Raw genomic sequence first — 72,089 nt, forward strand, 5'->3', positions numbered from 1 at the left:
AAGAAACAGACAACGTAAAGCTGAGTAGTTCCAGATTCTGAAAAGCAGAAGAAAGCTGTAAGTGCAAAAATGAACAAATGTATAAAGTGAGCTTACAGTAACTGCTGAAAAACCATTCTTGGGATTATTAAACAAACATGCATTCTATCACCAAAGAAAATCTCCAGACCAAATAAATTCCACTGCTTTGCAGAAGACCCTTTGAACTCCGAATTTAATGTTGTGGAAAGGGTTATAATTCAAAGATAATCCTGCATCTTTGCTTCTTATCCATAAGCTAAAACTTTTATTAAGGATATTTTACTACGGACATAAGATAGTTAAAGAAAAAGGCAGAAAAATGAATGAGTCACTTGGCTGAAGAAGCACAGCAGCATTGAGGTCTGAGTGCTATTTGTTAGCTCATGTCTAGCAGTATAAAGTAAGTTAGAAAACAAAAGTCTGTTTGTAATTTGTTTTACAATCTGAAGTGTTTTCCCTCTAAATTAAAATAAAAAAAAATTAGTTGTGTAAGGCTATGGCTAGTGGTCTAAACTTTCTCAGGTTTGTGAAACACTGATCATCCTCTCATCCCACAGGAATAACAGATGGGTTGTCCTTGTACAAAATATGGTATCCACCTGCACTTCATTAGAGAGCTGCATTTTTGTACATGCCACACCACAAGATCACCATGATGACATAGCAGCTTCAGAGAACAGCGTGACTAGGGCTTTTTTTTTTTTTTTTTTTCTCTTGTAACAGAGAGGATCTGGCAGACTTTTACCTCCTGACACTGTTTACAGCATATATTGGTCGATACAGTCCCTTATTGCATCTGCTCTGGGAATTAAGGAAAGCAGCTTCAAGGCAGTAAGGTAAGTGCTGCTGCATGTTTTAAGTGTAATGTTCAGCTATTTAAATATAGCTGTAATGGGAACGTGAAAACATGTCAGGATAAGTTTGCCAATTTGTAAATTGAACACAAATCAACAGTTGCTTAGTGGATTTGCTTTCTCAATTTCCTTAAAACAACCTCACATATTTTGCGCATCAGTATTGCACTTTTTTGCAGTCTGTTTTGTTCTACTTCAAAAAAAGAGTTGATGTACAGTACAAAGAAACTTTTAAGAGTACTCACTGCTTACTTATTCATTCATAAGAGCTCCACAGATTCCATTTGTTAAATCATTTTGCTTCATTTTACAAAACGATAAGGTATCCTGATCTATAAATGATTAATCAAGTAAACAATGAGAGGAAAATTGCAGGGATTTTGTTAATTTTAAAGCACATTTTGAACACAATATTGAAACTTTTAAAAATTAAATCTTTTGCACACTGTGTAAGAGGTTATGCTGCAGAATTAAGGTATATTTAGTTTAAGGCTGACTGAATTATAAACGTATACTTATTTTGTTTCACAACAGCTTTAGGATTAAGGTAGTATAGACTAGCTTGAAAACAGTTTGAATAGTTTGTCTGCACTTCTGTAGTAAGCATTTTTCCAAAATCATGGATTTGCCATTTAGTATGTTTTGGCAAGTTGCCTGAGCAACTTCACAAATATTTTCACAGGTATTTTACAAGATAACTGATTAGAACAAACACAGGCAATTCGTTCTAACATGCTTATGTTATAAGATAAACGTCTAAGAATGTACTCTGATTTTATCTTTTGGATTCATACAGATCAGTGCAACAAACAAGCATGTGTACGTGATCTATTTACCTTTTACACTTCTGACAGGGGAACGTTTAGATACGTGAATGAGAAATCCATGAATAAAACAAGTTAATTGCACAACGTATGTACTTTAGTGTTCTATTTTATGTCACACACATGCTCATATTCCCTTGCACTGCAGAATAACCATCTACATTTTAAAATGTTGTTAATAAAATAATTCAAAGCACTTGTGGTCTAACTTTTTAAATTACTTCCAGGGTTCTGCAAAGCAGTTAAAAAATGTGTACTATTTAAAAGAACTGCCAGCCTGTGATATCAATAATAAAATTTACCATTACAAATATAATTTGAAACTAGAAGAACAGTAGAATTTGAGCTTAAAATAGGATGTTTATGCTACTTTATCAGTAAGACTATAAAACGATGCATATGTGTAAAAATGTCACCGTGAGGCCAGAGAGTGTAATCCAATAAGACGCTCTGTCTTATACTATGAATATAGAAGCAGTTAGTCTCCCATCCTTAATGTTTAGTACCTAAATAACACCAGATTTTGAGCTGAATTGTGTCACGGTAGTGTCTTTGCTTTCAGAAGAGCTGTACTTATTTATACCAGCAGGGGACTGAATGTTGAGTTTGCATATTCTGATGCAGTAATGAAGAACAGACAAAGAAAATTACATTGATAACTCATATTTCAGTGATTGCTCTATCCTGTGGTTCATAGTTATGTAAATGTGATGGGACTAACACTAATCTGGCAGAAGGACTTTGTGGGTAACTGGAGATAACATGAGAACATTTTTTAAAAAATCTTCATGCTGTACTGCATGAGATCAATAGGCCCCACCAAGAGGTACTTTAGTTGAGATTATTAGCCTACTAGAATGTGATGTGTCTTTTATCAAGTCAATAAAAGCAAGGAAATTTAGAATTAGGAAAGACTTTCTGGCTATGGCTCTGCATTTTAACGCTATGTACTAATCAATGTCAATAGCAAAACTAACTTTGCTGGAAGATTGCCCAGACCCGAGATCAATGTCTGATGGTCTGTTTACAGTCTTCACGTGCTTTCTGAAATTACCTGAGAACAAGAAGATTCTAAGGATTTTCTTAATTGTCTCACTTTCTGAATAGTAGTTGAATACACTTAGCCTTTTCTTTTACTGGTGAAAATCAAAGTAAGCTCACTAACTTCAGTGATGCTAGACCCACTTTTCCAACACAACATCTATCTCAGTAGAAAGAAATAAAAGCAAGATACTAAAGTTCACAAATTAGACTCTTGCGGAGTACCTGATGAGGGAAGTATGCCCTTAAAAATTAAGGTGAGACAACTCATTGGATCACAATAGAACACCCCCAAGGACACTGAATGTCCTTTTACCATTTGTGAACTGGAAGACCAAATATGTAAAGACGGTGCTTTATTGTTCTATTGATTTAGAATGGTCATACAATGTAACTAACACATTTACTGTTATATATAGAATTTGCAAGAACATTTGCACTATCTGAAATTCAGTCATTTCAGATCCACTGTAGATCCATGTTAGATAGAGTATACTCGTGCACGCATATGCAGTGCTGGTTGTTTGACATGTCCAGGGGAAAATGCTACCTATTTCTATTAGTTTGTTCTTTATGTGGATATGAAACTTAGTGGATCATGCTTTACTGGATATGATCCATGAGAAGAAGATATTTCAAGCTACAGGCATCTTAACAACACCCTATACAGCAGATCATTACCATCAGTTTGTCACTTCCCTGGCTCTTTCAAACTTAAGTCAAGTTGCCACATGAGGCAATTCAGTATATTAGGAATGCCTGATAGAATTTAAACAGCAGAACTGCCTCTGAACATGGTCTTCAGCAAAACTGAAAACCCTTCTGTGCCAAGTTTAAAAAACTTGGACTTTATCGTTGTTCTTGTGACTTAATGAATGAATGCAGGAAGGTGTAAAGAATGTTTTGCTTACAGCAGCAGAATGGCCTGCAATTTTGCGTTACAAAGACAGATTATGACAAGACAAGGACTGTAAGTTTATAGCAGTAACAACGCAATGCTAACAAACTAATGTATTTTTTCTTAATTAATTGCTTTAAACAGGAAGACTGAATTAATTAGTTTTTAATTACAATCTTTATGTGGTAAAATTTCAAATATTGCTGAAAGGGAGAAAAAAATAAAGTTATAACTTTTTTTATTCCCTTTCACTATACAGGGACAAGACACATTGGAAACATGACTTTAAACTCCCTAGCCGTCTTTCTGTTATTGATTAGTGGCATTTTTTGCCAATATGACTATGGTCCTGCAGATGATTACGGTTATGATCCTTTTGGGCCATCCTCAGCAGTCTGTGCCCCAGAATGTAATTGTCCTTTGAGCTACCCTACTGCCATGTATTGTGACAATCTTAAACTGAAAACCATTCCGATTGTACCAAGTGGAATAAAATACCTTTATCTTCGAAACAATATGATTGAGGGCATTGAAGAGAACACGTTTGATAATGTAACAGACCTCCAGTGGCTGATCCTAGATCACAACCATTTGGAAAATTCAAAAATTAAGGGAAGAGTCTTCTCTAAACTAAAGCATCTGAAGAAACTTCACATTAACTACAACAATTTGACTGAAGCTGTTGGACCACTCCCCAAAACTCTGGATGACCTGCAATTAAGTCACAACAAGATCACAAAAGTCAATCCCAGTGCACTTGAGGGGCTGGTGAATCTGACTGTCATTCACCTCCAGAACAACCAGCTGAAAGCAGATTCTATTTCTGGGGCTTTTAAAGGCCTGAATTCACTTTTGTATCTTGACTTAAGCTTCAATCGACTTACAAAGCTCCCGTCAGGACTGCCTCACTCTTTACTCATGCTGTATTTTGATAATAACCAAATCTCCAATGTTCCCGATGAGTACTTCCAAGGTTTTAAAGCCCTGCAATATTTACGTTTATCCCACAATAAATTAACAGATTCTGGAATACCAGGCAATGTCTTCAATATCACATCTCTGGTTGAGTTGGATCTCTCCTTCAATCAACTGAAGAGCATTCCAACCGTCAGTGAGAATCTCGAAAACTTCTACCTCCAAGTCAACAAAATTAACAGTGAGTTAAATTTGCATATTTTCAATATTTTTTACCACAGTCTGGACACTGACGGTCAACAAAAATATCTGAAAAGGTAGATCAACCAGTCTGAAGAAGTGGTACTGGTTAGACTGTTAGCACACTGACATTTCTCTGACTGTTGTCCACATTGATGTTAAAAGACAGGCATTTATCTGATAGCTACTCAAATTAACCTTAAAGACAGAAGTTTCTGTTTTCATACTAATGTGGGTACTATTGGCCAAATTCTCATCTCATGTAAATTGGAGTAACTCCATTGAAGCCACTGGAGTTGACTTATAAAATGAGGAAAAAACAGTGGGAAAAGTTTAGTCAGTGTGGAACGTAAGCCAGCAAAAAGAGACAGACATCACCTGGTATGTGTAACCTTTCAGAAAGCTGGTAGTGAGAGTGCTGGAGGGAGGGGTGTCATGGTTTGAGAGACGGAGAAGACAGCAGATTCATAAGGTATCAGGCACAAAGCACAGCAAAAAGGATACAACAAAATAGCTTTTTTTTTCTCTTTCCTCCCTTGTCTCATGCAGTATCCCTCCAAACCCATCTTGAAATCTGACGAGCTGCCCCTGTTGTTTCTTCTTTTTGTTCCCGTTTCCCATATCATATGATTAGGTGGCAAGCTTGTCTCCATTCAACCATGATTTGAAAAAATGTTCTTTCTGAAGTCAATAAATGTCACACCTTGCATGAGATCATGGAGGTTTCTATGGAGACAGGGCTTTTACGAGGCTGTTCTAATCCTGGGGTGGGAAGTAAGTGTTGGAGTGCCGTAGAGGCCTCACAATCACATCAGAAGCTCTCCAGCTGCACCTCTGTCAGCAGTGGTCCCTGATGGAGAGGCAGATGTGTCAGACATAACAGTGTTTCTGCAGGAGGACTTCCATCATCTTGTTAGCTGTCATAAAGTAAACCATAAAACCCTCTCTTCTATTTGCCTGCTTGTAACCATCAGGGCTTTAGGTTATCAGTGTTAGCTATTCTATACATAGTTAACTCCATACATACGTAGCCTTTAAAGCCAAATACTTTAGTCCTGATTTTACCAGGCAGAGGGCAAGTCTTTTTGAAATGTTTTATATTTACTATGCTTCACATTTTCCTCAATGTTATGATTTTTTTTCCTGTCACATCTCAGTTCCTTGTTTTGAAGAGGGAAAATAATGAGTTAGTGTTTCCTACCTGAGGCACCACGTGCAGCAACCTGTAGAACTCTGTCAGATACTCTCTCACTCCTAAAAGAGCTAACGATGATGTTTAATTTCTCATGAGATATATGAGGCAAATTTCCTTGCTTAGAATGATTGTTCTGAGACTTCTGCAAGATGCCCAGGTAGGGAGTTTTTTTTCCAGGGACTTCTGAGAAATTATGTCAATAATTTAATTTTGCAATGGAAGATGTATTTCCAGGGTACTGGTTAGCAGATGAGGGGGATGGTGTGAGAAGTGGGTGTGCACCAGCTACTGCTGCACTGTCATTACTACCCTATGGACAGATGCAAGAGAACTCTGATTTAGTGGTTTTTGCTTAACCATAAAATCTAGAAGACTTCAATAATAAATTTTCTTGACTATCTAATTTCACAGGCATAATATTGTGTTCCCTAAGATGTGACTTGACAACGTGGGACAAAATTTAGTTAGCAGTAAGAATTTCAGTTTAATGAAGTACCAGACACAGGGTAACCAAAGCCATTGCAGTTCACTATTCATTACATCTGACTTACAGCTGTGAATGCTTAGTCTTTCTAAAAATTCAGTTGATTGACCTTTGAGTGCTTGAGCTGCAAACAGGTGACCAGTTTAGTTTTTTAATAGAATATTTCAATTTGACAGAGATTTGTGTAAGAATGACTGTAAACAAGGCCAGCTTCCCTTCCATACCATGGCCCGTGGTATGCTTATACTGTGAGAGGGAGACTTCTGTATTAAGGGTAATAATTTGTCCTAAAATGTCAAAAAAAGTATAATCTTTCAGATTATAGAATCATAGAATGGTTTGCGTTGGAAGGCTCCTTAAAGATCATCTTGTTCCAACCCCCCTGCCATGGGCAGGGACACCTCCACTAGACCAGGTTGCTCAAAGCCCCATCTGGCCTGGACTGGAACTCCACAGGGCACGGGGCATCCACAACTTCTCTGGGAAACCTGTTCCACTGCCTCACCACCTCAGAGTTAAGGAATTCTTCCCGATGTCTAATCTAAATCTACTCTTCTTCAGATTAAAACCGTTACCCCTCATCCTATCACTATATTCCCTCATAAAGAGTCCCTCCCCATCTTTCCTGTAGGCCCCCTTTAGGTACTGGAAGGCTGCTATAAGGTCTTCCTGGAGCCTTCTCTTCTCCAGGCTGAACAACCCCAACTCTCTCAGCCTGTCCTCATAGGAGAGGTGTTCCAGCCCTCTGATCATTTTCGTGGCCCTCCTCTGTGGACCCTTTCCAACAGGTCCATGTCCTTGTGCTAAGCTATGCTTACATAGCTTAAAGTTTTCACTTCTACTGAAACCTAACATAAACTTCTCCAGAGTTTTTCATTCGCTACTCTCTCCCTTTTTCTCAGGTGCCTCTATGCTATCAATTAATTATTTGTCAATTCAATTTATCAATTAATTATTATATTTTTCTAAGGAAAAGTAATCTGCTTCTAACACTTTCGATATTACCAGAAAGAAAGGAAATATTTTTCTATATTATTGTCCATGTGTTTCCTCCTGGGCTTGCTACAGTCATTATGCAATGCCATACATGCAAAAATTACCTGGTTGAGAAATGTCTTCATTTGAACGAGCTCTTTGAGCAAGAGTTGATGAATATACACATAAAAAACCATTGTTTCAGAATTGGCCTCACTTCAGTATGTTCTGTTTTCATCTGTGATGTGAGGAGCAGTGGGCAAAGCAGATAGAAAACTGGAACGAAGACAAATTCAGAGTAACTCCCCTGACCTCTAACTAATAAATTGAAGGACATCCATTATATTGAATGTAAGTTAAGTATCAATCGTATAGTCCATCTACTGTACTTGGTGCTAGCTGGATCTCCAAGCTAGCATAGGACCATGGAAGGTTAATAAAAGCCTTTGTTTTCTCCATACCTCACACCTAAACTGTAACTTCTAAATTGAAATTTTTTTTTTTATATTTCTTATTATTTGCAATTTAAGGGTAGAATTTTCTGCTTAATAACAACAGTGGTTCGCTACCATGCTTTAAGATGCCATTAGGATTATATATTTATACATATATATTACATATATACATATATATGTATGTGTGTATGTATATATATACTCTTGTTTTATAGTCTCCTCGAAGGAAATAGAAACTCTGCAGGATGGAAAAAAAGTACAGGAATCAAAGAGGTTCAGTGATACAAGAAGAGGGTCCAAAGGTGGACTTCTCCATATTTCATTTGTACTTGTAAAGGATTAAGGAGAGAGTTGTTTCCACATGAAACCCCAGAAAGAAGATACCATGTAATGAAGTATAATACGGGGGAATGTGAATATGTTCCAGAGGACAGTTAAGGGGCCACATATTCTGCTTCAGTCCATCGTCTAGGTCAGTACCTGTGCCATAATTGCACTTACTTAGTTGGGGAGGTGCTTTATGGTCTTTTATCTGTCTCCCTCCACAAATCCCAAAAGGATTTTTCACAATGGCCTGTGCAGAAATGACTCAGATATGGTTACTGTGGGACCACAAACCGAAAAGCAAGGATGTCTATGGGACTTCAGATCCCATTAGGATGGCCCACTGTATTGCAGGCCTGAACAAAGAGTCTTTGCACAGTTAATCTTCCTCTCAGCTAAAGGCTGCTTACACTCCGGATGTACAAGGGTTATACTCTCACCTAGAATATAGTAAAAAAAAAATTCTATCTAAAAAAAAATGTTTCTATGCTCCCATCTCTCCTCCTCTCCTCCTCTCTCCTCTCCTATGGAGAGAGGAAAAGACATGCCTGATCCTGGTTTTATTATTTTTTTCCCCCAGATATTTCAAATATTCAGGTAGTTTTTTTTGAGTATCAGAATTTCTTATGGTGACAGCTACTTTTAGTGAGAAATTAATTGTTCAGATGAAAATCCAGTTTTCATCCAATCCTTCTTATTCTCTCAGTGTCTGGCTCATGAAGGAATTACGTGTTGGGAAAATATGAATGCCACACTAACAGTGAAATTCCAGGTACACTGCCTCTGAACTTGAATAGTATAAATTCAGGAAGCTATTTTAACACTTGCTACGCTAATAAGTGTAATAAAGGAGGAAGTAAGCTACTGACATGTTTTTTATGCAACAGTGCTCTAGTATCACTGATTGCAGTTCCCACATGGATCATATAGGTAACAAAACATCAGGTACATTCACCAAACCTACTTATTTTCTACTGGTGGAGACTACCATTAGAAACCAAACTTTTTAAATATACTTCTAACAACTGATTATTATATGATCTGTATGAAAAATTAATACCCAAAAGCTAAGAGTGTGCACCAAATACTGTAGCCAAATCCCACTGAAGTCCATGACGGAGTTCCTTTGATTTCTGTGAGGACTAGATCTGCATCTACTTCCAAATCAGTTACAGTCTCACAAATAGTCAGTACAACTGAGTATGTTGGTAACAAAGATAAACTTTGTGGTTTACATGCATGAAGTTTACATCCTTTGAGCAGTTAAGCATCTACCCAACTTGTATAAGCCTACCTTGTTTTGCAGCCAAATGTTAGTATTGATGATCAAAATTAACGATATGGAAAAAGCAAATAAGTAAATTTAGAAGGCTTTTCAATGTCTGCCTTCAATAAAAATATACTTACCATGCTGTTCCTGAATGACAAGAAAATGGAAAAAAAAAAAATTAGTATTCATGTTTATTTTAATCTTTACAAATTATACCCAAACTATCCGCGGAAAACTGGACCTAAATAGTTAATGGTATAGACTATGGGCCAAGGAATTTAATGCAAAGTCCCAGGAACTTACGTTTTCATTCAGCAAAATTTCACACAGACCTAATCCTATAAACATCTCCCAGGTTATATGATCCTAACTCACAAGAATCATTCGTTCGCTTCAGCTCGTACATTCTGGATTGTAAGAGTATCAGAATTGATCCTGCAGGCTTGAAATTATACTATGTTGCAGTATAGACTACCCAATACATGTGCCATTAAGGATGCATTTTATCTCTCACCCTTCCAAAAGAAGGCTGTACAATATAAAAAACCTAGGAAATTGTTTTGATTTGCTTTAATCAAAATGATGATCAAGATCTAACATTTGAAACACAATTCCTTAATCCCTATTTATTCTGTGAAAGATACACAAATCTTCACCCATTCTCCAACACCGTATCTCTGTGTCCAAAAAATTTCCTAAACTCTCATGCTTTAAAGTGCTGCCCGTATGATGAGTGTGCATTTATATTTAGTTTACAGAAGCCACGTTTCATCAATGATAGCAGACTACTGTAATGACAGTTCTGAAAGAATCTAATTGAAGTTAAAGTGGAGATATAAAAGATACTTCCTCCACTTCTTTTAGTACCACAACACGACCTAGATCTTCATATTTTCTTAGATGAGTTGGTCATGCAGAAAAGATATATTAGGTAGTGTTTTCAAAAATCCATGACTGACCTATGATTGCTTCTTAAAATGGCAACTGATTTTGAGAACACTACCTTGATTTCTCAGAAATTATGAGAGCTAGTCCTTTGCTACATAAAAGCAACTGAAGATATGAAATTTGTCTGCATACTGGTGAACGGGTTTGTTGAAGGAGTCCTTATAAATTATTTTCTGTGTGAATTCAATTGATGTCAATGTCCTGTAGAAGAAAAATAATGGGTTTGTCCTATTTGTCTTAATTATTCATGATTCCTCTCATTCATGTTCCCTTTGTTTCAGAGTTCCCATTGAGCAGCTTCTGTAAAGTTGTTGGGCCAATGACCTATTCCAAGATCACACATTTGCGCCTGGATGGAAACAACCTTACTCGGGCTGACCTGCCACAGGAGATGTACAACTGCCTTCGAGTGGCTGCTGAAATTTCACTGGAGTGAGATACTTGGGAACATCCAGTTCCCTTCTAGGGGCAGTAACTACAGGAATTACATCATCATAGCTCTTTAAAATTAGGATATGCCTTAAAAAAAGTGTCAATCCGCATATTATCCATTCTGTTTGTTAATATTTAGCATGGACTTGCAACCTTAAGGAAACGTGTGCACATTTTTATAAATGGTTGTATTTAGAAAGCACAAGAATGACCAAATATGGTGCAAAATATGCCTTCATCTGGCTAGGTAAGTTGATGAAAAGCATTCAACTTCATAGAAATCTATGTCCATGCATGCAATACATGCCAGCTGGTACCAGACTTACATGAAAGTCAGGTGGATTTCATCAGGGTGCTGAGCAGTATGGGCTAGCCTGTGTAAATACAAGATTCCTCTCCAACCAATCCAACTTCCTTAATTATTCACATCTTTTTCATAGTTCTCGATGACAAAGGAAAAAAATGATTTAACAATCTAAGAACAATTTAAAATGTATTAAAATATGTTTTTAAAGCCCATGATGTTACTAAATTAATGGAATATGTGAAAGATAACAGGGAAACAAACAAAGTTGTTTACTCTTCTTTTTGTCATACTTCATTTAAACTTTCATGGTAAGATTTTTATCCATTGCTGGTATAATTTTTATTTCAAAATAAGTCATATATACAAGTATTTTTATTCAATTACTTGCATGCTACTTTTAACCAGATTGTAGAAAATAAAACATAGCAAATAGTATTTTTGCGTCCATATCATTGTCAACTATGTTTCAGTCTTTTATAAATGGAAAAAAAAACCTTCAGGTTAAGACAAGATAATCTAAGCTATTCTATTATTATTAAAATTTATTGTAAGGTTAAATAAACTGTTTTCTCTACTGTCAAGTTTCAATATGTTTGTAAACATATAATTTAACATACCCCACTGCATTTGTGTTGGCCATTAAGTCGATGCCTTATGGAGTTTGCAGTATGGGAGTCACAGCACTATGAAATAGTGCAAATTAATTTCTCAGCATTGTTAAAAGAACAGTGAAATGTCTCAGAAGCCACAAGCAATGTGTAAAATGCAGCCCTAGCTAGTCAAGATGGAGAGTTGGTAGTATATTCTATCTGGGAATGCATAGTCCAAATATTGTCAGCATCCTGGAACACACACTAAAATAAATGTGTTAGTAACTGAGAGCCATAAATGGCTTGCTTGCAAACACAGATCATCCCACGGGTACTATTTTCTTTTCAACTACTTGACTATTAAACACTCAGACAGAAACTCTTCTAGTTTCTACAGCAAAAGCAGAAACTATCACCTCTGAAAAAAAAAACCAACCAAAACCCACACCAAACCATTTAGTCGGCGCATTGCCAATTCCAGATGTTCAGAATCAATACACAATTCACAAAGAAACCTGGGACTAAAACAAAAAGAGAGATGCAGGAGACAATAGAAATATTTCCTTCCTCATTTTTTGTCCTTTTGGAATTCATTAGTGTCATTGCTTTTTTTATCCACATACAGGAGAGATTGAAAGTAACCTTTGTTACAAGTAAGCTAGAATTTTCATAGAAGAATAAAGTCTAAAGCTGGGGCTTTCTGAACACATCAGAGTGAGAATCGCTATTGAATAGCACCTAGGCATTAAACATAGGAGAAGAAGAAAGAAGTGCCTGCAAAAAAACCCCAAAGAATGGAAAAAGATATGGGAAACATCAGCCATTTCCAGAGAGATTTTAACCCAGCTGTCCCCTTCATAGGAAAAACACTAAACACTAAGACCTCTAGAGCAAAAACTGATACTGAGATTTGTTACCACACAGCTGTGATCTAGCAAACAGGACAGAAATGTTTTCTTCTTTTCAGTTTGTTTCAGCAAACCAGTTATCTTTATGAAAAATGAAACAGCATGAACAATGAGAATGAGAACAGTCTGCCTCAGGACAGATTAAAACCTGTTGACGAGGGTACTTTCTGCATACCCATATATTGTAAATAAAGCATCCACAGATGTTCACGAAGGATTTTGAGGTTCTCTTCAAGGGACAGAGTAGAAGGAAGCTCTCCGTCAAAGTAGCAAACAGTACCAATGACCTGCCTCAGAAACTGAGGAACCTTCTCCTTGCAATAAGCACTTGGACAACTCACAGAAAATGGCATTTGGCAGTACATTTTTATCTTGAACACCTCTTTCATGTCATTCATAATTTCCCAGTTAGCTGGGGAGAGATAGCATTGCACAGCTTGCTCTTGACACTATCTGAAAAGACTAGAACATGCTACAGGAGAAATGGGACACCGTAGCTCTGTTTTCATATTGTGAGACACAGAAGCACAGGTTTCTGCTGCTTCATTAACGAACTGGTTTAAATCACCACAAAGACTGTTTAAGCTCCCAATATACACATATTGTGCAGAAACAGATAGGCAAGAATATACATGTACGTTAGTTCTCAGTTTATGAATGCTACATGAATTGTTTTCTAGGCACTAGGCAGAAATGCAGATGTTTGGGAATACTTCACAGAGCTAGAGCCTTGGAAACTGAGTCACTATAACTTGCAATTTCTGCCCTTCCTGGAAAGGAATGTGAAGGATCTTGGTTTAGAAAGCCCCTCGCATTGTGGATACTGAAAAACATGATCTCTGTTCCCATCTAAGCTGGTCATATTATAAAATCCTTATGTGTACAGGTATAAACATATTACTTAAAAGTAGGCAGGCATGAACAGGTAATAACACAGCTGCAGTAGCATGGAGACAGTGGAGTGGGTAAATGAGCCTGAACTAAACTCTGTTTAGGGCTACATAATATGCAGCCTACAGTATAGCTATACAATTTACTTAAAATATGTGTCCCTCCTTCCTTCAGGTCAAAATGGGTGAATTTGTCATGACACTTTCATGTGAAGTTTCATATAGAAAAATTTACAAAAATCAAGATCTTTTGGAAAGACATGAATTTGAAAGCAGACATAATAAGTAAATTTTGCTACTAATGTCATGAGAAGCAGTATTACAATGACAACATACAAACTCAACAAAAACTTTACCCATGAAATTTCAGGAACTGGTCTGCAAGTGTGTTGCACAGCCGTTCACAAAGATAGAGTCGTCTTTCAAATAACCAAGTATTGTCTGATTTTAAAGCAATTTTTGATATTAAATTAAATTACAGAAGTTATGGTTGACCCTGCTCTGGCAGGGGGGTTGGACTAGATGATCTCCAGAGGTCTCTTCCAACCCCTACCATCCTGTAATTCCTGTGAAGTTCCCTAGAAGGAACAGGCAGTGACTCACATGAATATCTGGACATACACTGGAAGCATGAATCCTACATGCTCTCTAATGCTTTATAGAGTCCAGCACAGTCAAATGGGTCAAGATAGGAGTGTGCAGGGGCTGATCCCAGCTGTCCTTCCAGTGCAAAAAACCTAGCAGGTTCCCATCCCTACTCGCAAACCTTCAGTTTTACTGCAAGGGAATAAATGAGGAGTTGCTTAGCATAAACCAAATTATTTTGAAAACTAGGAGCAAGACAAAACATCATTAAGAAAAGCAGTCTGAATGGTTATACGTACAGCTGCAACAACCATAGACTGAAGACGGTAAAGACTGTGAGGTTATAAAGCAAAATGAAGTTCAGTGCAGAGCCACTGTCGTGGTTTAGCCTCAGATGGCAACAAAGAACCACGTGCCGCTCGCACGTGCCTTCCTAATAGAGGAAGGATCGTAAGAAAAGGCAAGACTCTTGGGTTGGGACAAAGGCAGTTTAACAGAACAGCAAAGGGAACAGGCAAACAACAACAACAACACGGGTAGGGGAATACACAAACGCGATTACGGAACCGCCGCTCCCCGTCGCTCCGCTCGCCGACCGGCCGGCCCCGGGACGCCCCAGCCCGCTTTTAAGCAGCAACTTCCTGTCCCCTCCCCCGGCAGCTCAGGGTGGGCGTGGCTCACATGGCATGGAATACCAGGGAAAATTAACCCTATCCCCACCGGAACCAGGACATTATCCACCCCTTATTCCATACCATCTATGCCATGCCCAGCAGGTTCCAATGAATTGCCACCACTTTCCCCTGTTATATATATATATATACACACACATATAATGCCCTTAGTTTATGGGTCATCCCTCCAAGGTGTCCGTTGAGTTCTTTTAATCCACGGCTTTGGGCTCCATCTGTTAGAACAGTCTCTCAGGGCAGGTGAGATGCTGGGTGGTGCTGGTCTGTTGCATGCTGTATTTTTCGGAGCTTGTGACTGGTGCACCTGGTGTGGCTCATGCACGCGGTCCGTGGGCTGAAGATGTAGATCTTGAGGAAACTGCTGGGCGCCAGCTGTTGAGATCAGTTCTTATCCCATCATCCCTGTGCCTTACTTGTAGTACAACTGATAGTAATTATAGCAATGAGGACATACAATGACAATGTTACTTAGCAATTAACAGCACACAATCTGATTCATTGGCTATTCTCGCCCAAAATCAGATCCCCATGAGGTACACATCGGACTTCCCCATCCTGCCGCATCACCCACCAAGTGCACCCAGGTCCCTGGGCAAAAGCAATCCCACGGATGGGTTTGCCTTTGCCTGAGGCAGGACTAACCCAGACTGTCTTCCCTAGCATATTCTTCATGTGCACTACGGGGACTTTATCCCCTTCTACAGTACGTGGAAGTTTCGATTGGGCAGGGCCAGCCCGATTGTTAGATCCCCTGGTGTTAACTAGCCAGGTAGCTTTTGCTAAATGTGTATCCCAGTGTTTGAAAGTCCCACCACCCATTGCTCTCAGTGTAGTTTTTAACAGTCCATTGTATCGTTCTATCTTCCCAGAGGCTGGTGCGTGATAGGGGATGTGATACACCCACTCGATACCATGCTCTTTGGCCCAGGTGTCTATGAGGCTGTTTCGGAAATGAGTCCCGTTGTCCGACTCAATTCTCTCTGGGGTACCATGTCGCCACAGGACTTGCTTTTCAAGGCCCAGGATAGTGTTCCGGGCAGTGGCATGGGGCACAGGGTATGTTTCCAGCCATCCGGTGGTTGCTTCCACCATTGTGAGCACATAGCGCTTGCCTTGACGGGTTTGTGGCAGTGTGATATAATCAATCTGCCAGGCCTCCCCATATTTGTATTTCAGCCATCGCCCTCCATACCAAAGAGGCTTCAAACGCTTGGCTTGTTTGATCGCAGCGCATGTCTCACATTCATGGATGACCTGTGCAATAGCGTCCATGGTCAAGTCCACCCCTCGGTCACGAGCCCATCTATATGTCGCATCTCTCCCTTGATGGCCTGAGGAGTCATGGGCCCACCGAGCTATGAATAGTTCACCCTTACGTTGCCAGTCCAGATCCACCTGAGCCACTTCAATCCTGGCGGCCCGATCCACCTGCTGGTTGTTCTGATGTTCCTCCGTGGCCCGATTCTTCGGTACGTGGGCGTCTACATGGCGTACTTTCACAACCAGATTCTCTATCCGGGCAGCAATATCTTGCCATAGGTCAGCAGCCCAGATGGGTTTGCCTCTGCGCTGCCAGTTGCCCTGCTTCCACTGCTGTAACCACCCCCACAGAGCATTTGCCACCATCCATGAGTCAGTGTAGAGATAAAGTACTGGCCATTTTTCTCGCTCAGCAATGTCCAAAGCCAGCTGAATAGCCTTCACCTCTGCAAACTGGCTCGATTCACCCTGTCCCTCACTGGCTTCTGCAACCCGTCGTGTAGGACTCCACACAGCAGCCTTCCACTTTCGATGCTTTCCCACAATACGGCAGGACCCATCAGTGAACAGGGCATATTTCTTCTCATTTTCTGGCAGTTTATTATATGGTGGGGCCTCTTCTGCACGCGTCACCTCCTCCTCTGGTGACATTCCGAAATCCTTGCCTTCTGGCCAGTCCATGATCACTTCCAGAATTCCTGGGCGACTGGGGCTTCCCATTCGAGTTCGCTGCGTGATCAGTGCAATCCACTTACTCCATGTAGCATCGGTTGCATGATGTGTGGTGGGGACCCTTTCTTTGAACATCCAACCCAGCACCGGCAGTCGAGGTGCTAAGAGGAGCTGTGCTTCTGTACCAACTACTTCCGAAGCAGCCCGAACCCCTTCATATGCTGCCAATATCTCTTTTTCTGTTGGAGTGTAGCGGGCTTCGGATCCTCTATATCCACGACTCCAAAACCCTAGGGGTCGACCTCGAGTCTCCCCTGGTGCTTTCTGCCAGAGGCTCCAGGTAGGGCCGTTCTCCCCGGCTGCGGTGTAGAGCACATTTTTAACATCTTGTCCTGCCCGGACTGGCCCCAGGGCCACTGCATGGACTATTTCCTGTTTGATTTGTTCAAAAGCTTGTCGTTGCTCAGGACCCCATTTAAAATCATTCTTCTTCCGGGTTACTTGATACAGAGGGCTTACAATTTGACTGTAATCTGGGATATGCATTCTCCAAAAACCCACAATACCTAAGAAAGCCTGTGTTTCCTTTTTACTAGTTGGTGGAGACATAGCTGCTATTTTGTTGATCACATCCATTGGAATCTGACGGCGTCCATCTTGCCATTTTATTCCTAAAAACTGGATCTCCTGCGCAGGTCCCTTGACCTTACTTCGCTTTATGGCAAAACCAGCTTTCAGAAGGATTTGGACTATTTTACTCCCTTTCTCAAAAACTTCTTCTGCTGTGTTTCCCCATACAATGATGTCATCAATGTACTGCAGATGTTCTGGAGCTTCACCCTGTTCCAGTGCAGTCTGGATCAGTCCATGGCAAATGGTGGGGCTGTGTTTCCACCCCTGGGGCAGTCGATTCCAGGTGTATTGGACGCCCCTCCAAGTGAAAGCAAACTGTGGCCTGCACTCTGCTGCCAAAGGGATTGAGAAGAATGCATTCGCTATATCAATCGTGGCATACCATTTGGCTGCCTTGGACTCCAGTTCGTACTGCAGTTCTAGCATGTCCGGCACGGCAGCACTCAGCGGTGGCGTGACTTCATTCAGACCACGATAGTCTACAGTTAGCCTCCACTCTCCATTAGATTTTCGCACCGGCCATATGGGACTGTTAAAGGGGGAGCGAGTCTTGCTGATCACTCCTTGAACCTCTAGTTGACGAATCAGCTCATGGATGGGAATCAGAGAGTCTCGGTTAGTGCGATACTGTCGCCGATGCACCGTTGTGGTAGCAATCGGCACCTGTTGTTCTTTGACCCTCAATAACCCCACAACAGAAGAATCCTCCGAGAGACCAGGCAATGCAGACAACTGTTTAACTTCCTCTGTCTCCAAAGCAGCTATGCCAAAGGCCCAGCGGTACCCTTTTGGGTCCTTAAAATACCCTCTCCTGAGGTAATCTATACCAAGGATGCATGGAGCCTCTGGGCCAGTCACAATGGGATGCTTTTGCCACTCATTCCCAGTTAGGCTCACTTCTGCCTCCAGTACAGTCAACTCTTGGGATCCCCCTGTCACCCCAGAAATACAAATGGGTTCTGCCCCTCTATAGCTTGATGGTATTAAAGTACACTGCGCACCCGTGTCCACTAGAGCCTTATACTCCTGTGGGTCTGATGTGCCAGGCCATCGAATCCACACCGTCCAATAAACCCGGTTGTCCCTTTCCTCCACCTGGCCGGAGGCAGGGCCCCCCTAATACTCGTCATAGTATCCATTACTCACTTCTTGCATAAATGACTTGGAAGTTCCTTCAAGAGGATCAGAAGCAAGATCAGGCCTTCTGCTTTGTCTGGGGAACGGCCCACTGGAAACTGGGGCGGCACTTTTCCTGGAGGGATCCCCTTTTGTGGTTGTCCTTCCTTGCAACTCCTGTACCCGTGTCCGCAGGATCGAAGTAGGTCGTCCATCCCACTTCCTCATGTCCTCTCCGTGGTCCTGCAGGTAGAACCACAGGGTGCCTCGTGGTGTGTACCCTCTGTACTCTCTCTCTTGAGTGGGGAAATGCCTGCTTCTAATAGCTGAGATGCTGGCCCGTGCAGGTGGGGAGTAGAACATATTCTCTTCAAGTTGCTGGACCTTCCGCGACAATTTCTCCACAGCTGAGACAAGGGGGGAAGAGAGACTTTCTTCATATCGCCGGAGCCGGCCAGCTACCTCATCCACTGTTGGTCCCTCTTCACCTTTCCATTCCATTACTGCCAAGGAGTTGGCATATGACGATGGTGCGCTCCGTACAAACTTCCGCCACATGGGCCTTGTGCATCGCACCTCATCAGGGTCTGTGGGTAAGTCGGCATTGTCCAAGTCATAATAAATCATCTCCCGCACGGCTAATTCTCTCAGGTACTGGATACCTCTTTCCATGGTAGTCCACTTGCTTGGCTGACATACAACATCCTCACTGAAGGGGTACCTCTCCCTCACGCCTGACAGGAGTCGTTTCCAGAGGCTGAGGGCTTGGGTCTTTTTCCCAATCGCCTTGTCAATGCCGCCCTCCCTAGACAGGGATCCCAGCTGCCTGGCCTCCCTACCCTCTAATTCCAGGCTACTGGCCCCATTATCCCAGCACCGGAGCAGCCAGGTGACAATGTGCTCGCCTGAAAGTCGGCTGAAATCTTTTCGCATATCCCGCAGCTCACTCAAGGATAGGGATCGAGTAATTATCTCTGGTTCTGCCTCTTCCTCCTGCTCTCGTGATGGCCCTGGTTCATCATCATCTCTTACTAAGCGAACTGATTTCTTTGTGTACTTCTTCTTCTGTATGGGGGCAACTGATACCGGCACGGGTTGGTTTCCTGGTTCAGTGGCAGTGGCTACCACGGGGGTTGCAGTAGCCGCAGTGTCTGCCGCAGGGGTTGCAGTAGCCGCAGTGTCCGCCGCAGGGGCTGCAGTAGCCGCAGTGTCCGCCGCAGGGGCTGCAGTAGCCGCAGTGTCCGCCGCAGGGGCTGCAGTAGCCGCAGTGTCCGCCGCAGGGGCTGCAGTAGCCGCAGTGTCCGCCGCAGGGGCTGCAGTAGCCGCAGTGTCCGCCGCAGGGGCTGCAGGGGCCGCTGCAGGGGCCGCCGCAGGGGCCGCAGCAGCCGCAGGGGCTGCCAGTCTGGTTTCCATCTCTTCCCCTTGAGGGTGCTGCATAATTCTGAGCAGTGCCTGGTAGATACTGGCCAGGGCCCAGCACAGCGCGGTGAGTTGTGCCTCTCTAGAATAGCCACAGCATTTTCCCTTCAAATATTCTACCACTTTATCAGGGTCCTGTAATTGTTCAGGGGTGAAGTCCCAGACCATTGGAGGTGAGTAGTTCTCTAGGTACCTGCCCATGCTCTCCCACATGCCATGCCACCCCTGACTATCCAGCCTCGGAGCAGATCTCCGGGTGGTAGTCTTAAATAGTTGCTTAACCCTAAACAAGACCTGGAATGTATTCAGGAGACATAACACTAGCAACACGCTGGTTTGAGTATCCCAAGGATATTCAAGATTCTCAAAAGCTGTCATACCTGACCCGAGGGAGAAAAGGGAGGCAAAAGGGCTGGAGAAACTATTAACAAATTCTGAGAGACAGTGTCCAATGTACGGACAGGACAACAAAACCACATAAACACCCCAAAATAGCCGTCTGAACAGTGATGTTATCATATCATAAACAGATATCGCACAGGACAGCAGAATGATAATCCTCATCCCTCTTCCAGACATGGTAAACAGCATCGCAGGGAGTACATAAGCCATATAGGAATTTATGTAACACAGCCATGAGAACAAACCAAGCAACATGATGACCAGTGACTATTTACCTAATAAAATAAATGCATACAAGAAGGAAAAAAAAACCAAAACCGTTTTTTCCACGTTCTAGTTGGATTCTGTCGTTATCTCAACCCTTCGAGCCCCACGTTGGGCGCCAAAAAGGACTGTCGTGGTTTAGCCTCAGATGGCAACAAAGAACCACGTGCCGCTCGCACGTGCCTTCCTAATAGAGGAAGGATCGTAAGAAAAGGCAAGACTCTTGGGTTGGGACAAAGGCAGTTTAACAGAACAGCAAAGGGAACAGGCAAACAACAACAACAACACGGGTAGGGGAATACACAAACGCGATTACGGAACCGCCGCTCCCCGTCGCTCCGCTCGCCGACCGGCCGGCCCCGGGACGCCCCAGCCCGCTTTTAAGCAGCAACTTCCTGTCCCCTCCCCCGGCAGCTCAGGGTGGGCGTGGCTCACATGGCATGGAATACCAGGGAAAATTAACCCTATCCCCACCGGAACCAGGACAGCCACTAAGATGGAAGGCTGCAAAGAGAATGTCCCTCAGCCTTCTCCTTTCCAGGCTATGCCAAGCCACTTCCCTTAGCCTCTCGGAATATACCATATGCCTCAGTCCCATGATTTATTGCAGGTTTCGGCTGCCTAAAAGAGCACTAAAGGGGTCAGATTCAGAGATGCACAATGAAAGGACAAGTAGGCAAAGGAAAATTTCCAGGAAGAGAAATTCAGGTTGGATACACAAACAAATTCTTCACAATGAGCGTGTAAAACACTGACACAGATTGCTCAAGGAGGCTGTGCGCTCTCCATCCTTGGAGATTTTGAAAACTTGCATGGGCAGTGCCCTAAGGAACTGATCTGGCTTTGAAGATAGCCTTATTTTTAGGAGGAGGTTGAACTAAATGACCTTCAGATGTTCCTTTAAGCTTATTTATGATATCTGTGAATCTGCGGTGCTAAGAATACTAGTAAGCAATGGGGGACAATACCAATTTTAATAACCATCTCTACAGCTGAAGAGCTTTGCCTTAAATTAATGTGGAAAATGTATTGTTTCAGGTTCCAGTCCATAATTCAGATTCCCGTGATACTCACAAAATCATAACTCAGTTAACATTTGGATATAGATTCCATAGGTAAAGACTGTGGAAACTTTCTTTTGATGGCCAGATGTCTGCAGCTGGCTTGTGCAAATCTGCTCCCATTTTGACACTTCTGAGCAATTCAGTGCTGGCAGTGAAGTCAGAGATCCACACCATCTAACTCTTCCATGTGGGACGGAACTGGCAAACATGCTTAGATGTCTACACAAAATAAGGAAAACAGTCTATGAGCTACCATCCCAGTGGACAGAGTGCTCATGGAGGACATTCTGGTTCTGAACTTTTTTGCAGATTTAGATATTGGATAAAAGCCTCTCAGCCTGTAAGGAAATAACTTTATCAGTAGCCTTTATAGCTTTCACAGACAAAAATCTCTTAAATCTTTTCTACTTAGTATGAACAGTTCAACATTAGTTAGCACAGAGAAAGAAACGGAGTGTTAATTCTGTACTTCAGGACACTCACCATGAATATAGGAATGTCAGGTTCAAATGACTGGGCAAGTGATCACTTCATTATGCAAAGCAAAACAGCCTTAAAAGAAGAGGCTGCACTTTTAATCACACTATACTCTGCAGCTTTGAGATAAAGTTGTTGTGGGCTAGACAGGAAATAATTATGTGCATATCCTCATGTGCTGGAATGACAAGTAGGTTCCTATCAGTCGTCTCTGAGAGATGACCTGCCTGAAGTGCCCAACTCAAACGAGTTCAGAGGTGAGACTGCATTGCCCATGGCTGTCCTCACTGAATAACATAATCACTTTGCTCTGAAGATTTCATTTTGGATACTCTAAGTTATCTTCAGTTTGATAGCTTTTGTGGACCCTTAGGGTTCTAGCTGGTTGGTTGTTTGGGTTTTTTTCTTGGTATCTGTATCCCTCCATCAATGTGTATGACAGTATAGGCATATAATCAGGAGCTGAGGATTTCAGTGAGCAACAGCATATCTGAAAAATTACATATTGTTACTCTTTGGTGTTATAAAACTTGATTCTTTGTGGATATTACCCCATCTACATGTTTTTTGGGGGCTGTTATCTTTCTTTTCAGAATCTGAAATCTGCAGATCAGAAAACAACAGCACTTACAACAAGTCTTGATTACCTGAACAATTATTATTTAATTTTAATCCCCCTTATGCAGTACCTCTGTGGTACAGCATGACTTTTTATTCTGAAATTTTTAAAGAAAAGCAGAAAAAAAAAGTCTTAATTAGGAGGTAGTGAAGAAATGAGGCAAATACATGAAAAGAGAATTGTTATTTATAGTTCAGATGACAGTGTGGAAGGACAGGGATTTGGTCAAATGCACCTGACTTCTGAATAAGAAGAAAGCTTTATTTCAGAAGTACTACTGTTCTGGAAAAAGAGTGCAAACCAACCCTCCTTGCAAGGAAAGATATAAAGAATCATGGAGTTTTTTATTCCCTCCAAGAAAGTGATCTTCAGAACAGTGTCTAAATCCATTGTTATGAGGTGTTTAAAAATATTTTTCAATGTTCATGAAAACAATTCCACATTTTTTAAAATGGTTAATAAGTGCTGCCTATACCTTCTGTCAGATCTTGTTGTAACAGTTAAACCACCATAAGATCATTCTGATTAGCATACGGGCCATGTTTTTACAGTTGCAGAGAGACCCTTACTATAATATCTCAGCAGCAGGCGTAGGAAAAATCACCCAAATATCTTCTCAGAACCAGACCCTGCAAGTGTTGAGTATTTTTGTTCACCAAGGCAAAGACATGAAAGTTGGTGAGAGAAAGTAAACTTTCTGGGATACCAGTGTGAACTGCAGCACATTTCTTTGACAGAACACATAACTAGCTGCTTAATAATACAGAATTTGCTGACTTTAGGCTTCTGTCCTTCATCAGAAATGCAAAACCTCACACATCTTGTATCTCTTGAGGAGCTGCTTGCTAGATCCACCTCTGGGCATAACTGTACTGCCTGCAAGGCAGGCAATACGCATTTTCTTAATAGATAGATGGATTCCTTGCTGGGGTTGATGCACCAGCACTCAGCAGAGAAAGATAATACTAGATTGCTGAACTTGAGAACTTCCATGCCAGGAGTTCCATGCTAGTATGGAGGTTGCTGCCCCTGTTATCTTTCCTGTTGCAGGTCAATCAGTTCTTGCATTGTTCAGTTAGCACAAGGGTTTATGGCTACAAATGTGATTGAGTTAACATGTAGCTTCTGGACCCGCAAAGAGAATGGACCATTGCATTTAACTATACAGATACCTACACTGTGCAAAAGAGCGTTTTGGCCTTTATCCCTTGTCTCCTAGCGTGGGGTGAAGCATGCAAGACAGCAGTGTTATCTGGTCAACCTGACTAGAGCACATATTCCAAGAATTACAAACACACTTTGGAATATATTGAATAATATCTGTAAAAATATATTTCTATTGAAGTTAATTGTTTTATTGAAACATGCATAAGACTTCAGACAGAAGTACTGGAAGCCTTTAGAAATTTCACACCTTATAAACCAATTTAATAATAAGCTGTCCTCAAGATAAACAAGGCCAAGTACTGTCTTTCAAAATTCCTGTTTTCATCAACTTTCCAGTATCTCATCGTGTGCATCTGCCATCCATCTTATTCTGTTGACTGGTTTCCAAACTAGATAAACAAATGTTTCCTGAACTGCACATTTAGATTTCAGCATTACAACCCTTGTACTGCCAATAAAATGAAGAGTAAGACTAATAAGTTCTCAAAATTATGTGCCACGTTGCATTGATTTGAAAAAGAATTTGTGATTCCATGTGTAAAAGTGAAATGGTTTTATCCAGGACCCTAAGTTTGGGTAAGCAAAGTCATCTCCCGCAGTATTTGCATTCTCACTGTAGATTGAAAAAGATGACAGAGAAGTTGTTCCTAATGAAAACCACAGCCTTGAGATGAGGTGTATATTATACACAGAATGCAGAACTGAACGAGGCATTTGCCTCTGGGATTCACAGCAGCCATCGTGATGAGCGGGGAATCATCTAAGATAAGAGCACACAATGCTGGAGCACAACCCTGACTGTTTAGGGCCTCTGGAGTGCTGAGCGGTGCTTGGATAGGGATGGATGCACGAATTCTCCCTGGAGCAGGGTTCCAGAGCTCTCTTCAAAGAAAAAGGTGGTGTCAGTTGGCACCAAAGTGCTGGGTGTTGAGGACTTTGATTTATAGTATAAGGACTTAGTTTCAACATTTTCCATCTGAAAGGATTATTAGTGACCGGAGTATTCATGGGGAGTGAGAGTCTAACTTCAAGTCAGGACTCTGGAAGAAAACTTGAGTGCCTTGCAAAATGCCAACTCTTAAAAATTATGACAGTTTAAGAAAATGAAAAAAAATAATCACATATTCTAATGTTTAATTTCAGTACTTCCCAAGAGTATCTGTATTAAAAATTAGACCAAAAAGTACTGTAATTAATGGGAAATAAAATAAGGGCTGGGTTTTCATATAGCTTATGCCATTTGGCTTTTCTTTTTAAATATTAAAAAAGCACCTGAACCTTGAATTTCTCATCTGGCAGAATCAGGTTAGCAGAGCTTTATTATAAGAGGACTAAAATATTTTTTTCATTAAGTTATGGGAGTACTCTGTTATGAAACCCTTGTCGTTTATTTTAGAGAAGAGATCTTTCTATAAGTCTAAGCTTCTCAGAATTCATCATCCTATTGTGGGAATCTAAAATGAAGACAAATTCAAATATTTTTAGACTCCTTTAACAACAGAACAAAATAAGAGAAGTAACACTAACACCTCACAGCCTGTTTTCACTATCTTTATACTATCTTCGAGTATGTAATCCATGATCGTTTACTTTTCGAAACTGCGGATTTACAGTATGGGCATTGAATGACTAATTCATGTTTTAACTTACCATTAGTTGCCTGGAAAATATTAATCATCTAAATAGCCACATGCAGGCCCAAGAACTCAATGTATGTGTGCAATTGATAAATGCATGTTACGTATTTAATTTAAGGTACATTTAGCATATATAGTTGTACATCTAGCATTTTAAAAACCAGGTCCCTGGGTAGGATAGAATCATAGAATCATTTAGGTTGGAAAAGACCCTTGGGATCATTGAGTCCAACCATCAACCCCACTCTACAATGTTCTCCCTTACACCATATCCCCTAACACCACATCTAAACAAATCTTAAACACGTTCAGGGATGGTGACCCCACCACCTCCCTGGGCAGCCTATTCCAGTGTCTGACCACTCTTTCTCTGCAGAATTTTTTCCTACTGTCCAGCTGAAACCTACCCTGTTGCAGCTTGAACCCATTCCCTCTTGTTCTATCGCTAATTACCTGTCAGAAGGATAAATTTGTTTCAGTGTTAAAATTGTTGAAGACATGAAAACAAATTAAGGTAAGAGATTGACAGCCACATTTACATAGTAGGTAAACTAAACCTAGCTAGCCAAGATAAATCCCAGATCTTGGCATTGTGTCATGGAACCTTTATGGTGTCACTGTGATTAAGAGCCCAAAATAGAGAGAGAAAAGGAACAGACAGCCAAAAAATTCCTTAATGAAGCGTATTCAGGAGAGCACTATATTTCCCATAAGAGCCGAGCCCTTTTCCATAGTTGTTCTGTTCTGAAATGTGTTGCTCTGCAAGGATCTTTTTAAGCTGAGCTACTCAGTTCTCACTGTGTTTTTTACAAGGGAGTGAAGATGCGCAGAAAGTAAACTGCTAGAATTTTGTTTCTTGACTTTTAGAATTGGATCTTATCTTCCTAAATCCTATATAAACAAGGGGACAGGTGGCATTCACAAATTAAGCCAGTGCAACTATTTTCCAGGGTTCCTTTAAACAATGTCTCCTAATCTAATCTGAAAGCTCCCAAGGTAAACTCCCTATACTTTAGCTGCCTGCATATGCACAGAAATGCCTATTTATATAAGGGACGCAATTTCTCCCACTGAGAGATCTAGGCAGGCAATTCTAGGCTTCTAGGAGAGGTGCAGAGTCCCTGCTCCTAAGTCTGTTTCATGGTTGTGTTTTTTTTTTTCCACCACAAATGAAGTAGAGTAAAATGCGCCCCTTGGAGCAGGGTCTGGAACATCTGTGCTGTCCCCTTTGATCTGTCTGCACTGTCCCTTGGGGTAGCCTGAAAGGCTCACTCATCTGCTTTATTTTAGACTCTTTGGTCTTGCCGACCTTTTGTGGTTCCTTTATAAAAAAAGTAGCAGATATTATTAATAGGGATATATCAGAGTCTAGTGATCAGGGAACTGTTTGGAAATGGAAGCTTTTTCTTCCTGACTCAGAGCTTCCTACTCTTTATTTCAAACGGCAGTGCAAAAACGAGGGAGAGGTCACCACTACACGCCAATCTTCAGAAGCGAAAGAGGCAGACTGAAGTAAATGTAAACTTCTTCCTTAAGTGGTCTGCATGGCTGTCTGGAGCTACCAGTAGAGTATATGGTGAAGGGTACATAAACTGGAATTCCTCTCTTCTTCAGGTTTTGAAGCATCACCTTTTCTCTAGTCATCAAGAAGGGAATCTAAGAGCATGTTTCAGATAAACTGATTGTCCTTTGGAGCAAGACACCAAGCATTTTAGTAAAGTAGTACCCAAATTAGGCATACTGGATTGCAGCCTTTGCTAAATGAAGCAATCCTCAGGGCTGGTGAATTAGCTCGGCTTGCAGTATACTCCTGGGTTTGCTGGCGATGAACTATACACATGCTTGATGTTTAACAGACCTTGCTTCGTATTAAATCTGAGACATATGGCAGCCATTACTGAAAGAAAGAAACACATTTTTTCACTGTCAGCAACTTCGATGCTGAAACAGAACAACAGCTCTTGCAGCACTCCCGGTTGTCTGTGCCTCCTCCCAGTGGGTCTTTCTAGCCTATCTTTTTAGCCCTTCTATTCTGTCTTATGCTTGTGGACTGTTCCAGTCTCAAGCATGTACATCAGTCTGCTCAAGACAAGTTACCACCCTCTGTGGTTGTTGGTGCTCCTCACTTTTTGATTTTTAATACAGATTCTCTTATTACACCGATTAACAATGTGTGTTGCCAGGAGACATAGGGACCAAAAATCCCTGAGACGACTTCTAGCTTGGGACATCTTCCTCAAACTAGAATACTCCCAGTGGTATCTTTTAAAAGGTTTCCAAAATTCACAGAGAGGGCATTCACAGTATTTTTACTGTAATAATTTTTCCACTTCCTTTTATTGTCATGCAAATACCTTGCATACTGTTACATTTTGGGAGACTGTTCATGATCTCAGGAGCAATTTGTGTTTCACAAAGTGAAATCAAAGGCTTTACAAGTTAAAAACTACCTCATTAACACAAAATTCTTAGTCCCCTCTTACTGAAAATAAGGCTCTGGAAAGTGTCTCAGGTTGGATACTCAGAGCAAAAAGCCTCCCAAACCATTAGTCATATTTGAAAATCTTGGCCATGGTCTTTTATTAGTCTGTAAAACTTTATCACCATACATTGCACCCTTTAAATAATAGATAGTAACACCAGATGATGGAGGACTGAACAAAACAAGTGCATGACGGAGAATATGTGTGTAATTTTGGATTTTCACGGAATCAATCCTTTTCATGGAAAACAGGCCTTTCTGCAAAGTCTGCTTAGGTATCCAAGCAATCACTTGTTCCTGCAGAGATCTTTCCAAAATTTTTTAGTGCACGTGAGAATACAGATTACAGTCATCACACACATTCCTTCTGATTTTGAGGACATTTCTTGTCATTTTTTTCCTGCTCTTTGTTTTTGTCAGAAGAAATGGAAATTCATGGTATTGAGAAAGTCTTAGCAAATGTTCCTGCTGTTTTCTTCTCCAAGTGAAGAACTGCTTCTTTGAATAGGATGTGCTTGGTAAGGATCAAATACCTGGCCTCCAAATACACAAAAGGCAGACTGTGACTTGATTCTCCCTTGCTGAGAAGTAGTTCATACAAATAGTCCCACTGCCTGTCACAGGGTAACCAGCTAGTCCATCTGCCAGTGACTTCTGTGATATCATAATGAACATCTGTACATCATTAGCAGGTTAAAGGGTAAATTCAGACCCCCATGAAACATAAGATGAATCAATCTTTCTTTTTTTGTTAAATGAGCAACATCTGGCAACTTGCATTTTAGTGTGTCACAACAGATATCTGCCACCAGGACTCACTATTTTAAACCTTTCAGTATAACATTCGTGAAGGTCTCAGGTCGTTCTTTAATGGTAAACAGACCTCAGTGCCTCCATATCCTCCCTACACGCTCTGTGAAGATTCAGCACAAATGCAAACCAGTTTTACGTTGTGCTGTCTGGCTTTTACAAGAATCATGGACGTACTTTTCATGGTGAAGCCTCCTTAAATCACTCACAGCAGAACACACAACTACTTTAACCTTCATACAGCTGTGCCCCTGCCTCTCCCCACCTCTCTTCTGTGGAGTCCAGCTGACAGCCCTCCTTGTCATTAACGCATGGTATCAAATCTGTTGCAAGAGGTCAAAGGAAACATTTTAAGGCCTAGGTGTTTAAAGTGACACTCATAACGTAAAGGTTAATACATTACATCTAATTTTTGTGCTTATGATTAGTATATCTGCTTTAAGCCAGAACCTTTATTTTTAGGTATAGATGTAAATTAATTTCACCTAACTTAAACTTTTGAAACATTCAGCTCGGTATGCATGAAGGAATCAATTTTATACTTGGCTCGTAAGAAAGCTCTAATAATCTCTGAGATATGTTGAAGCGTCTGGAGTTCTAGCAGAGTGAAACACTTAAGCACTTGTTTTATTTTTAAGCACATACTTAAGCCATATAAAAATTACTGGTAGTTAAGATGTATCTTTTCCTAAACAAAAACAAGGTAGTATGACCATATACTTATGAAAAAAAATATGATGTGTTTAACATTAGCCTTGCTGAAATCAGTGGAAGCTGCGCGTGTACTTAAGGGTTGCTTTCCTTTTTTTGATTTCTTATCTTTTTATCTACTTCTAAACTTCTTTTGAGACATACTTAGTTTAAGAAGCAAAGTATTAAACATTATGAAATAAGTTGTTGGAGGTTTTACTGTTAAAATAAATTAGATAAAACTGAATTAAAATAAGCATATGAATTATTTTTAAAACTAATATAAACTCATAAAACGTACCAGGATATATTTTATGTTTTCAGTATTTTCATTAGCTTTTCCCTTAAAATACTTATGCCATCATTCTGGTTTTGAACGTGGCCAGTTTTCCTGACATTAAGTTGTTACTTTAAGGTTGGACTAAAAAAGAAAACAAAATTCTTCCAAAATACTTAATGTGAGAAATATGTGTCTATGTCTTGGATAGCAAGTTAGCTGGAAAGAGTTTACTTAAGATCAATGATAAAACAAGATAATTAATTGGTGCCTTGATAATTAAAGCCAGACCTCACTGCAGGAGGCACTGGAGAGTATGATAACTTTGCAGAGATATATGTAAATATCTCTCTGAACAAAAAGGAAAAGGTATGGTTTAATCTTTAAAGAAATGAAAATATGTTATTAAAAAATTCTTAGCAAATGCTTTTGCTATCTTCTCCTAATCAAGAATTATGTCTTTAAATGGCATGGCAGCATCTGCATTTGATAAAAATCAAATAAAATATTTCCGTAGAAACAGATGGCACTGTTTTTAATTCTTTGTGGCCAGTTCAGGTATTATGAGAATGAATTATGATGTAAGCGAGCTTTGCATGTAAAGTATCTTCTGACAAAAACTTTGGATAAAGGTACTTTATGTGTTATCTGTTTCTTCCAGACCAGGTCCTTTCATCTGCTAAAACGTAAAAATCAAATGCTTTCAGCTCTGTGGCTACTCGATATTAAAGTCAGGATTTCCTGTCTTTTCCTGCCTAGGTGCCGAGGTGCCTTAGTTATTTTAGGGGTTAAAAGCTGTAGCCACTGATGCGTATATATTAGGCTGTATTCATAGAACACGGCTTGTAGCCTGACTCAAGCTATTACAGTCTAACAACAGTGACCAATAGAAAGAGAAGAAGATCCAAGAAAGCTGAGGTAAGCCCAAACTCTGAAGCAATGTCAAATTAGAAACAATAGCTAATAAGGTGTGTATGGAAATGCATCTGGGAATACTAGCATGTACTTCAAGTTTTATATGCTATTAATTCTTAGGAGAACAGGAAGCAAACACAGTGGTTAGGAGCCAAAGGCTGTGAATTTACGGTGATTTCTAACTGGCTTCAGATAGCTCCAGGAACTTGACTTACAAGGTAAATTATTTTATATTTCTGTTTAAAAATGTTATTAAGGTTATGAATATTTACACAGTGAGAAGGTGCCACTTCGTTCTGTAATGTTATTCTTTAAAAATATTTCATTTGTACTTTTTTGGAATGCTTCCAGATAGCAGTTTCTGAGGCTGGAAGATCTGTAGGATACTGCACTTGTTACTTCTAATAACAATGTTGAAAACTATTAAATGACTACATATCATATGCAGCAACTTAACTGAGCTCTTAACCTTACTGGTGCACTAACCCTATGAGAGATTTTACTTTTTATTTAAATACTGTTTTTGCCAAAACTAGCCTCCTAATTTTGACCAGAAATTTCAGCTACCAGTCCCTTGCCTCTGCATTTCAAAATGCTTGCTAATCTTCATCAGAAAACAAGCAAGAGATAACAGGGTTTGTGAAGCACAGTTTTTGTGCTACAGAAGTATTTCCTTTTAGAGTAAATGATCATTGATGATTTTGTTCATCGTTTAATTGTAGAAGAGTCTAAACAAAGCTAAAATTTAAGTAGGCAAAACAGATGCAAGATCCATGAAGGTATATGATACAATTTGATTAGGACTTACTTTTCGTGTGATTTAGATCAGGCATTTGTCTTGGCTGTTTGCTTTAGAGAAGGAAATTCATAACTTTGGATATGAGAGAGTGAATGAGGGAGGGGAATGCATTACTCAAACATATTCCCTTCAAGCTTCTTTTTAAGAACATGCCCAACAAACAGCTGTTAAAACACTCTTTGATCTTTCACTTTTCTCTGATGAGAAAAGACCCTGGAAAATCTGATCCAGATGCCATTATAATTTAAGAGAGAGGAAAAACAGAAAAGAGGGTATGATTAATTTTAAAAGGAGGAATGCTGAGTACAGCAGTATTTATTTCATGGTATTGATAGCTTTACTGAAGATGGGACATTATATAATGTATTTTATAGCTCTGTACAGGAAAACTTAAACAGATTTGTAAGGAACACTGATTTAATGACAGAAAAATGATCTGTGTTTTCAGGTTCTTTGGAATGACACTTGCATGAACATCAGTTAAACTGGTCCTTAAACTGGTAAATGCGGAGTCTAAGTTGAATCAGGAAATTGTTCTTCAACATAAAGTACTGAGTTATATAACTCTTATATTACTGTTCAGTTTTTCCTTAACATATATAGGTAATACCATAGATGACAGAATTTGGCTGTTTATAAAGGAAATATTATTTTCTATGTAATATTGCTTTGTTAATCTAGTATGCTGGTAGAGAGTTCTGTGGAGAGACAGCTAATTGTTTTTCTCCCCTTCCAAGGCAGACAATGACTCTAAACATCTGTACAAGCCTTTTGCTCTTATTCTTGGGTAATTCTGTGTGGACTCGAACTGTGAGACAAGTTTATGATGATCTGGATCCTGAGCATTGGTCTCACTACACTTCTGAGTGTCCACGAGAGTGCTTTTGTCCTCCTAGTTTCCCCAATGCATTATACTGTGATAACAAAGGACTTAAAGACATACCTGCAATCCCAGCAAGAATTTGGTACCTTTATCTTCAAAACAATCTAATTGAAACCATTTCAGAGAAGCCTTTTGTGAATGCCACTCATCTGAGATGGATAAATCTGAACAAGAATAAGATCACCAACAGTGGAATTGAGAGCGGCGTGCTGAGCAAGCTGAAAAGGTTGCTTTACTTATTCCTTGAAGATAACGAATTGGAAGAGGTACCTGCTCCATTACCGGTGGGCCTGGAACAGCTAAGACTGGCTAGAAACAAAATCTCCAGAATCCCAGAAGGAGTCTTCAGCAACTTGGAAAACCTTACTATGTTAGATCTGCACCATAACAGTTTGTTGGACAGCGCTCTTCAAAGTGACACCTTCCAAGGACTCAACAATCTTATGCAACTCAACATAGCAAAAAATTCACTCAAGAAAATGCCTTTGAGCCTTCCAGCTAACACACTGCAGCTGTTTTTGGATAACAACTCCATTGAGGTGATACCAGAAAATTACTTCAGTGCTATACCCAAAGTGACTTTCCTTAGGCTGAACTACAATAAATTATCTGATGACGGTATTCCCCCAAATGGGTTTAATGTTTCATCTATTCTAGATCTACAGCTGTCTCACAACCAGCTCACTAAAATTCCACCGATCAATGCTCACCTTGAGCACCTTCACCTTGATCACAACAGAATCAAAAGTAAGTGTGTATTGTTAGCGTGGGAACCTATCAAGGCATAATTATTTTAAAATATCTACTTAACTACAAAAAATGCCCTTTGAAATAAAGAGATTAAAAATGTGCTGTAGATTAGAGGGAGATGAGCAAGAGGACCTCCCACAGGCCAGTTTTCAAGTCAGGTCTAAAATATGACAATCAAATATGTGCATGGAAGTAATACCACATGTGAAAAGTGTCAATAAGCAAACAGAAATAACACTTTGCAAACAAATCAGAAATATGAGTGGACTAAGGAAAATTTTTGCATCCACAGTTCACTATATACATGCCGGTAACCATTTTGCAGGAACAAATTAAGTTTCCCACAGAAAGACTAGGAGTAAATAAGCAAGAAACAACAATAAAAATGTGGGTGCAACAAGTCAAGATACTTAATCCACTTCTGTATGACTGTTAGATTTTCAAATTTCCTGAGCACTTTAGAGACTTCACTAAACTAACAGAATTGCTATATGCTCAGTTCTTCTGACTGTCTCTCTGCCCACCTAAATTATGTAGTAGAAACTTAAGGTGAGGCACCCTTAAAACAAAATAAAATATTGGCTGTAGTCAACACAATCTATTTCAAATATGACTAATCAGAATGTGGATATTGAATATTTCAGGCTTGAATATCCTCCCCATCTTTTGTTTACTGTGCACAAAATGCTGACACTTGGGTTTAATCTTTATGAAAAATCTTTTTACTGATTTTACAGAAAGTCGTCCTAGTAAGGTTTATCTCCCCAAATGTCTTCTAACATTTTCTGTTTTGAATAAATGAGACAAGATTTTGTACCCGTGGCAACAGAAGCCTGTTATCATGTCATACTTCTGCTTCTAGGACTGCTTCAAGATTCATCCAGGTATAGCAGGAATGTGGTGGTTAGGGACACTGGATAAAGTATCTGCCTAATAAATTCTACAGACCTTAAATCTTTTGTTTCATGCCAAAAGCCACAATCAAAGTGATGACTTTCTATTTATCACTGCATAGAAGGTAACCAAGTCTCTACATTTGTCTTCCTGTTGTGGTGATTTAATTGAGTAAATAGAATCATAGAATGGTTCCTTGCTCCTGTTTTACATCACTGTAGTTCATAAACATAGTAAAAGTAATGGTTTGGCTTCTGTATGAAACAAGGACATATCAAAGGAAGATTCCTATTAATAATTTAGGTTGATTCACTGCATTTGCAAAAAAAAAAAAAGGTATGAAACCTTGTAAAGAAAAATCAATTTTGTACAACTGGCACATATTTAAATGGCCTGCAATAAGTCTAACAGTGAATTGGAGTTAGGGCTTCTGACATATGTTGTTACTGACCATATTTCATTGCCCCCTGGTTACAAAGGGATTTATTTTAATTGCTTCACTGCAGGGCCTTGGGTGCAGACTTTATCTCCTCTCACTTTAAATGGACACTAAATTGAAATCAATGGAATGTAACCGGTCCAGTTTAAGAAGTGTTTTGTGTCTAGGTAGTATTTAAAGAGCTGCCAAATTATCTTCCTTTCCTAAATAAGTTTTAAAAAGGTTAAAACCATGAAAATCAACCTGTGTAGTATGTGCAAACTCAAGTCACATTTTCCAATGACACATAGGTACCCATGAACCTAAATCACACTAGTTTACCACAAGCCTTGTATTCCTTCAGACCTTTACCACTTTTCAAATTCATTACTAACTTAAGCACAATGCTGCTCCTAATCTTAAAAAAAAAAGGGTTTTTTTCTTAGTAACTACATAAAAGTAGTCAAAATTTTTTTTAAATGGCAACCTGACACCTTAAATTAAAAGCAGGTATTATGTAAGGCACATTCTACCAAATAGCATCATTGTTCAAGAGGTAAGGGATAATGACATAGTCTTCATGAGTCACTGCTCTGATAGACGATGTCTCAACGGGCCTTTAGGATTGCAAACAATGTATTTCCATCAGGCAGAACTAATAAGATGTGGCATTAATTCTACAAATTGATTTTGTCTTAAACCCAGGAAGCTGATGATCAGTCATTAAGATAACAAATGTAAAAGGTTTGAAAGAAAAATAGCTGTAAAAGCCTGGATCTGGTTTCTCCAAAAAAAGAGTCCTTCTGAAAGTTTACTTTTACCTGAGCAGTATAAGCCCTTTTTATAATACTGATTCTCAGATATCCCTGTGCACCTGCCTATTGCTGCTTTATTTTCTCTTGGTGGTTCATAGTTACACTGCTGGCATTGCAAGAGCTCAGACATCAAAATTTCTATGCAAATACTATTTGCCTACTTTTTGTTGTATGTTATTGTATAACATCAGTTCTTCATGTAAGTCCAAGGCTTTATTTCTCCAGAGACCATTTATGAAGATATAAGGCAATATCCTGAAGCCCAGTGAAGTCAATGTTAGCCTCATCATTGGTCTCAGTGGAACCAGGACTTCGCCTGTGGTCCCTTCCCCAAGGTTCTCAATGCACAGAGGAAAAAAAGTACTTGCAAGTCGGAAGCAAAATCAACAGAAACCCAAAACTAATTATGGCTACAACAGATATGCACCACACCTGTTCCGTGGCGTTTTAGAACACACATGTTTATGTATTTATTCATGAGATAATAAATGCGAGGCTCTGGGTAGATGTCAAATGATGGAAAATGGAGTGTTAGAGGAAGCAAAAAGAGGGGAAGGCATGAAATGATGATGTAGCAAGTGAACAAGGGTAAGCAGGTGGTATTACAGTGCTATCAAAGGAGCCATAAAAGAGAGTGAACAGTAAGGTCCCCTAGAAGAACACCAGGAGATTAGGACAGTGCCTCTGAGCTAATATTATGCCATGTGTAGAGAAAGGGAGGAGTTCTTGAGCCATGTAGCAATGCCAGTCTATCAGAATCCATTATAGGATATTTGGAAATAAATGGTTGAAGTTACAGATTCTGACCTATTGTCAGATCCCTGTGCTATAGCTGGTACCGGCTTTTTTGCTGGAAGAGCCCAGAAAGGTTCAGATTTCCAGGCTGATCCATGGCTGCTGCACTTAAATATTATGTGAAAAGGAGAAAGGGAGTCCAACTACTCGAGTTGGACTACAGTGAGTGCAGGTAGGGGCTACAAGAATAGAACAGAAATACCCCCACAGTCATATATGTCAGAACACATTTATCTTCTAGATCAACTTACTTTCTGAATGTTTCTAGATTATGAGTTTTATTGGAAAAGAAACAGGATCTTCTGTGGTTCTTCAGAAGATATACAGTATTAACCATTAATGGGATCCTCTTCTGCAGTTTTCCCTTACAGCAGCTCCAGAGTCTCATTTTTAAATATTACACCACTTGTAATATTGATGGGTGGAATTCATCTTATTTGAATTAACCATCCTAGATTTTTGTATCTAGTTTGGGTTAGTCATACAGATCGCCTACTCAATTAATGGAAAGAGATACACAATTGCAGAGGGAAAATCATCCCATCTTAAGGAGCTGTGCATCACCTTTTGGAAGCATTCATCTCTCCAGAGTTTATAAAGAAAGTCTAAATGGTTTACTTAGACTGACACTTATCCTCTACATGGATCAGTTTAGGTAGGGTGAACTGTACCCGTGTAGATGGGTTGCCCTGTCTCTCTTGCTTAAGCAAAATTCAGCAATATACCACGAAGAGAATTGCAACAGAAGAGGAAATAGAAAGGCTTTTACTCCTCTGACAGTTTGGGTAGGGTTTACTGTTCATGGGAAGAGAACAATAAAAAACCAAACCACTTCATACCACACATCATCAGGAAATAACTTCTTCATAGGTGGCCTGTGGTTAGATATCTGCTGCCTCACTTTAAGGTTGGAGTAATTAACCCAGTAAAAACTAGTGCAGTGGGATAGTTTCCAGGCCAGAGAACAGAGATTTAGAACAAATGAAGCCATCTTGTCTCCTAAGGACTGTAGCGCTGACCTGAAAAGGCAGATATTTTCTGTTACATAGTGTTGATTCACTTGTAAAACTTTTAATAACTACTTTCATAATGAAAAATCATTCTCAAGCTTCCTGCTTTGTAGCTTCACACATAAATATAAGTTGTAGCTTGTTTCTTCCAAGGATATCAAATGCTTTACAAACATTAATCAAATTTCACAACATAGGCAAAGACATTTTGATATCATGGATAAGATAAAAGTTTTAAGCCATGTCCAACTGTATGTATTTATCTAGTTTCCATGACAAAGATAAAGTCCATTTCCAAGATGTTGCTAATATCTGGGCAGCTTTTCAAAATAGGGTGGATATTTTTATTTTGGGGAAAAAAAAATCATAGGTGGTTTTTTTTTCATCATAACATTTCATCAATTTGAGGGATTGTAATCAAAAAATGTTTGCATATTATAAATGCAAAAGGGGAGAAAATTTTTGGTAGAAAGCTTTTCCTATTTCTAAGCTGTTAAAAAAATGTTATACACTTTCCATTCAGCCACTTTTTACAGGTGGTCTTGGGCCAACGATATCCTCAAGCAGTCAGACCAATCACTAAATACCATAATATGGTTAAAGGAATTTGATAAACAAAGTTTTTTTCTAGAATAAGGACATTTTGAGGCTTAAATAGGGAAAAGCATTTTAGCCAAGCGATAGCGTAGAGGTAACTTACGGGAGACAATGTGAAGAACCCAATCTATTCAGCTCTTATGAAAATGGCTGGTGATTTAAGCCATAGTTTCAAATTTTATCTGAACTGAAGAAAGCTATGTGTGATTTATAAAGAATTACAAGGACTTGTTGGCTTTCAGATTAGGAAGAAAATTATCCCATTGCACAAGTCATATTCTTGCAATTAAAACCAACTGCGCTGAAGAATTTGAGAGAACAGGAAAGTACAAATGTTAAAAATTAGAGACACTACACGAAAAGCTCCTATGATTCAATACTGTTATCATTTTGAATCCAAGACCTTCATTGGGGAATATTATCAGCTAAAATTAATGTACTGTCATTACAGTAAGATTTTCAAAATCCTTCAGCATTAACCTTGTTCTGCTCTCTCTGAGGGCAGGGAGTTATTTCTCAGTGAAGTTACCCAGTAGTTCTCTAAATTATGTTCCTCTCTGTCCAAGGTAAAATTATGCATCTAGTGACCTTTATTCATAATTGCAGCACATTAAATAGGTGATTCACTGATCCAGATTACATTACATTAAGATGCTTTTTTGCGTAATCAAAAAAGCAGTTAATTCTTAACGCACCATTTTCCATCTCTGATAGGAGCAAGTGTCTGCAATACAAGTATCGGTGGAAGCCTGTTTTACTTGTTTTCTAAATGATTTTTATATTTATGAACCTTTCCCATGGGAATTACCTAACATACTGGTCTTCATTTTCAGGTGTCAATGGCACTCAAATATGCCCAGTCTCAATTGCCGTAGAAGACGACTATGGTTTTTATGGCAACATCCCTCGCCTCCGATACCTTCGCCTGGATGGAAATGAAATTCAACCTCCAATCCCACTGGATGTCATGATATGTTTCCGACTACTTCAAGCTGTTGTCATATAAAGATATTGCAGTGTCACTCTTGTGCTGTGAGAGTGTTAAGATACAAGTTTTGCTGGAATGAAACTTGTTCTAACTCATAAATCAAGAAGTAACAGCTTTATTTTGACTATATTTTTCTTTGCTTGCATCTTTTCTACAGCTGAAAAGATTGTTCTTCTTTCAGAAGAGAGTTTGGATGGACATGAAACATGTGCTTAACACTTTGCCTAAGAATTCCTAATGCAAATATATTGAAAATCGTCTGTGTAAGAACCCAAATATTCCAAAGCAAATTCTTGTCTACTCCCTCTTTATTGTCAAATGCTACAATGTCTGTCCTGTTAATATCATTGCTACAGACAAATTATATTTCCTTATTTTGTTACATAGTAGCTAACACAATGACTTTTGGGTGCACTTGGCTAAACATGCATGCCAGGAAAACCATGAATTGCATGATTACTAGTTATCAGAGCTGCCACTGTCTTTTTTAAGATAGAGACTACTGGTGAACAACCACTTAACACGTAAATAGCTCACAAATTGTTGTCAGCTTTTGAAGACTGGTACTTGTAAGGCATGAAGGATATGAGGCTCAGAGTCCAAATCAATATACTCAATATATATTGTTGTATGGATTCATTCAGTGTATGTTTTCAGAATGGGAATACACCGATCGAACTCAAATCCAGGGAAAAAGGAAAAAGAGCTGAAATCTTGGTCTATCAAAGTGGCAATTTTCTGCTGTTTCATTCATCGGTATTCCATTTCTAGTTTTGACACCATTTCTTTATGTAGCTTTAGGATAGTCATTGAATATTTGGTTTGTTTTAGTTTCCATAGAGATAAAACCAAAGAGAATTAAGAAATTAAGATATACATCCCCTCCCAATTATTTACTGGACTAAACTAATATTTGCATAGGAATGGTATCAGTTTAAGCAAATGCAATCAACTCGGAGCAGTATTTAGCTATCTGCTGACTCATATACATGCACATAATAACACTGGATTTTAGAGAAGTCCAGGTATTTAGAATACAGCACATTCACAACTCACTAACACGGGAGATATCAGCAGGCATCTTTTTATGAAATCTGGTTGTTGTTTTTTTTTTTTTTCCTATTTTTATAAGATAATATTGGGATTTCAATACACAACTTTAATATTAGAGTCAACTATTCACTGGGAGAGTATGAAATTTTTATTTCTGATAGCCAGCCCAGCAGACTATCCATCAATCGTATTATTTTAGTCTTCTTGTTTTTGTAGATAGAGGCAATTAGATGCTCTTTGATAGCTTGCGTCTATTTCTAACATTTTAAGACTGGCCTTAGTAACAAGCATTTAAAGGCTATGCATGTCATATAATGTTTTCTTTGAAGAAGCAGCATTTTCTTAAAAGTAGATTTTTAAAAAGGTTGAGAACTGCAACTTCTAGCATTCATTCTCTTTATATCTGAAAATCAGGCCTTATTCTGCTCCAGTGCGCTTGTGGAAATAACACAGTATAGAAACCCAGCATAGAAATAACCCATTCAGAAATCCTATCCCCAAAACGTTTATTTTTGCAGTTCTTTTTATGTGATTGCTGAGAAACTCCTGCCCTTCTAGCAAAACGTTTTCTGTACCTCTGTGTTCAACCTGTATGAAAAAAACACAGATTTTAAAAGTCTCTACAATGTGTATGCATGTTTCCCTATGTTCTTTGCTCAATAATAGCATAATAATTTATTTTTTGGAAAAAAATTATGTGACAATACTACTAATTAAATTATAACAATAATGATGTGCTTTTACTTGGAGATTAATTTCTACTTTAAACAAAGAACAAATACACACTCCAAAGTGAATGTTCATAGGCATATATGCATATTATTAACATTATTTACAGTTCTAACTGACTATACAGCAAAGCATCTTGAAGTTCCAACCAAAAATTATGACCCTTTTAGGCACTATGTACATATTAAACCAGAAAAGACTAACCTTCCCTCAAAAGATGTCAAGCTTATGTATGAGAAAGGACGATATGTAAAATCATATAGGGATACTGGAGCATCAAAGTATTCAACTTCTTGATAGGGGCATTATGTGATGAAATCAGGGGCACATAATCTGATTAAATCACTTTTAGCACTTATTTTCCACCAGCTGGCCTGATGTTAATGGATTTTTTCAATCCACTCTAGGGTTGAAAGCCTTATAAATTGGTTCTTCAAAGACCAGTACTATTTTACGAAGCAATCTTTGGACACATGCAAATTAATGCAAGACTTGTCCTTGTCAAATGCCGGTTAATCTGAGTGAAGATAAAAATTCATGGTACATCCTTGGACAAACTTTAATTGGGCTGAGGAGCTGCTGCTGCCAAGTGCTCTGTGTTCTACACCTGTGGTGCCACCCACTGACTACACATCTGGGAACTGTTTAATAAAGAGAAAATCCTCAGTATCCTCATTTAGGCTAATTTGTCCCATCTTGATTCCTTCTCCCAGAACAAGCAGTACGAAGTAGAATGAAAAATAGTTGTGTCACCGTAGTGACCATCACAAGATAAATCAACCCTGGTTGGGGTTTGAGCTTCCTTACTGCACGCATGTCCCTATTTGCAACAGTCTTAATGTTCTTAAACATTCTGGGAAAGTTGGTGAAATTTCCCCTCAGAGTACAATAGCAGGCCTAAATTGCATTATTGTGCAGAACTAAACAATGTAGGCTTTCAGCCACACCTCATTCAATCCATTTGTTATGCCAGAAGACTATAAAAGAAAACGTAAAACACAACTGCCTTTTCCCTATGAAAAGCGTCCCTAAAACTATGTAAAAAGCATCACTGTGCTTGAAAGTTTGGTGCTAATTCTTCCTCATCCATGATTGGTGTAAGGCTCCCCACCGATATTTCCTGGTGCAGAAAAAATTGCAGTCTCTTCCACTGCAAAGAGGGAGGAACAGACCTCTTAACTGTCCTGTCTGAACCCACAGCTGCCTTCATAAAGCCCACATTTGTTTCACTTAGTTGTCAGAGCACATCACAAACAGTTTTGAATGGAATACCATGTACATAAACAAAGACATTTACAAGTATGAGAAGCTGAGAACTAAGCGGGTCACCTTAAGCACTCCGCAGTTGTGGTCAATCGCTAACCAAACCACAAACACCTAGTGCTTTGCCAGAAATGAGTATGACCTATGAGTCAATTTTGAAATTATGGTTGTTAACACAGATGTGCTATCACCTCAGCCCAGGGTACAGACAGTTGCTCTGTAAAGAAAAGCATTAAAGCAAAGTGAGAGGCTCAAGAAATGGGAAGTACCCAGACGTTTCTGACACATCTGCCAGCTTGATTGGAGGCTGGATCTGCCAAAAGACTGTGTGGTTTTATAACACAGCTGGCTCTCCAGGAAAAAAAATCCTTTATAGACGCTGCCAGCATAGTTAAAAATTCAGCCATATGCAAAATCTCCCTGCTCCATACTCTTCTCCAGAATTTTCTGTTTCTTTCTCAATATGCCGAACACTAAGCTACCACTTTCTTCTTCAATATTTTTAATGGAAAAAACCACCACAGCAATCATCTGCAGCTTGCATGACACTTGAAGGAAGAAACACAAACACTAGGAGGTAAAAATTTAGAATACAACTACAAAGCCAATTTGCATGTTTGTAATTACTAGCTCCATCACATATTCCATGTCACCAAAGGGATTTTTGTTCACCCTTGCTGCACACAAGTGGTTTCCAATGTTGGCCACAAATACTTGCTGTCATTTTTCCAGCCTAAAACCACTATTTGCTGATATTACTTTGCAGCAAGTTTCATTATCTATCTGGAATCAGATTACTGTAACACCTAAACTGCTGTGTTGGTTGTTCAACTGCTAATATCCCACTTCTGCCACGTGTGGCAGAGAATCTTCGGCATTGGTGAAGTCAGCAAGTGAACAGCCTCCTCTTGGCTGAAAGTCTCCTCCATAGTTGCATTTTTTTCCCCCAGAAATGCTTACCCGTTTAAATATAAAAGGTAGCTCTACAAGGCACCACACTGCGTGTGTAATTATACTTGGGACCAGTACTAACCGCTTCAGGTCAAACGTATGAAGAAATACACATAATTTTCATCATGTTCTGCCTTAGCTAATTTACCTTCTTCCCCATTAGTAAAGGTAATATTGCTTCTTAGTCCTGTGCTTGTTCTGTCAGTGCTAGTTCAAACAGATCTATACTGTAATGCAGTTGAAACCCTTCCCAATAGAGCTGTTTCTCACTCCCCCTGCACAGTTGCCAACAGCCTGGGTATTCTTCTTACTGTTTTTGTCTTGGTTTCTGTAGCATATGCATTTGACTCACCTATCTGCCTATGAGCTTGATTTAGCTTTATTTCTTCAGTGTTATTTAGCTTAAGCGTGTTTACGCATGCTGCGCTAATGGCTGTTCTGATTTCATCTGTTTCCTGGCAGTTCAGCCGCATCTGGTTTTCTCCAGAGGAAGCACCAGCCCAACTGCCACACACCTACCACAGCAGAACACGGTGGCTCACAGCATTCACACCTCCTCCCACGCGCCTGCACGGACCCAGGCTGATGCTGTCATGCAGATAGGGTATATCTGGAAATCTCTTTTCTAAGGCTTCACCTCCCCACCCCCAGTCTTTTTACCTTAAGGAAATTAGTGAAGAAATTGGAATCACATCTTCCACAAACAAAAGCTGTTCCTAATTAGGGGCTGGGGTAATGAAAGTTACATGTGGAATCAGCAGCTCTCAGTGAAGCTAGGCTTTTTCAATTAATCATTTATTCATTAAAATGCTCCATCACTGTTTTTCTGAATTACTAGTAAATTCAGAAAAAATATGCAAATAGTTTCAGCCACAGGAAAGAAAAAACATAATTAAAACAGTGCTCCTGCTTCTTATTTAATAATCCTGTTGCTAAGACATCCACGTAGCATGATATGCTACTCTCTCCAGGCAATAAAACCCTGGAATTTGTCTGAAATCATACTCCTACTACTAGGAAGCCCATTTCAGGGAGTGTAATCTCCTTGTGATGCTCTGCTTTGTTTCAGGACTTGAAATAATCCACTGATTCTCTATTCTGGCAGTGAGCATAGCCTTCATGGTATTATAGGATCTAGGCTCAAAGCCTTGTCTGAATCAGAAGCAGAGTGAATTGGAGTGTAGATTTTTTTTTCTCTGGGGAGGCTGTTTTGAGCACCAGACTAGAGGTTCACTCTGTTTTGTGAATCCTAAGATTTGTTTCTTTTAATGACTGGAAATACTTCAAACAAAAGAGATTGATAGCAACCCTTCCCAACACTGCCTAGCAGCAGAATAGGCAGGAGCTCTGCTGAAGTTACACCCAAAATGTCTTCTCCGAGAAAGCCACCAGGCACAGGGCCACCAAATTCCCTGCCTCTGAATTACTGGCCAAATGGGGAAGTGAAAGCTCTTGGTGAAGATTTTCTCTGAAGGTCATGGTGTTTTGGGTCTTTTAAAAAGCTAGTCATTTATGTGTTTGTTTTGGTTTGATGTAAGTTCTTTAACATTCAGTTTAAAATACAACATATAAACATAATATAAGTTTTATTTTACATTTCAATAAGAAAAAAAGACGAAAATATTTAATTCTTAGTCAAATAAACATAAATATTTTTATATTGGTTTGACCATCAAACAAACAAACAGAAAAGCCAATTTTCTGTTCTTGAGCCAAGATTTCCATGAGTTCCTTTTTTCCTCTGTTGTTTGTTTCATTACATGTTACATGTTGTTCGTTTCATTCACATGTTACATTAGCATTCTGTCTGGTATCACTTAACAGATTTATCAGGTATTGAAGAACATTACGAATGATTTCAGCTGCAATATTATGCATGCTTCTTATGCTCCTCAAAGTATCCATAAGACGTGTATTTTCCTACTTTTGTGAGCGCTGTGTACAGGTCTCCTTTTCTGTGCTGTTTGCACAGAAATTGTTGGCAATGTTTGTACAGGATGCCTGTGCAGGAAATACAGCGCTCCCAGAGATTCAAGACTTTCTGTGGCGCCTTCTTTCCTCATATTTAGACATCATCTACCACCTACCTCCTGAAGCTCTTGTGGGGCTTACTCCTGGTCATTTAACACTGGGATTTTTCCCAATGTTGGTACTGTGAAGGATGGAGCAGTATAAGTCCTGTTGCTGATGGGCTGCTTCTAACACAGGCCATGGGCCTTGTGTCTGAGGAGCTGAAGCAGGTGGCCAGCAGCTCAGGGTTATGAAGAGGTTGAATTGAGTGGTAGGAATCAAGGCAACAAGAAAGGGGTTCAACAACTAAATGAAGCCTGTTTAATCACAAGCACTGGATGATTTTCTGTTCCACATGTAAGACAGATGGAGATGAAGATGTAATTGGGGCAAACTGTCAGACTTACAAGTACAAGCAAATATTTGTATAAGTGGGAAACATAGAGAAAGCCAACAATTAGCTCTGGCTGGCTGAGGATCAGCAATGATGAAAAATAACCCCATTTTTAAAATTTGTTTCAAGCTTGAAGGTTTCTAATACTTTACTGAAGTCCAAAAGCCCACCAGGTTAGCACTTTGGATCTTATAATAATTCTATCAATTTAAAAAAAAAAACCAAAACAATAAACCAAATCCTTGGTATATCAGACATGCTTTCTGTCAGCCATTTTACAGAACTGCTCCCTGAAATATATTTTCTTTTAGAGCAGACCTTAACCTTAATTGTGTCAAAAGAAATTAGGAGACAAGCCCACAGTGTCATGTATATCAATGTCAGCAAATAGTCCCCTTTAGTTGGGAGCTGCATGCACTCTGAGGGAAAATACACTTCTAACGTCATTGCCTTACTCCTTTTCATGTTCTCTTCAAGCAGCCATCCACACAGATTGAACTATCTGAAGTCCCACAAGCTACCTGGAGAAAAGACTACATAGTCCTCACACTTTCTTTCCCACAAGGGAGCCTGGAGGGTGAGAGAGGGGGAAGGGAAAGAAGGATCTTAGTTTGGATGGGGAAATTTTCATGGCAGGCCCTGGTGACCGGAGACATGAGCCAGGCCTCTTAGATTGGGATGTCTAAACAAAATAGGGGAGGAGGAGGGGGAAGGCAATGTAAAAATAGAGAATTCTTCTTAATTAACTTCTGAATTTTAAGCTTTCATAGGGTTTATAAAATCCTACTTTATACATGTGCAACAGGACTAAAAATTTCACTCATTTTAACCAAAGATGAAATTCTCTATAATCAGTGACTTGAGGAACATAATTTCAACATCATCACTACCTCAGCTTCATCTGGTTTAGCATCATTTGTCACTGAGTCCATATAATGATCTGCCACAGCTGCCTCTTGAATCGCGCTAGTTCAAATCATTGGTGCAGGTAGGAGAAAGATCTTTGGAAACCTATGCATGAAGTTTGGGTAATTCACTGCTAAGGCATAAAACCAGAGGGACTTCAGAGAGAAGAACCAGTTAAAAGCTGTGAATGCAGAAATGGAAAGGTTTTTCCACCGCTACTGGCTCTTTTGATTGCAGTGACTGACTTAATATTTGCAGAGTTTTCAGATAACACATAATGATAATGATTTGTCCTTCTCAGAGGTAAACAGTAAGTTGGTGACATGGATGGGTTTGTGACATTATCATTTTTCCATACTGACCATTGTGATCAGATCTAAACAGTCATTGGTCAGCTCTTCCAAGTCTCCAGAAACTGTTTAAACATAACAGTTCAAGCACAGACCAGCAGTTATAAGTGCTGCTGAAAGCTTGTGTAAACATATTCTTTGTTTAAAAAAAAGAGGCCTCTGCTTTGAAAGCTGTTACTGTTTTCAGGGAGAATATGTCAAATACTCCTACAGTTTTCGTTAACTTTTTCATCATTTCAGAAACCATTTCCAGAACAGTTCTGGTGAATTCATAAGCCTTATTTAAAAGAAAATAAACTTTGAACAAGCATATCTTATCATCGGCAGACAATTTGAAATGTTCTAGATAAATCTTTTCACATTGATCTGCTAGAAGACACATTTTGCACTGAATATTTGCATCCCATTGAAGTGAAAACACTTAAAATTTCTAACTTGTCCCTGCTCCGTGTGTGTATAGAGACATATATTTTGATTTTAAGATTGTTTTAAAATTTGACAAAATACCTGAAGAACTGGGAATCTCCTGAGCTTCTGACTTCAGTCTACTGCAGTCTTGCTTGCTGGGAATGGAAATTCCTGTTCTTTCAAGGGAGTAAGCCCTCAGACCAAAACCTCTTAACTTGTCTAAAGATGAGTGGGACATGCTGAAGCCCTGTGCTTTCTACAGATAAAAAAAAAGCTGAAAGCACTGCAAATTAGCTAGCCCTCGATCAGGATCAGGTGGCGCTTCCCCCTCTGCATCACAAGGTCATGTAGTTCTGTTGTCGGTTGCTGCTGAACTGTGGGCAGATGCAAACAGTGTGGAAAGCAAAGTGAATTCATGCAAATAAATGGGCAATCAGTTAATAGATTGCAGCCAAAGTGGCTGTGGGTGGTATTCTTTACTTAGAAAGGTATGTATATATGGCCTTTGCCACATTGATCGTCTTTTCCACTTGAAAAAAATGACCTTTTACAGTATTGTAATTGTGGAAAAACTACCTGTTTAGGGACACTTCTTAGAGATCTCAAAAATCTGTGCAGGACCTTCAGTTGTAGTTAGCACCAGTTTTATGCAGTACTCCCAGATACATGAAAAGGCTTTTGTCATGGCCAATATCTGGCCAAGTAAAAAAACCAACTGTATTTGTCATTTGTCATGTCACCAATATAACCACAATTCGACAAGGAAAGAAACAAAGGAAGTCAAATACTAGAAGAGAGAAGAGGAGAAATGTGAAATAGAAGACTAGGGAGGGAAAAGAAGAGAAGGAATTTGGGATGGAGGGGATAAAAGAAGGAAAATAAGGCTAATGTGGAAAAGAAGGAAGCTTGAGAGATGTCTTTTTAGGCATCCCTTTGCATGAGAATAAAAGGATGGGGATGGAGACACGAATACCTCAGATGCTTTTTGGGAGGAAAACTGAAAGCCTGGAAGCTTGGAAACTACTGGAGCACAATGCCTCTTGTAGCAGTGCTGTGGTCTTTCATAAAACTTGAGACTTATAACGCCTCAGCTTAGTCTAGCGTTGCTTCTTTTGGGAACTGGCAGGGCAGCAACAGCTAATAGTAAGTGTTTAATATTTGTAATGCTGTCTAAAGTGCTGTGATTAATACGTAATCCAACATTTGAGCCCTGTCCAAACGCAAAGAAACTGTGCCGATGTGAAAATAACACCCATGGGCTTTCTTCAGATCACGCATTACTACATTCTGTGCACTGCTTCATGCTGATGTGGAGTTGCCTTTTAGAATGAACTCCAGAAGGAATATGGTAATATGCCACAACCATGAATTTCGTTAAAGATTTGTTGGAAACCACATGAAGAGACAACGTCAGCTGGCAAATCAACTCTGCAGTGTTCTCAGGCTTAACCTTTATCCCATAAACCATATGCTTCTCCATGTGCTTAGTTTTATCAGCTAATGTTTCAGACACTGGTTGATATAAGATTCATGGTCTACTAATTTTCAGTGGCCCTCTAACTTGGTGGGTTTTTCAGAAGTGCTATGGCCCCTTAAATACTCTCAGGTGCTGAATCATGGCTCAGATGTACTACAAGCTCAAGACCAAAGTTTTGTTTCTTGATAGCCTCCACTTAACATTATGCAATGAAAAATTACTCATTTTTTATAGGAATACCAGGAAAAAAAGTGTGTCCATGCCAAAGTAGAAAAGCCAACATCAGCTGGTTATAGAAACAATGTCTAAAGAGGTTGTAAGTACAGCCCCAACACTGGTCAATCATAAAGTCTTTGACACCTCTACTCTTGTAAATGGGATGGCTTTGTATATTCATCTGATTCATGACAGGTACACAACTGGATAGTTAATCTTGATTAATTTGGACCAAATTCAAATCTAAATTCAGATTGCAGAATATCAGGAATCCAACTGACAGGAATTTTTTCACTAGAGAACAGATTACCTTTCCAGATAAACATTTTTTCAGGCTTTATTATATTATTTTTTTCATGACAGCTAAACGTCTGATCTTACATCCTTTTGAGTTCCAGGAATCTAGGAGTGAAGCACTTATTACATGGATAGATTGGGTTACGTTTGTCCCAAATGGATTCCAGTCGACAAATTGACAGTGAAAGCAACAACACTGTTTTAAAGCATCCATGACAGCAATAGCAACAAAATTCAGCTGTTCCCTTATCCTGGACTATGAAGTCAGTGAAGGAGTCATTCCCAGACAGTGAGGGTGACCTTAAGGGCTCCTATTTAGAAATGAAGGGAAAAGAAAGGAATAAAAGGCAAATTGTGTGAATTTCCCTAAGTCCTTTTCTACTTTAAGAATATCTAGAACAGTGCAAGAAGACATTAACTTTGAGGGCTGAATTTCAGTAACAAACAGGAGGAAAAGCTGAGAGCAAAGGACACAATAGCTCTTCTATCAAACCCTTCTACCCACAGTATTGCTTTTTGGCTCAACCTTAACACAACAGCATTTTTATTTCAGTACATAATCTAGTTAAGGAAGAAAAAATGTTGTTCTGGATCATGCATTCCCTCTCCACATCTACACATCTTCTTGCCAGAATCCCACAGTAGTAGGGTTGTTCTTTGTGTCAATAACACACGATTGAGTGATATGTATGTTCATTTCAGTATGTTCTTTTACAATTAAATATATGTGTAGCACACAAAAGAAACATACTGCATACACATAAAGACACGGGGTAGAGGAAGAGGCACAAAAGTGAATAAAAGATATTATGAAATGAAGACTTCCATGAAACTGGTTTCAGTTAGAGAAAAATGAAGCTTTTAACCATAATCAAGGCTTCAAGCTATTCCGGAAATAATCCAAGAGAAATGAAATGAGAATGAGGTACATGAAAGCTTCTGGGTTTGCAATAGTAACAGCTGTGTATAGAAAACCTGGGCAAGGGGGGTTGTTATTCAAATATGTCTGGTTTAAATAGCATTTTCAATTCAAGCATACATCTCCCTCTGTTAAAGAAAAAAATTCAGGGCTAAACACACAGGACAAGCACCATATGATCTTCAATAAACAGCCTTATAATCAAACACTATCTAATTAGTGCAAGAATTGAATGCCAAAAATATGTTGCGATTCCATGAAATGTACCCTTAAGGATCTGTGAAAAAGAATAGATATTCTAGGACCTATGCCCATTTATCCCGTTCTGTTACACATGAAAGAAATTATATTAAATCAACTGAATATCTGGAAAAAATTAAATCATCATCTCTCATTGGCAAGCCTAAAGGAAAAATTCACAAGAAAGCACAGTTTTATATAATAAAAGTTCTCATGTTTCATGGAGTAAAAGGGAAAAAAATAACTGCCGAAGGGAAAGTTCTTGTTGCCTTTGGTAATTCTTCTTCTCAGACAATATATTATAGAGTTCTCCTCTGCTCCCTTTTATTATCTTTAGTCAATGATCTGAAGTTGCAGACATAGTACCCAGAGTTATTTAAATGAAACCATTTCAAACTCTATCACAGAAAGTCCTACAGGAGCAAACTTTTCTCTCTAGCAGCTGATACAGTGACAGTCATTGGCACTATACAGTAGCAACCAAAACAGACTGGCTCCCCTCAGCAGGATTCTTTTTAATGATAGAAATGTCTGGCTTTTTTACTACCCTCGAGTTCTGTTTAAAGTAGCATGTGGGACAAAATCTGCCTTTGTTAATGGTATTTCAGAGGTGTAAATGAAAGCAAGGACTTTCTCCAGCAGACCAAGCTCACCATGGGCTCCAAATGATTTACCTCAGAGATGGCTTTAGTTCAGTAATGGAGTTTTACAAGTCACGCTGCACTGTTCTTTAATTTATATTTAGTTTTGGCATATCATGCTTGTGCATTAGTTATCGTTAAAAGACCATAAAATGTTCAGGGCTCAACTTTCATTTAATCTGCACTCCGATGTGAAAATCTGATGATTTTCACCAGCTGAGGCTGTGTCCCTCAGACTTTACTAAGGAGAAGACGTAATCTATTAATAGTATAGATTACAAACGAGATGCACACTTACATCTCTGCATAACAGAGATAAACTGAAATTTCTATTTTCCTTCCAGAAAATTATCATGTGAGCAACTGGCGGTTCGGTATCTTATTTATGGGTTTAGCAGCAACATCCGTTCCTGGGTGTCATCTTACATCTCAGGTCATTCTTCAGTAGGTCTTAGTCCTTCCCTCACTCTCTTCCATGCCCTGTTGATCTTCCATTGCTCATTTTCCTTAGGCAAGTCAATGTATTCACACTATTTGATCTTTAACTTCTGTGGTAAAGATTTCTCAATCTCCTGCTGAAGGCTATATTAGGGAAACTAGAATTTGTAATGGGAAAACATGGGGCTTATTCGTTTTCTTCTGTAATCCTCCATAATGCTATCTATGTCTCTCCATTACTGCTATTACTTTCTGCCCCACTCTTCTTTTGGAACCCCCCCTCTTCCTGCTGCGATCTGAATTTTGTCACTACGTGCGATACTGTTTCCTGTGTCTGAACCATTATTTCTATGCATGGATTTTGTCAGTATTTTTGTAAAGCTCAGTTATTACAATCTCTTACTTCTGGTCTCCGGTACAGCAATTCCTTTTTTTTTTCCTTCTTGCTCCTCACACATGATCATTCAAATATACTTCATACATTAAAAATGTACAGTTTCAAATCATCTTCCTTGCCTATCATTTTGATCACATCAGGCTATATCTGAACATTTCCACTTGCTCTCTTTCCCCAGCTGATGAAATTCAAGCTTCTGATTTTCATGTAGGGCTTGTTCATTTGGAATGAACAAGAAAATCTCAGTTACTTGCTATCACATAATCCAATTCATATATTTCTGGGATTTTACAGTAAAACTACCAAAGGTTTTTCACCGTCACTGGACAGCTGCTTCAGGATCTATTGCTTTTACAGTAAGAAAACTTCTCGTTTCCCACCTGAATTTATATGTGGCTGATGTAGGCTCTTTCGCCGTGGTGCCAGCAGATATTTTTTTTTCTGGTTACTTACAGTGGACCAACTGACTACCAAAAGGAATCAGCAAAATAACTGTGGGCATCTGGGCAAACAGCACTATAATCACCACATTGCGCATCAAAGGACAGAAACAGAAAGAAGGCACCATGTATACAATGAAATTTAACACTGTTTCCCTTGTGCTTGGATGGAGAATTTTCCTCTGCAGCAGAGCTGGAGTAATTCCCTCAGTCTAAATCTGGGTGAATCTGGATTAATCTGCGTTTCCTGACTTCAGAAAACTTGCACAAGCTGAAACTTCCCCATGAATGATTCCCTCAGATGTTCATCAGCACAGCTTTGTGTGAAAACAGGACACTAGCAATCTTGAAATAGCACTGAGACACACTACATTTGCAGTTACTTTGAACCCTAAAACTTTTCCCTTCCATATCTCATCCATTCCTTGTGTATTTTCCCAACACTTGCTTAGATGTGGTGTTTAAGTTTTGGTTTGTCTCTTCTGGATGTTATACGGTACTGAAATTTCACTCAACAAAGAATTTTACCTGTATTTTAGCTATATTGGCTGTGCTAGATAAAAGGTCTTTCATCAGCTAACTCTGATCCTGTTTCTGCTAATGGCAACATGGCATGGAGCAGAGACCACATGGTAACTTCTTGCAGATGGTGAGCTGAGCAAATGCTGATAGCAGTTTAATTTTAAGCAGTGAGAGTCACAATGTGCAGGCAATGAAGCAAAACAAACAAACAACCCCCCCCAAAAGACAACCCTGCAAACTGGATGTTTTAAGGCCATGTGATTACATTATCTTGAGGTTCTGTGAAGCTACCAGGATCTGTCTGTGTGTCCCTGGCTGTGTGTATGTGTGTGCATAAATTAGAAAAATGCTTTCGGAAAACACCTCATACATTTCAAGTAGAAACTAAATAACAATGTTTTAATATTTCAGTTCAACCAAAAATAATTACAAAGCATTAATTTATGGGTATTTGCCTTTAAAAACATGACTAATGTCTGCCCTGTAAAATGGTAGAGAAATTCACATGTTGCTCTTCAACTAGTGATAGTTTCCTTTATTGTCATTCTAATAGCAATCTACACTTTTGTTGAACTGATGTCTGGGTTGATATTTTCTACAAGCTAATGTTTTTTTTTAAGGTGTTTTCCAAATATTTAATTGATAGAAATAGATGTTGGGCTAACATTGTATTTCATTCTTGCTTACAGTCACATTATTTTATAGATAACAGATAAAACACCATTGTAATTCTAACAGCTAAAGAAAATCAGTATTTTTCCTTAAAGCCTATGAGAAAAATCTAGATTCTCACATTCTTTGTACATTAGTTTCTCAAAGGACATGTTCCCAAGTCTACCCAGAAAAGAAACAGTTTAAATCAGAAATTCAAAACAAATAAACAGAAATATTGGCTGAAGGGTGGTGTGTCTCTTATTTACAGAGCCAGAGGTCCTGGAGTCAGGCTGTGGTTAGCCGTGGCACAGACCAGCTATGTCTGTCTCACTGTGTGCATCTGGCTCAGGCACTTCTGCCCTGCGCTCCCCAACCGCAACATCCACCTCCCACGTTCACCGCTGAGCACCACAGTTCCTCCTGTACCTCTTAATTGTGCCAGTCAAAGATGGTTGGCTGCTGTCAGCTGGAACCAGGCATCCAAAAGCTGGAGAGAGCCTGAAATGCTGTGTTGTAGTGGGGGTTGGATCATCTAACAGGACCCATAATCTCTTGGAAGCTCTACTGGGAAATACATCTTAGGTTTCAGCCTGGTTGCTCCCCCATCAGATGACCTAGTGCTGGTGTGGATATAGCCACTGTATCACCAAAGTTACCTGCATGCATCTGTGAAGCAGGATAGTCTTTCCTGTGCCCTATGAACTAACCTGTGATTGTTGTCTTTTGCTAAGAGGAGCAGTAGGGAAGACTACTAAAGTTGGTGTACCTTCTCCCTTCCTCCTCTTCCCACTCCCTGGCACCACAAGTCATCCCATAGGCCATGGTGGTGAAGCTTCTCCCTTCTTCTACAACTTGTCTAAAACTCTTGGTGCTATTCCTGACACTACAGAACAAGCCTCGATCATGGCCTTTTTTTCTTTTTTTTTAAATTAAATATTTCAAACTCAGGAACTGACAGTTAACAGAAAAGAAAACTTTCCATAGAATGGAGACTGTTATGAAAAAAAATAAAAAAGACTTTTGCTAAAAAAAACCCCAACAACTTACTCTATGAAAACATTTGTATTTTCAAAAAAACCTTTCCATGTTATTAGAATAATGGGAAGAGAACAAATTGTAGACAGTGAGTTGGACCGGCAATAGCAATCCTGCTGAAGTTCAGCTCAGCTCTGGATATAGTGGCTGATCTATTTTGCTACAATCACTTCAATTATCACCTGCAGCTCTATTTTACAACATATATACTTCAAGTAAATTAATTAGAAAAATAATCTGCCCTAGAGGCCAACATATATTAAAAATGCTACAAGTAGGGTTACAATTTTAAAATTTTACAAAATGCTATGAAATATATTCCAATACTACGTATGTTTTATTCCTGCCTTTTGGAATGTGATTAAAATCCACCCCCCCTTTTTTTTTTTTCTTTTTTAACTTATCTGTATTGATAGTTGGGGGAGAAAAAGGAAGCTGTTTTACTGTTTGTATCCCAGCTTTATAATATTCTTTTTTTCCATTTTCTTCTTCCAAGGTTAGACACTCTTATATTCAATCCTTGATTCCGTAAGAGATTAAGATCATATTTCCCAAATATCAGAACAGAGCAATGTAGGTTAATGTCGGTAGAGCTTCCCTTGAGATCAGTGCCCTCAGAAGCCCTAACCTGGCTACTGCTAGAAGAAACAATCAAAAGGAGCTAATGCATAAATGCCATTGAAGGATGCAACTGATACTATGATATCATGAATGCCAGCTGCATGTCTGACACAGTGGTGCCTGAACAAAGTATGATAATGACCAGTTTATACGCTGCACTGATAATTTCCAGACTATGTTCTGCAGGTTGGAGTAATTAGGACTTCTTTGGATCACTGTAGGTGAGAATTACTTGCTAGTGAGTTGCGCTAACATTGTGAAATTTAAGATACAAATACTTAATATTTATATATTTCGTAACAAATTCAATGACAGTAGAGATCATTTTTATGTTTCAACTGTAGCACTACATGAAGGCATTCAAATGCAAACAGTCCTGCTATCCTCCTTAGAAGGCTTTTTTTGAATGTTTTAGAAACATATGTAGGGGGTATAAACCACTGCAATATATGCAAAACAAAATGCAAACTTACAAACACGCATACAATTTCATTTTCAAACATCATGGGAAACTGGGTAAAATTTAGCTAATGAGAAAATCAACTTTAATTCATGTCCTCAATTTCAAATTTGGTCAGGATATAGAGGACATTATGACCCTCATTATGCTACATAAAATCTTTTACAGTCTCTATCCATGAAATAAGTATAATATAATAGTCTTCACTACTTCTTTTGAACAAAAGGGCATGTCAACATACAATACACAATACGAAGCCTGTGCTCTAGTGAATTCCAAATCTTTGTCTTATTGAACTTTGTTTTTGGTTTATTTTTCCATCCCAAGCAAAACATCATACATCTTTTAGTGATAAATATGATAACCCAGCTCTGAACTGTACTTGTTTAGCTAAGCAAAAACACTCTGAAGTTTTCCATCTCTGGGGCCAGGAACTGCGTTTTCCTGAAAGGGTCTAACACCAACCAGTCCACAGGCTGGGCTGGAACAGCAGACAATAGCTCTGGATGTTAATAAAAACCATTCTGCCACACCACATGCTTGCATACTCAGCAGTGCTATCTTATGTTCAACTATGATTAAAGAAAGAACAGAGATTCTTTTCCCAACTCCTTCTGAAAAATGATGCAAATTATACCTTTTAAACAGCAAACTGTAAATTTGGTTTTAGAAGAATGGCAGTCTGTCTAATGTGAGTGGAACATAACCCAAGTATGTGAGTCTGAAGCTCTGACTCCAATCTTTGGCTTCAGTGGGAATTCCTGAGACTGCTTTCATTAACAAGCTACAGTATAACCTTCATGTATCTGTGTGCGTACATAGAACTGATAGGCCAATGAAACACAAAATGCACATTTGTTTTCCTCCAATTAATTTCAAAAGTATGAAAGGGCTAGTAACAAGGTAGAAAAAAACCTGACCCATTATCATTTCTCCAGCAAATCTTCAGAAAATACATCTCTCCATCTCTCCTCTGCATATTTACATGGAATAAGGAAAAAAATTATATTAAGCACCAACCTCAATTTAGATTATATTTCAGTATTACCTGTCAGTTGTGTCCAAAACAGAATTACAAAATATCCTGAGAAAAATACATTATCTTGAGGCTTTTGAATCAGATAAAAAGAAGTGCAAGGAATACAATTTATTATAAAGGCTATTTCAGACCTGTTTTAGTGGAGTTTGAATAATCAGAGTTCTCTGATTTTCTAAGTGTTTTTCTAAGCTAACCATATGGTTTATTCATATATAATATATAGTAATAATGTGACAAGCTTTTCATCTTCTTGAAAATTTATAATATACAGAAAGAGTGAACAGCATGCTGTGATGGATTTAACTTATGGGCTGATTATACAAATGTTAGAGAGGTAAAATTGGAAATGTATTTAAGGAGGATCTTTGAATTTTACAGGACAGTCATGCAAGCAAACCTTGGTTAAAGATGATTAAAAGTAATAGGTTTTGGATCACGCTCGTAGTTTGCAACCAAGTTTAATAATTTCAGAAGCAGATATTGCAGGTTCTAAATCACCCTTTCCAAAAGGAAAGTGGGAGACATCCATTCCTGTCATTGCAAGTTTGGATTTGTTGTTTGATTTTACTGTAAATATTCACGGTCCCCGTTAAAGCCAATGCTTTATTCGTAACAACTAAGAAATTCCAGGTATACTGAATGCAATGACGAATCAGAGTCTAAATAGATATGGGCTTTACATATGCAAGAAAACACATTCTGGGTGATCATTTAGAAAAGCATCATAGTTTGGTAGACCAGACTGCATGAAAATATTCTGAGATGTCATTGCTAGTAGTCAATATTAACCAGATCCAGCACACATCTGCCAAGTTTTAAACATGCATGTTATTTTTTTTTCTGAAAGACAGAAAAAAAAGACAGCTGGACAGGCAGTATGAAAGAGTAACAATCAATATTTGAATGACAGGAAAAAAGTCTTATACTACAAGATCTGACACTTTAACCTGTCTACATCAACCATGGAAGTAAGAAGTGACAATAGAAGTAACTTCAAAGGAAAAAAATAACAGCTTCTGAGGGTACGTGAATCAAAAGGGAATTTGCCATCGAGAACTGAAAATCAGGCAAACTGAGGTAAGAAATAAGGCACTTGAGTTGATCCATACATAATGGGTTTTTACTTATTTCTGTGACTCATTTAAAAGCTTTTTTTTCTTCCTGTAGTCACTGTTTATGCAGAAATAATTAAACCTAAACAAGACTTTACTAGTAAAAAGAATTGTAGCTATCTCACATTTTCTGTTTAACTCTCTTTTTCCTCCTGTTTATGGTGATGTGCACAAGGGATGGAACAGTTGGAGCACTCTAAATCCTTCTTTTGTACTTTGTTTAACTTTGATGAGCAAAAATGGAAATGCTAATCCCTTCTGCAGACACATGATTTCCTTCCTTTCTCCTTCTCTCTGAGACATTTGTTTTTCTGTTCTCTGGTCTTTGTTCCCTAGTCCCAGCGAGGTTCATATGATGTACTCCTTTTCCCAGGGTCCTAGGGTGAACAAGGTTCCACAATCCAGCAATTCATGAAATGCAAGTGATACCGAGACAGGCATGGGATGTATCAAAGCAGCTTCCTACATCCCTGTCCTCTTACTACGCCTTTAGAACAAACAAACAAACAAACACAGAAAGGCGAGTCAGGGTATTTGGTATCTCAGAAGGAAACGCTCTAAAATACTGGCCTGAATTTTAGCATGAAATTGATTGTAGCCAACTTCAATGATGGCAGGATTTTACATTGTGGTTTCTCTTCGTTCAATATAATTCTGACCACCTATTTAAAATTGGAAAATAAATCATAAATAATGATTCAGTAACTAATAATGTCACACACCAAGAACAAGCTGAGAAAAAGCATTTGTTTGGAAATGAAGCAGACTCTCTGGCACAGTATGTAACTTTCATGAAAATGTTGGAGGATTCTAGTATTAAAGGCCTGACGGAAGTAGGATGTCGAAACAGATGGTTCTAGGTGTAAAAAGGGAAAGCTCTTTGCTATGCACCTTAGTAAAGTTCTTCATGAACATTCAGTGGACATAGTTTAGAGTTCTAATTACCACCTTTACTTAGAAAACTAAAAAATATCCACTTGGATTAGGTTGAGGTGCATATATGCAGGTTAGAGGGTATTGGCTGAAAAATCATATTTTAAATACTAAAATAAAAATTTTACAAGTTCAAGATAATAAATGTCTTTTCAAATAATTTACAATGTCTGTAGAAGAAGTTACAACTACTTTGCGATCTCTTCTCAACAGTAAAGCCAAAAAACCCAAGGATTCGTTGTGGGCATTTTATTAATAAAAGTTACGTGTGTGCCACCAAATAATCTGAAACCTAACCTAAACAGATAACAGTTTATAATCATTTAAAAAGAGCAAAAATTTCAAAAATTAAATAATATATACAAATCAGTAGCCAAAGTGGCACAATGTATAACATTTTATAACGTCGACTTTGAATTGTCTCCTAGTATATGAAAATAAACTACATATTATACAGATCTTTTAGGGAAACCACACAAACTTTCTTTTTCTAGAAACAATCGTTGCGTAAATTTAAATTTATAACTAATCTGCCAAAAATATAAATTTAAAAGTTTAAGACCAATGTTTTCTATATCCACTGAGGTGACATTCTCATAACAACTTTGTTTGGAATAGATGGCTCTTGCCCCTGCTTGGTGAACCTATCCTATAGTCTTTGGCTTACACCCAGCTCTTCATACCAATTCTACCTGACTATTTTTTGCTGCGTTCTTTTGCAAGTGCCCCACATTTGCTTCCTCAGACTAACATTAATGTTAACAAGTTAATGCTAGCACCAATATGCAGGTTACCTGCATTTTGGTTGTGAGACATAGCTTATCTCAGGAAATGAATACTTATGGACCTCTCACATATGACCAAAACACAATTGACCCCACCACGTAATGTGAGTGACCCCATTTTGTTCATCTGGCAGATGTACTTCTGGTCACAGAATGTGGAAAAGAGTTGGAGGAAACCAATGGGTCTTTTTAAGAGACTCTGTAGCCCAAGCAGATGAACTTACTGTCACCAGTACTGGAACACTCCTGTATTTCCTCTCCCTTATGTGGACTGGTCCTTGGCCTAGGAGAAGGTGATCTTTCATTTTGTTACTATTTTATATGAAAATACATCAACATCTTCATTTATTGCTCTTATTCTATAGTTTCAGATCAGGAGGACCTTTTAGCCAGGTGGCAAGTAGAAACAACCAAGTGAATGACCCATTTTGGTACACCCTTCTCACTCCTTCCAAAACTGGATATTACCTTGCCCTTCTTGTTAACAATCAGCACTAGAACTTTCCAGAGCTGATGCAGCAGACTAAAGACGTGTACTTCCGTTCAGGCTGGCAGACTGAGAAGGTGCCAAGAGGGAAACTTAGTACCATACACAAACTATTTCTGAGTTTCCTTGAGACAGGATTTTTTCATTTTATGGCAAAGCTAGTATTTTTCCCACACATTCTTTCTTATCACAAGTTCCTGGGGATGAATCTGTAAGGGCCAAAAGAAAACAAAGAAAAGAAAAAATTATATTTATATCAAGTGGATGCTGACAGTCTGAATCAAAGACTCAGTGCTTTATAATCAAGATTTTGGAAAAACAAGAATAGGACAACCCTGAGGCTTTGGCACTGAGTTCAAGAACACAGTTAGGAGTCATTGCACCTCCAAGAACTTAGAGAACTGAAATGGAAACAAAGCCCTCTCAAAAAACAAGGGAATAAGTTAATTCGTTTAGCACTGCCAGCAATTATACAATGGGAATGCATTTTAGCTAGGAATGTGTTAGGCAAGGACCACAGCTGGATATGCTTCCAGCTGAAGTCATGCTCCAAAAACCACTGAATGTGATGGAACTCTCCATTAACTTTAGTAAGCTTTTAATCAAGCCCAAGTTAGTAAGTCAGACAGTAAGATTTAGAGACAACTGAGGCAGTTAGCAAGACAGTAACTTAAACTGCACAAGGCCAGAGGATCTGGAAAAAAAACAAGTGTCAGTGATGGGACAAATTAGAGGACATGAAAAGCTCATTCCCAAATGTCTTTTAGTCATACTCAGGAATTTCATTATCTTCTGTGATAACAGGATTCAGAAAGCAAAAGGCAGTGATTTGAATCAATTCCTAGCTCAAGCACAGATGTTCTGTGAGCTTTTTCAAATGCTTCTCTTTTTCTCCTCAGCAACACCACAAGAGCTGTAAGTGGTCTTTCTTTTCCTTTGCTTGTAATGGCATAATATTCTCAAACTGCTTAAATGTTGGTTCTCTTGGGTTTCTAGCTAGTCTAGGGTTGCTAGCATCAGGACTCCTAGCATCCAACGTCGAACAAAACGCCAAACATTAATTCCAGCATCAACTAAGGTGTATCCCCTACAGGTATACCACTCAGCCTCCAAGTTCTGCTTCTTCAAAGCACAAATTGAGACAAGCAAAACTGTTTTATTTGTTTAACCCTTATTGGCAAAATTTGTGTGCCATATGAAACGTCATGCTCAAAAGAATGTAAAATGTTGTGTATAAAATATATCATTTTTCAGAGAAGGTTCCATAGCTGTAACAAAAAAAAAAAAAGACATTTCAATGTTTGAAAGTTAATATTTGCCTTCAATTATTTTTCCCTGCTTAGTATTTCTGGATAACAAGACCAGCAAAGAATATTGTAGTCTGACAGGAATACAGTAAACCACTAAAATCAAGATTAAGATCCAGAGACACAGTGGCTTGAAGTTCATCGGTCTTAAAAAAAGCAAACCTATGACCAAAAGATACAGGAGTAATGAGTAAACTGAGGCCAAAGCTACTGACCTGTAGAAAAAGCAACAGGACACAATAGCGTGGTGCTCCCACTGTACTTATTGCCCTGACTCTTCATGCAAGAAGCTGCTTTTACAATGGGAAGGGACGGTGAATACAGAAATTAGAAATATCTAATTTAATGATTCAAGGCCACTGTATTCATAGAAGCAAATCATGCTGAACCTTCCTTAGAAAGAAGTCTGACATCCAAGAGCAGTCATAGTACTGTAAGGCACTGCAAACCTGAATAGCACATGATACCTAGTGCCATCTGATATGTCCAACAATATCCTACCCTCTTACCTACCTGCTAAAAGTGCTGTTACTCTTCTACTCTTTGACCTATCTATCTGACAAACCCTTTCAAATATCTTGGATTCCCTAGGCTAGCCCTAGAAGTTTAATATTGGACATTCAAATTATTGAGAGTTGGCTTAAAATTCTTAACATGCTTTCAGTGCCTCATACAAATTTGGCCTTCTAGGATGGTCTTCTTACTGGAAAAAAATTGATGCAGAAATATAAAGCAAATGGAATCAGGTTTGCTTAGGACATTGGAATCTTCTACATGAATCATATTCCTCCATAGATAAGGAATGGGTTCTGCCTTTTCCGAACTGTTAATATAGGACACTGAGAGTATTAGGAGATATATTTTATTGAAGTGTTGGAGGAATGATGATAAAGGTCAAAGGAATGGTTGTATGTTGTACAAAATACTTGTAATATGAAAGTAAGTCCAGAATTAAGTAGGAACTGATAATAAAGAAAATACCCTCAATAAGTAAAAGAGATAGCTTGACTTCTGCTAACATCATAAAACCTTTTTCTGATGTAATAAAGTGCATGATACTACTGTGTATGCCTATCATTTGCAGCATATTATAGCAGTTCATATCTGCTATAATAGGAATATATTTTCCTTAATAGGAAGTGGTATTTTCCCTTCAGAAGGAAAACATTCTGGAAGGAGTAGATCCTATGAGTAATGCCTCATAAGTACTTACAGAAAAGTAGAGGAAGAAAAGTACCTCTAAATACATACCAGATAATACCTATAGCAGATGGAAATTCATTAAATGTTATCACAAAAAATGAGTCCCAAAATAGAAATGTTACCTATAGGAAAAAATATTCATATGTAATCCGTTTTGCTTAAGCTTTGATTCTGGATGTTGGAAAATATGCATTTCTAGATTATCAGGACACCCAAAAGATTGTTTCCAGAATGCAACTGAGAATATTATTGGTATATCAGTATATTGGTATGTTGGTAGGAAGAGTAAGAAATTTGAGGGGAAAGGGTAAAAAGCTGTGATGTGAAATGAGTGCCATTTGCTTACAACACACCTTTGTTCGACCTTGCTAAAATTTGATTCGGCAAAACCAAATATTAAGGTGTTTGAAGTTTGAGAAGCTCCCTGGGCTGAGGTCTCCAGTTGAGGGTAGAAGCTGTACCACCTCCCGCAGCCCCAGAATGCCACTGCCATTGGTCGGGGTCTAATACCACTGGCTCTTCATTCTGAGTAACTCCATCCCTTTTGAGAGATTGGAAGCTAAAGGTAAGTTTTGGTACTTCTCTTTTACAACAGTTAATTGGATTTTTAAGACTGGAAATATTTTTATTTTTTTTTTTTATTTTATTTTATCATGCATAATACTGATTCAAAGGCTGCAGATTGAGGAGGCTATTTATTTTTCCCTGGATATGTCTTAGTTCCTTCCTGTGAGAGGAATACATAATCTTCATCAAAATATTTGATCTTACAGCTACTGCAGATGCCAATATCATTACAGTGTGTTCCAATATATTACACATAAGGGGAGTACAGAGACATGCAAACTCTGCAAGTTAGCGTAGATACTGTAGTCATAGGTAAATATTTTTTTTTTTTCATAGAGATTATCATTACATTTGCTGGGTTTGTCTCTCTCTATATATAGACAAAATTAAATGCTTATCAAGCCCTATACCCTTTAAAAAACTTTTATTTCTAGTCGATGTGAAATGAAAACAATTTTGAATAATAACTATTTTTATTACTTAGATATTGCTTATTCAGAGGAAAATTTATACCAGATATGTTAGTATTACGTTTGGGGTTAATAGATAACATCTTATATAGTAGAATCATTTGGGATAAATGACATGCAAAGGAAAAGCAAGACCAAACCCAGTCCTGTCAAAAATAGGCAGCAGAAAATATAAAGATAGAAAAAAACCAAGCTCCAATATATTTCAGTTTATTTCAGAGAACGGTTGCATTTTTATTTTATTTTATTTCATTTCAATTTTTTGTAACGAAGCAGAATATCTTTGTTAATATTGGAAGCTAATACTGAAACGTGCAATTCAACTAAATCTTCTCAAAGACAAGCCCAAGTGACTCTAGCTTCTCCCAGCAGCAGCTGAAAAGTCTTTTTGAATAAAGCAAATGAGGGAAAAATGAATGCCTTGTGTTGCTGACCATCCCCAGAGGAATTTCATATCCTCATGCCTAAACCAGCTTCATAAAGACCTCTTTTCATGAAGCTAAAATTCAGCTTGTTGCTCAGCACACACATTCTAAAAAACGTCTCATGCATTTCTTATACTTAATATATATTTAAGTAGCTACAGTTAAAAAATAAAATATTTAAGTGTGTGTAGTATGGCATCATATCAGGAGTACAATTTATTAGACTTATGCACTGCTCATTACCGCTGTCTGTGCCTTTGGTGAAATTAGTGGGAACCGTAACTAAATCAAGGTGTAAGTAAAGAATGCTGAATAGAGCCTTGTGTCAGGCATCTGATATGATAATAGTGAATACATCATGTACACGGAATAAGGAATGCATAAGCACTACTATTGAAGCCTAGCATGAATTTCCTACCATTTTACTAAAATATGGAATTTTTAAATGGTTGATAATTTGATTTTACAACTCTGTTCTCCAGGGAGAACAGGTGACTGTACTATGCTGCCATTTCTTACTACTTTAAAAATGGTGTTGATTGAATAATGAAGGAATGCAGAGTATTGTCACAGGGCTATGGAGGACACAGACTACTTTTTATTTTGCTCCCCAGACCTTTGCAGAAGTGATGGTCCAAATGTGTCACACCATTCAACAAGTTAAAACTATATTCTGTCAAAAGAGCTACTGGGTGAATAGTGTTTTGATTATGCTTATCCAGAGACAACAAAGAAAGAAGTCCTAATGTTTTCTAATTTTATTTTGTTTTATTCTATTTTTTGTATGGTGGTGGAGAAAGACAAAGTTGCATTGTTGTACATTTCAAAAGATTATTCATTATGATAGACACATATAATATATTAATTTAACTTTTGGCTAGTTTCTCAGAAGTTCTTTTCTAATGGTGCAGTGTAAATAGGTGAAGTTAGATGAAAAGGAAAGAAGATGAATATATATATAACTTCCTTTCACCTTTTCAGGTACTTTCTCATTAAAGTCAGTTAATTTTTATATCAGTAAAACTCAATAGGTCTTTCCTAAATTATCTAAATGTTAGTATGGCCAAAGTAGTCTACATAAATTCTCAGATACAGGGACTCCTCATGAAGCAAAACAGAATAAACCATTGATCCATCATGAATGAGTTATCCATCCAAAGTATTGTTGCATACGTATAAGTACTGTATTTGTGAGATTAAATTTTTGTAGATTCCTTACAAATACCAGATTACCCACATTTTGTTCATTTTCTTCTCTTTCAGAACAGAAAACAGAATGCAGACCTTTGTAAATATTTTTCTGGGATTTTTTATCTTTGAGTCTGTTGGAGCTGCACCCATCTCTGATACCATAATTTATGATTCTGAGTTCTATGACATACCATTTGGAGAGTTGCCTCACCCATTTGTCTATGATGAAAACGAGCAGTCTGACCAACTAGAGGTAATCAGAACTTCATTTATTCTGTCTTTCCAAATTGCACAAATGCAGTGCCTACTGATGAGTTTTTGTTGGCTATGAAAACATTTATCAGACAAATCTGCTCATGTGGTTGCCATTGCCTTTGGTTGTTCAATAGTTTTCTGTGCTAATAACACACTGTAGTTCATTCACATTTTCCCTAATCTACAAATGTGGCCAAAATATTTCCTGTTTAATTTTTTTTGGTCATAATCTTTGAAAGCAGATGAAAGCTACCGTGCTTCCCTCAGCTCTCCTTGCATTGCCACAAAATCTGTTGGAGATTGCCCTTGTGATTTTCTGTCTGTATGAGGCATGAAGGTGGCTGAGATAGGACATTCAGCATTCCAAATTAAATGAGGTTGTAAAGTGCTGTTTCCCAAGTTTATTTCTTACAGTAATAGATATGTTCAATATGAGTATTTCAGGCTATAACTGCTAGTGGTTTCTATTTCTGTTAGGAAAGTGGGCAGAAGGAAGAAAAAAAGAAAAGTAAAGCACCTTCATTGAAAAATGGGAAAGTAAGAAAGGTTACTGAAGAAAAACTGTTGGAATTCTGTTATAGTATGAGATAGTAAGATGTGTTGCCTGTACAAGCAAGGGACTCAATTTGTTAACTAAAACGCCCCCTTCCCCTCCTACATTCCTGTATTTCTCTACATTACTGAAAGGCTACATTAATTTTAATCTCACTCTTCTGCTTAGAAATGGGCACAACTTCCCCGAGGGTGATATATACACTGTATGATTCAGGATTGAGTGAGATAAAAGTTGAGTGAAAAATACAACTTTTAAATAATAATATGGGGGATTTGCTGTTACACATAGTATTTTAGAACTTTTTCACATAACAGTACATAATTCATGAAAATGTGTTCCTTTGAGTGATTCATGATTGCAACAGGAGGGACAGAAAATAGTCTTTCATCAAGGTGAGATCAAAATTGGACAGCAACCTTGAAATCAAAGGAAAGAGACAATTTAGGAATAAATATATCCCAAAACTGAAGAACTGAACAGATGAAAATAATCTCAAAGCTTGCACTAAGATCAGAACCTTGCTGTTTGGGGGAAAGAAAGTATTTCAGCTAAGAAGGACTGAGAACTTTGCTCTAAAGAAATTAATTTGCCTTTGGCTTGCTTCCCTGTGCCATGCAGAATCAAAGCTCTTTAAATACTATGCGCTTGAGCTTTCTTCCCTGATAAACTCACCCCTACTTTTAGTCACCAGATACTTGTACTCTCTCTATTTCACATTGACTAATAAGTCACAGTTCTCATCTTTCTTTGCTTTTAAAATTGAAGCCTTTACCTGTCCTACAGAAGTGGCTTCCTTCCCAGAAATGGGAGAGGCTATTTTGTATGTGCCTCACAACAGAGATTTTCTCACTCAAACAATAGATTTCTTAGTAATGCATTGAAAGTTAGGTGGGACTCTCCTGTGCTGTGCTCTCTCTGTGAGGTTCTATGACACTGAAGCATGGGGAGCCCCTTTGCAAGTTTCTGAATGAAGGATAGAGACAAGGCAAGGCCCCAGTGTTTCTTTTCCAGCTGAAAGGAAATTCAGGATGATCAACAAGAAAAGACACAACAGGTCCTATCACAGGTTGCTTTCTTTTGGGTAGTATGGAATAGGCAGAGTCCGAAAAGTCTTTTCATTTTATCTTGTAAACTTCTTTCCAGAGCAGGATTTTCCTCCATTACTGATAGCCTTCTTAAAATTCATCAAGTGAAGGTCATCCATCATAGCAGTTGAAAGGAATGTTACTTTGCATATGGATGGACCTCCCTGTGAGAACCCTTTTTTCCTAGATGTTCAGCCAAAACCTTTTTTTTGCTTACATTCCTCTTACCATGTACCACCCGAAAGAAAACTAAGCATTCGCAATTCCCCTAAACCCAGGAGAAATCAGAGTGGCCAGTGATGTACAAATCACGCAGCTTTTATAGACATGCATGTCAGTCTTGCAAGTTATCTTTTAGATACTGAATATTATTGACGTCCCTCAAGTTTTAAACAGAATACACCAATGACTTCTTGATCGTGGTTATGACTTTCCTCCTTACAACTCTGTTATTGTAAAGATGTGAACTACACAAGTGCCTCTATGTGTAAACCCCGGTATTTATGCGAGGTCATAGGTTAGTTTTTATTATGCATAGCTTAAATGATGAGCAATACCACAGAGACCCAGATAAACAGCAGGCCTTCATTAGATCTGGCCTGTGTACAGTAACTCTTTAGGGCCTGATTTAAGGCCTTCATTTCCTTTTAGAAAATTCTGAATCCTGTCTTTAGACTTCTGAAATAGTGGAGAAAAAATGAAATAGCATTTTCTGTTGTTACTGTCTTCAATTTAAGATTTTAAAATTCAGTTATGTGCAAATACAAACCATTGTTTAACACATTTTTAGACTCATTGGAGAAATACAAACTTTTTCAAGGTTGTGTGTCCAACTGATTTTCAGCAGATCCGGGAGACTGACTGGTTCCAGGATTTCAGATGTGCCTGGTGTCTTGCTCCTGTTGATTTCAATTGGAATTGGGCACCTGTACATCTTAAGGAATTAAACTAAAGTGCCTACATCAGTATGTCCTTTGCAGAATATTACCCATTGGGTACTGTAATCACTCATTCAATGTGTAACCACCAAAACAGAGGAAAGACCTAGAGGTAATTAGTGAGGGATTCCTCCCATTCATTCTATCTGGCTAAAATTAGGCGTCGCATCCCCAGACATCCTCCAAGTATGAATAATTCTCTTAGGATATCTATGGTGGTGGGTTGAATTTGTCTGGCTGCCAGGTGCCCATCCAGCTGCCTTCTCACTCCCCCTCCTCAGAGAGACAGGGGGAGAAATTAAGATTAAAAACTTCTGAGTCGATATAAAGGCAGTTTAATGAAGAAAAGCAATGGTTATGCACAGAAGCAAAACAAAGCAAAAAGATTTATTCTCTACTTCCCATCAGCAGGTGATGTCCAAACAATTCCTGGGAAGTAAGGCTCCAGTACATGTGGCGTTGCTTCAGAAGACAAATGCCTTAATAACAAAGCCCACTCCCCCAACCTCTCCTCCTTTCTCATAGCTTTTATTGCTGAGCCTGATGCCATATGGTATAGAATATGCCTTTGCTCAGTTTGGGTCAGTTGTCTGAGCTATGTGCCATTCCAACCTCTTGCCCATCCCTAGGCTACCAGCCTTGGGATTGGGAGGGGGGTTGGAGATACAGCCCTGGTGCTGTGTGAGCACTGCTCAGCAGCAGCCAAAACACTGATGTGTTATCAACACCATTCTAACTACAGATAGAAAGTACAGCAGTAAGAGATCTGCTATAGGGAAAGTTAACTCCATCCCAGTCAGACCCACTACACCTATCTTCCTCAAATAACTTTAGAAGTGCCCTAGGCACCTGTCTCAGGCTTAGCACCAAAATTTCAGCTTAATAAAGTTAATCAAAGATGACTGTGTCCAAGTTCATGACTTCTTTTCTACTTCTTATTACTCTAGAAGTATTTTTCCTTGTGAACTATGTATGTTAAAAATGAAGTGTGTGTGTATATACACACACACTTCATTGGCTTGCAAAGATTTTTCTGAGAGCATTTTATCTAGATAACGGCTGTTGATATTTTTCCACTTGAAATCTGTCTATTTTTTTTCATAGATTTTAGACTAAATTTAAGGTTTGGAAAAGTTACTTAACAATGGAAATCAGAGGTTATATAACACTGCCTGCTAACATCAGCAGATCCATTCCATTTCTTGCATTCTTTTCATTGTGTTCAATATGCGTACACGGAAAACATTTTTTAATGCAAAGATTTTGCATGGGGAAAATACTTGTATCTGTGAATTACTTGGAAGAATTGTATTGAATTCTCATTCAAAGGTATGCATTGTCATGTATTAGACGGGTCAAATCTGAGCTATAAAATCTGCGGTTTCTGAGTTCCTAGATTGTGAGACATGGAAGACCTACCTAAAGCTTTGCATCCAAAGGCAAATTGTTACTGAAAAAAAATTAAGTAATATATCACTCAGAAATAAAATATGTACAGAGATGTTAGAGAGAACAGTATCAACTCTTTCACATATAATGGTAAAAAAAGGCAATGTAAAAGAAAAAACTTATCACAAAGGAAGAAATTCCAAGGTCCTAAAGGAGAAAGAGACTGCAAAGGAAGGTCACTGTAAGGTAGCATACAAGCATTGTGTTGGATTTATCTTCTGAAACTGACAGTTACAATAGTAAAAACATGAGCTGCTGTATTGCCCCTTTTCTTCACAGTAAGTTTCATTATTATTTTCAATGAATATTTATATCATGATAGGGTCCAGAGGTTCCAGTCAGAGGTCCAGAGGTTCCAGATTGTCCCAGCTGCTCTGCAAGCATGTACAAAGACAGATTTCCGTCTTTAAAACGGATACAATCAAGCCAGGCTATCAAAGGCATTCTTGTATAAGATTCTTGATGGTAAAACAGAAGATTCAGAGTTTTTCACTCTTTGAAACTAAAACTTTGTTTGGATACTGTGTGAGGAAAACAAATTGTGGGAAGAGATTTCTATGTACATAAGCTACTAGTGCCTAATAAAATCATCTTGCAAATTTTTTATTACAGTGCTTGTTAAACATAACCAGCCCATTTTCCTTCAGGTAGGAAAAGATATGTTAGAAAAATAAGAAGTGAAAATACAGGGGCATCATGAAAATATTTTCATGAATAAGATAGGCTATCAGCGAGGCTGGGAAGCAAGGGAGTTATCCTAGTGCTGCATCAACAGCAAAACAAGGGAGGTGAATACAAGTTGGTCTGGGTCTGCGTACACAGAAGAGGTGAGCTGGAAAGTACCATCCACAAAATAATCAGAAACAAGCACTGTGAAAGCCTAATATTTCATCCTGCATTAGCTTGTTGGTTTTGAATCAAGCTGAAAATAGGATATTCAGGTGCCACACAAAGCTCAGAACTTGAGTCACACACAGACATTCACTTATATTAATGTGTGCGTACACACAAAGCATCTATGCTGTTGTCATAACACACACGAAGATGGGTCTTACTTGTGCAAGAACTCCCACTTGCCATTCTGGAGAGCTGAGAGAGGCTTACATTGCTGTTTCTATCTTTGTAGCGAGTGTCTGATTAAATAGGTGGATATGCAATGACTTTTCAGAATGTCATATACAATTTTACAAAACATATGAATTGATACAAGTAATGTAGAAGTCAGATAACTACATAGTTGATCAGAGAATTAAATTTACCATTTGAAGATTTATGCCCAAATAGGAAATTTTCTGCTTTTTCAGAAAAGCTTTGGCTACAGCTCTTACATTCACTCGGCTGTTCATAACTGATCCCATATGCTTCTGTACAGATGTCTTCACAAAAGGTAAACATTTCTGTGGATTAAAGAGTAGTCATGGAATATCTGAGTGATGTTTCAATTATTTTGTCATATAGAAAAAGCAAATACCACAAGACAAAAAGGAAGGATTTGAAATAGCATGTTAATCCCTATATTCTTGTACAATCCCAGAAGATCTTGTCTCACCCACTTAGCTATATGAAATGTTATAAAGACTAAGTGTACTGGCTAAGACATTCTTAAGCACCAAAAACCAATACTGGGCATGCCATTAGTTACTACTACCTTAGCTGAACAGAGTAACTACATCTTTCCTCTTGATGCAGATTGGTTGAGGTTCTCTAAGGAGTTGTCCTGGTCTGAAAACACCTAAATTTGTCCACCCAGGGATCACTGCTTAAGAGTAACTATCACGATGTTGGAAATTCCTGTGAGAGAGGTGACAGCTGAAACTCTGTAGTGAGATTACATAGACCTTGCACAGTAGTCGCTTACTACCTTGATTTCCCTGGTCACTTCATTTTTTTCTCAGACTTAGTTTTGTGGCTTCTTCCAGGAAGAAGTAATATGCATCATCCCCACAGATGTGGAGTACAAAACAAGGATACAGATATTTTAGAAAATTATCCCAAATTCCTAAATTGTACCCATGGCTATATACTTTTTCTGAACACTGACAAGTTAAATAACATGTGCATTTCTATCCCATTTAGAAATCATTTAAGATAAGAATCATTTCAGAGCCAATCAAAACAGAACCCAGAGTGTGGTTTGGTACGCAACTCAGAGCGGCGAGTGTTGTGGTTCTGCTCTGAGTCTGTTTTGAGTCATTTCTATCTTTATTCCTGTTTAGTGTTTATCTAATGCGTGGGACATCAATAATCCTTTGAAAAAGCTCCCAGGTCTCAGATCCTTTCATACTAGGCTACATAATCATGTTTCCTTTGGCTTGTTCTCCTTCTCCTGCCATGAGTTTTGGCCCTTTGGATGTATTCTGGCTTTGTTTCAACATCGCATCCAAACTCTCCTCTGGACCCCATTTGCTGATCAGGATGTCTTCTGGAACAGAGGTTATTGGAGTGCCAGCCTCCTCAAGCTAGCAATTTATATCTCAGCTCTCTTGCTTTGGTAGTTTCAGAATCAGCACCTTTGTTTTCATCTGAACTGAAATGGTGCAAAACAGTTGTACAAATTTAGCAGATTAATTCTTTGAATTGCTTATATGCAGAAATGCCTCACTCCCTACACAAATAGCCTTAAGTGTGAGACAGATAGCTCAATAAAATCTTTGAAACATGCACAACTGTAAAACCCTAATGAAATCTGTGCCTGAATCCTTAGCTGCACAACATATATCAAGCAGCTGAGTTAGCTAAGTACAACTTCACTGAATTTCTTTCTCTAGATTCCTCAATGCAATCTAATATCTTGTTATATGCTTAAAGACGTGGTGGACTGTCCACCAGTATCAGCATAGCTGTAGTTTTCAGTGACTTGTGCTATTTTTTGTTTTGCTTTTTTTAAAGGAAAAATTAGTGTAGAAATGGTACTGCGGTAACTGTATATATTTCATAGCAGCACAGTCCCTATTGTGATATCACAGAAATCCAGCGATTGAAAATTTTCTTTGAATGCTATTTCTCAAGAATAATTTTGGCTCTGGCTTTCTTTACAGGAGATCTAAGCTTGAACAAGCTTCCAACTTCTGCTTTTCAGCTTTTACTCCCAACTTAGCTCTTACTAATAGAAGGCGAAATAGTAGCTGTGGATAAAATAGCTGCAGCTATTGATCCTGGCCATAG

The 72,089-nt window shown here is 38.6% G+C and overlaps 2 protein-coding genes across 2 annotated transcripts in view; both read left to right on the plus strand.

Moving 5' to 3' along the window:
- Window positions 1-675: 675 nt before the first annotated feature.
- On the plus strand, window positions 676-40,392 carry KERA (keratocan). Its single transcript, XM_063325851.1, has 6 exons — window positions 676-857; window positions 3,898-4,794; window positions 10,726-10,876; window positions 30,698-30,755; window positions 32,293-33,181; window positions 38,547-40,392. The coding sequence occupies exons 2-6, from the start codon at window positions 3,918-3,920 to the stop codon at window positions 38,717-38,719; spliced, it is 2,148 nt and encodes a 715-aa protein (XP_063181921.1). The 5' UTR covers window positions 676-857; window positions 3,898-3,917; the 3' UTR covers window positions 38,720-40,392.
- Window positions 40,393-64,726: 24,334 nt separating this feature from the next.
- Window positions 64,727-72,089, plus strand: part of EPYC (epiphycan) — a 22,660-nt gene continuing 15,297 nt past the window's right edge. Inside the window, exon 1 of the mRNA XM_063323939.1 lies at window positions 64,727-64,894. Coding sequence (XP_063180009.1) covers window positions 64,727-64,894 — 168 coding nt within the window. The remainder of the gene's footprint in view (window positions 64,895-72,089) is intronic.

Source organism: Chroicocephalus ridibundus, chromosome 1 (assembly GCF_963924245.1).
Source record: "Chroicocephalus ridibundus chromosome 1, bChrRid1.1, whole genome shotgun sequence".
Classification (NCBI taxonomy): domain Eukaryota; kingdom Metazoa; phylum Chordata; class Aves; order Charadriiformes; family Laridae; genus Chroicocephalus; species Chroicocephalus ridibundus.

Excerpts from the sequence above, each read along its gene's own strand:
- KERA (XM_063325851.1), top strand. The coding sequence starts at position 3,918 with ATGACTTTAAACTCCCTAGCCGTCTTTCTGTTATTGATTAGTGGCATT. Across the intron at positions 10,877-30,697 it reads GCTGCTGAAATTTCACTGGA|CTATTACAGTCTAACAACAG; the intron begins GTGAGATACTTG and ends GCCTGACTCAAG. Across the intron at positions 33,182-38,546 it reads TGATCACAACAGAATCAAAA|GTGTCAATGGCACTCAAATA; the intron begins GTAAGTGTGTAT and ends CTTCATTTTCAG.